The following is a 72089-nucleotide window of genomic DNA, read 5'->3' as shown; positions in this document are numbered from 1 at the left end:
TTTGAAGGGTGTTTGCCTTCACAACTAGGCTTAAAGATTTCTAAAATCTGTGTCAGCATTTTTTCCTGGCTGACAGACAGAGGAAGAACAGTATTGACCAAAGGCTGAGTAAAAATTAGAGTTAAATGCACAATGCTGATATAATGCAAGTGCTGAATTGAAAGACTTCAGTGAGGAACAAAATCGTTCCAGCTCAACAGGCTGCCTCACATTTAAAACTGAAAGTCTGCCACTAGTCCAATTAAGCCCCAAATATATACTTCTCCAGTTGACCTGATTCACTTTAATGGAGGAAAGAGGCTGCCAGGTCTGAAATTGGTTCTTCCCTTGTATGCCTTTGGTGTAGAAAATAGTTGGCTCTGACTGAGCCAATTGCATGAGCTAACTTTTGACATTTCGTTAGAACATAAAAGCAAGAGCTGACCCAAGTTTTTCTGAAGTTTGCTGAAAAGGCAGTTTTGGTTTTGAAAACATGGAACACACTATATATATCCACTAGTCTTCTCCCAAAATCTTACAGGAAAAAAAAGGAAACCTCTATAATATGTTCAGCAAAAGAACAAGAAATGACACATGTTGTTCCTTCAAGGTAAGACAGAGAACTTGTTTTGTGTTATTCTGAAGCTGTTCCTGGTAGCTACCAGAATATTATATGAGTTATTAACACCATATGGACGAAAACAGAGTGATAATGTGGAAGATGACTATGGTATTGCTAAGCAAATGTGTAACTTAGCATTATAATCTTTGATGCAGCAAAGCTGGTCCCAGCCCCCATTCCTCTGAGTTCATCTGCTCTCCATTTGTTGTATAGTTCTGTGTTTCGCACCACGTTCATTGGCTTTGAATTTTATGGCAGAGAAATAAATCTGCTGTATCTATTCACCACATACACCTATTTTTCTTTATGGGAAATTCTTCTGTTTGCAGAGTAAAAATGAGGGTGATTTTTTTTCTTGCTTGCTTCTTTTTCTGTTCAATAGTTCATTAATTTTCAGACAAGATCAAAAGCTTCCTCAGCCTTCTGAAATAAACTGATTGGCACTGTTGAAACATCCGTGAAATTACATATTTTTTCACATGAGTATAAAAAGAGCTCATCATGTTTAAATATGAAGAAATCCAGATCTGCCACTTACTCTGAGGTAATGCATCTTGCAATTGCCTATTTTTAAACACTGAAGAACAAAAAATGCTGCTCTATAGATACAATACTATGAACAACAAAACTGGCAGCGGAGTGTCCAAGACTTCTGACACCAAATAAATCTGTTCAGGTCAGGTATGACTTCAGGAGTTATTTAATAACTGCATGACTAGACTTTTAAAAGAAAGAGAAATGAAGGTTACTACATGTGTTTTGTGTTTTAGTTAGAAGTTGGTGAACTTCTTTGGCTCTCCTGTTGGTTGCCATAAACGTATAGCACACATCACCTGAACCTCGATTAGCTCAATTTCTAACCAAGAGAAAGAAAAGAGAGCTCTTAAGGTGTTGTTCATTTGTGTTGCCAGTCTGTGCCCTTCAGCTACCTGCCGTGACAGCAGACATCTCTCTGAGCTCAGAGGACTAGCCACCACACAGGCAGTCCCACCAAAGGTGGTAAGAGCAGGGTAAGAGCAAATAGCAAACCTTCCAGCTAGTCTATGAGATTAGTCAGTTAAATACTGATTTTCATCGCCTGTTTCACAGCCACAGGTAACCATGTGGTAACCATGTGATTGCTAATATTCAGCTACCTGTTAACACTTCAAATAAAACTCTATGGATGTGTTGTAGGGAAACATACTGTCTTTTATTACACTGACTTATATGAGCAGATAAACAGATTATCTTTCAGACAAGCAAGGCCTGTCTTCAGGCTTCATGCACAAGAAGCAAATTCCAAGCAACACGTAGGTGAAAAACAATTGCTCCAAGTTTAACTTAATTATGTCAGGTTTGTATTCATATTTTAGCACTTGAGTAAGCATTTGACAGCTTGTGAGATGGTAGGTGAGTGCAGAGGAGGCTGAGAAACAGGTATTACCTTTAAACATATTAGCATGGCAGCTAAGAAAATTCACAGTCAAAACAGCCTTAAGGTTCCCAAAACATGGGTGTATGATGTAAAGTAGCCTTTGGTTACCACACTGGAGCTTGTTTTATATGTCAAACCCAGGTAGACTCAGCTGCCAAGCTCATCTCACAGTAGGGATTACAAGTTTTGAACTCTGACTGAGGGGGTATTTGAACCTGGGTTCAGGTTTCGAACAGTGTCAATAACAAGTGCATTAAGGTTTCAGCCTAGGTTTCTGATCAACCTTGGGTCAACTGAACACTACACCTGTCTCCTAGCAAAGGCTCAGTGTATGTACCTGCACAAGCAGTAAAAAAGATAGGATTTACACCTTTAAAAACAGCAGTGTATTTAAAGAAATTAGATCAATCGGAAGTGTGATCCGTTATATCCAGGACAGTTTGACAGTTCAATTAGACATGGATAATTTACTTCCCCAAATAATTAAGTACTTTCATGTACCTAACTCTAGAGTATTTGAAGCATCCAGTTCCATCAGTGAAATGTAGTAGTTAGTTATTCTGAACTGGCATAACATAAATAGATAATGACTAGTGACCTACTTAAATATATGGGTGAAAACTAATAAAGAAATAATATTCAGCTCCAAAAAAGACAAAGTACATGCAAAACCATGCTCCTGCTCTGATAAATCACTGCTAATTTAAAGTATAATGTACTAACAGCTTTTTCTGATAAGTTTATCTGGAGGTATTATGGATACGGAGGGTTGGCTGCCCCACATCTCCATCATTTCTCAGACAGTCTGGCCTTTTGATCCTGTCGCAAGAGGACTCCATAGGTTTTCTATTAATGTCTTAAGTCTCAATATATTCTTATAGTTAGTCCTCCTTACGTCCCCTTCATACTCTGGAAGGACTTCCACTAAAAATCAGGAATGGTGTCTCATTGCCACAGCTCATACCTCTACAAAATCCTTGTTGTTGCTTAGCTGAGTGACCACATTGTAAGTGCTTACCCCTGTCCCTGATATTTGACCTTCTGGGTAGGGGCAACTGTTGTAGACGTCTTCAACTCCTGCAACGTTAGAATGGCCCTGTAAAAATGCATAATTGATCTACAAACCTTGTTACTAAAGTGCATGGAACTCTCTTCACTTTTGAGAATGAGAGGTGTTACTGCTACAGCAAGGTTGTACACCCAAGGGTCTGTTCCTGATGCTGGTAGTCCACACATCACCGGTTATTGTTTTGAGCTACGTCTAGAACTTACCACTATAAATCAGCTAAGAACAGAGAGATCTGGGAGTATATGGGTCACAAAGGCAGCATATGTCCTCACAAAAGACTGAGTAAATAGTACCTTTGAAAGTCCAAATTCTGCTATTGCCATTTCACAGGCTTTACAAAAGGTACAGATACTTTGCGCAACATACCAGTATATCTGGGTCTGCTTTGGGGTTCTCCATTATGAATGTAGAACTGATGACTTTTGGTGGAAATCAGACATTGGTCCAAAGCTGTATCATCTAAGGATAAAGTTTTCCACAGAGTTTCACCATAAGGATTCAGAGTTTATGACCCATACAGGTGCTTGCATAAATATTAGTGTTTCATACATATTATTGTTTCAGTGGTCTAATTTCTATGGCAGGAAATTCAGCTTTCTCTGTTGACAGCAATAGTAGCTGACTCTGGAAATGCATATATTTGCATAGTAGTCCTTTGTTTATTTGCAAAAAATGGATTTTACAAAGTTCATAATTAGAAATTTAACCTTTGAAAATAACAAATGCCAGGGAGAGAGTAGTAAGATGGATCACAGTCTCCACACTTCAACAAGTATATTACTATGCGTGTTTTCAAGTATTCAAAGGAGTCCAGATAATTCTTAGAACTTAATCACTGAGGAATGTAATCATAAATACACAACTCTACAGCAGAAAGCATTAAAAAGACAAACCACCTTCTGGGTAAGTGTTATGAGATAGTGGAAGAAAGTCACAATATTCCTAATTGATACTGGAATGGAAAAGCTTTTAAGAAATGTAATTACCCCAGTACTGATCACATCTTTCTTGTCATGATGGAATTTCTAAAACATGCTCTTCAAGGCTATTTGTCTTTATAGGAAGACTGTCAGCGTCATTTGAAATGGATTGCACAGAAAAGTAATAGCTTAGATTTGATACATTAAAACAAAGAAAAACACTGTTACATCAGTATGTTTGGCACTAATGAATATTTGCCATAACTGAAGCTATTGGTAAACTCAAAAATAAACACCTTACTTGCATACCTAGAGTAATTGTCACTGAGAAATAAGCCATACCTACACTTTTATGATTGATTTATTTTCAAAGCTTTCAGGTGAAACACAGGAATGGAGAGGCATAACATGTGAGCTTAGAAGTGATCAAGAGTATTTGGCCCAGAAATTCTTTGATATAGTACTTAGCGACTCAGTGTGAATATGTATTATCGGGGGGCTGCTTCTTTTTATAAAAAAAAAAAAAAAAAAAGAATAAGATTATGCAATGCAAAAGATTCAACTTATTTGTGAGAAATGTGCGCACCACCTGCACCACGCTGAGATTTGGGTACTATTAAATCCAAATATATTGCCAGTTCCAAATTTATCAGATCTCTGTTTAGAACTGGTAGTAAGTTTCATTCCTTCAACAATGTGGATCTTATAACTGATTATCCATTATGTATTTTGAAAGATTATGCACTAAAGTAAAACACCTGTAACAATTCAGAAGTTTTCTTATACTTGCTGAACATTTTCAATGAAAAGTCACCTTTCACGTTCCTTTCTTACGAGCAACCAAGGCAATGAATCTCCCTCAGGCTGTCCAGCAAGGGGACTGTAGAGTTGTTTCAAAAGCTTGCAATCTCACAGACAGTATCTCATTAACGAAGTGCATTTTTATGGCTTGTCTGAGTTTAAGATTAAGGCTTGCAGACAATGTTCATGGCTGCCTGTGCAGTCAGTAGCCTCCACACCCCATAAGTGGAGGACTCGTAAAGAGAAGACATTACCACACATTACTGCTTCTTTCAAATGACTGCACCTTTAAGGTCAGGTTTCAACTGAGTTTGCCTTTAATTGTCATAGGGGAGAGAACAAAAGGCTCTATAGAGGGATTAAAGTTCCTGTAGGACCTATGACACAGGAGCCAGGTATCCTGGAGGAAACAATGTAAGGGAGTCAAAACTCATAGGATATATGTAAGGCAAAGTAAAGATGTAGTAAAAGAATGAGAAAAAGTCTAAAAAAAAAAAAAATTTCAATGAAACTAAGGTCAAGATGACATCTGTATCACTGTATTGCATAGATTGCAGAAGATTCATCTCACCTGCTTATAGACATCTGGAACACAGGCCTTCCTTCACAGCTGAAGTATTTAGTGAGATGCCTTTTATATGTGGAGAGATACAGGCATCTCTGGGGAATTTTTCTCATCCTAAGGTAAACACTTAACTAGGTCTGAATCACGTCCTGAAAATGCTTATTTTTCTCCTCTGACAATAAGGATACTTGGTTCAGACATAGAATCTACATTTAGGCAAGACAAAACCCTCTGAAGCTGTTCAGTCTCAGAGCACTGATACACACGGGAGCTCTGTTCAGGAGACATTCTACACCTGCAAGGTGCAGCACCTCTGATGAAGCATCTGCTATGGGGCTTTTGCAGTGCAGTATTTAGGTTTTGGCCCAGAAATAAATGATGAACACATCAAGTCTAACTGCCAGGTAAGTCAAAGGTATGCAATTCCTAAAGACTCTGTCGAATTCTCTTCCTTTAAGCACTGAAGGCATAGCTGTAGGCTATTAATACAAAGGATGAGACCATCCTGCACACCTCCACATCTGAAGTATCATCAAAGACCCCTCTTATAGACAAGGGAGAAAAATAAGCTTTTTGGTAGCATAGCTTATTTATTTCTAATATGACCTTCTGAAACAAGCCAGGTTTGGCTTAGAAAATTGTTGTTATTCTCCTTTGACAATAATTGGAGTTTGACGTGGTAGCTCAGATATTGGCCTCTAGTCTATAGGCATGATTGGATGAGTTGGGTGCCAGATGTAGTCTGAGTGAAAAAACTCACCAAAGTCAAAGGTTTTAGTAAATAGAAGAGGAGAGACCTCAGTATTTGAGGATTTATAGGGACCCAGATAAAGATATGATAAAGAGACAATTTGAAAAAAATCCCTACCATCTGAACTCTTTATTCTGAGAATCTCCTTTTTCTAATATACACATTTTCCTCTCAATAAAATGTAAAGAATGGCATGACAGGTTACTTTCACTGACCATCATGTGAATGAGAGACATAAGAAAAATAAAAATTGTGTTTACCAACACGAGGCAGAAATGTGCAGTTACTTAAGTGGAGAATTTCTCTTTTGTTGATTTTGTAGCACTGGTTGGAAAAAAAGATAGCTATACCTCTAGTAATCCCTATAGTCAGTCCACCAAAATAAGGTTTGGATCAATATATGAGTTTTACAGCCTTTGCCATTAGGAACACACTGAACTTTATTAAAAACTCAATAAGCGAACTCAGTAAATGCATGACTGGGAACTACTAGAAACTATTAAATCAATATCAGAGTACCTTAAAATCAGCCCAGTTTAAAGCTTTAACATTGTGTAGATCAAGTTATAGCAGGAGAGGACAATCAGCTTTAGATCCCTGATATCAAGGCAGATAACATTTTAATATAATTTCCTGGTCAGAATCACGAGGGCTATGAATTCATAAATCCAAGAATATGGTTTAGCCCAGTACAATTGTACTAAAATACTTATTTCAGTTTTAGATTTAGTTAAATCAAAGCAAGTGTTTTCAGGGTGGCACAGTGAGAATAGAAGAAGATATGGATGGACCTCACAAAGTCACCTCTGTTCCCCTATCTTAGTGTTAGGGAGGCAAATAAAATTCAGATACCAGATGTAGCAAACGCAGCAAAAGGATCAGTCTCAGAATTCCTATTCCAGCTTCTTGCTGAAGCCTGACGAAAAGTAAAAGAAAGGTGAAAACATTTTGAAATGGACCACAGACAAAAGCCACTAGCAACATGAAGACAGAAATTTACAGGTTGTTTAAAAGCATGCTGTATGTCAACAGAAGGCTATCTTATTAGGAATAAACATTCTAACTTTGCCTTGTTCACATCTAGACAGGAAAATCTGATTTTGGAGGTATTCCTCAGGCTTAGGGGCCTTTAAAATCAGTTATAAAGATATTAATTGGACTATTGAAAAGGCAGAGAGAAACAAAATTGCTTTTTCTGAAATCTCACTTTACTACTACTGGTGGATTACCAGTAACAATTCTTTGACATCACAGACATTATCTCTGCTTACTAAGTTTGAGGCTTCAAATGGGCATTACATTTCAGTCCGCTGAATTCTGTCTCTTCAAAGCAAAAGAAACAAGTCAGCTTGTTTGATGAATAAACTCAGGGGAGAACGTCAACAATATTTGACCTGCTTTGGGGCCCTGCCAGTAGCAATAATGAAGTACAAAATAGTCAGCTTGTTTACATTTTTATTACATATCCACTGAATGGCAACTGTTATTAAGAATACAGAATTTTCCTTTTTCCACAGAGACAGAAATTTGAAAATTATTTTTTAGTCACTTAAATTTTTGTCACCTAAATTTTATTCAGCACACTGTACTTCTATTTAATTACAAATAGTCAATTAAACTGCAATCCTGGATTTTTTTTTTCAGCATAAAAATGGATAATATTATTTCAAATATTTCGATGGTACCATAAAAATGTTGTAAGATTTTGAGATAATTACATTAACTAGACTTTTACACTTTCATATTTAGTAGTATAATTCTTGTTGAAATTACTTCGGAATAATCATTAAGTGGATGGAAATCCTTCATATAGATTGAAGAGCAGTGTTAATACAGTTATAAAAGCTATCACAAACAGCAACTCGAGAGGCCTAAGAATTTCTTAATTGCAGATAATTTCAATATTTCGGAAAGATAGTGAACTCCTTTGCCCATTAGCCAACCCTTTTTGAGCTGCAATAGTTTGCAATTGTTTTAGCAATAGTAACAGGAAAATAAGTCGTCCCTTGCTTCAAGGAAGGTACATGGTTATTGTAGTAAAAACGTTCCAAAGAGGCATATGCAGTCTCTGGTGTACTGTGGAGAAAGAGCTTTAGAAACAGCCAGTTCATGCTTTGCAATATCACACAGCTCTGCTGCCCCAGCTTCAGCCTCTCCTGCACAGAGAAAGGGAGGATATAAGGGGTTTAAAAGCACAACCCCTGACAGTTCTTAGCTCACTTCTTAAAGTTGCAAATATCTTGAGACAGCTAGTTAAGTTTTTTTGAGCTGGTTGCTCAATAGAAAAAAAAAATCAAATGGAATCTTCTGTGAGCTGATGAAATCCAGTAGCTCTTCACCTCCAGAAGTGCAAGTGGGCACATTGCAGGTGTTGGAGCAGCAGTTGGTTCAGGAGAAAAAAAAAAGAACTGAAACTCAAATTCTGTATCACAGCTTAAGGGAGCAACTTTAGTGAAAAATGGCAAGCATCAGTCATCTCAGGCATAAAATTATAAATTCTTACTGCCACCAATGCTGCTAACTGTCCTTCAGCTGTCAATATGATTTGCTTGGGTAAAGAGTCATGTGTCTCCAGATCACTAACTAACACCAGCAGATCAGTAGCTGCAGTATGCACAATACTCTTCACTGTCACTGCCTGTGAACGTAGGACTCTGTGTGCAATGCCTGAATTCGTTCATTCATTCCAGATCTTAATTGCTTGTTTACCACTCAATCATCTTCTGTCTTCTCTTCCACATTGCCTGAAAAGTTTGTTTCTTAAAATGGCACCATGTGGGAACTTCCAATGTTATTTCTTGCTGTATTGAAACGTAGAGAAAATGTCAACCGCAAACCTGGAAAGTCCTTTCCTTTAGAGCCTAAAGTAGAGACTCTGTGACTTTCTGAGAATTTTAGTTGACAAACGATTAATTTCAGTGATGAACAATTCCAGAGATAACCTATCTCACATCAAGGATCAATTTCAACATTTCAGTATTAACGTTCTTCTCGGTTAAGAAAATTGTTTCAGACATAATGTTAATGTGGAGACCAGTGACAAGTGATGTTCCTCAGGGGTCGGTACTGGGACCAGTGCTGTTCAAGATCTTTGTCAGAGACATGGACAGTGGGATAGAGTGCACCGTCAGCAAGTTTGCCAACAACACCAAGCTGTGTGGCACGGTCAACACGCTGGAGGGAAGGGTTGCCATGCAGAGGAACCTGGACAGGCTTAAGAAGTGGGCCCATGAGAACATCATGAAGTTCAGCAAGGCCAAATGCAAGGTCCTGCACCTGGGCTGGGGCAATCCCAAGCACAAATATGGGTTGGGTGAAGAATGGATTGAGAGCAGCCCTGAGGAGAAGGACTTGGGGGTGTTGGTGGATGAGAAGCTGAACATGACCCAGCAATATGTGCTGGCAGCCCAGAAAGTCAACTGCATCCTGGGCTTCATCAAAAGAAGAGTGGCCAGCAGGTTGAGGGAGGTGATTCTATCTCTGTACTCCGCTCTGAGAGACCCTACCTGGAGTACTGTGTCAAGCTCTGGAGTCCTCAGCACAGGAAGGACGTTGATCTGTTGGAACAGGTCCAGAGGAGGGCCACAAAGATGGTCAGAGGCTGAGGGAGTTGGGGTTGTTCAGCCTAGAGAAGAGAAGGCTCCAGGGAGACCATTCAGCAGCCTTCCTGTACTTGAAAGGGGGCCTACAGGAGAGATGGGGAGGGACTCTTTATCAGGGAATGGAGTGATAGGACGAAGGGTAGCAGTTTTAAACTGAAAGAAGGGAGATTTAGATTAGATATTAGGAAGAAATTCTTTACTGTGAGGGTAGCAAGACACTGGAACAGGTTGCCCAGAGAAGTTGTGGATGCCCCATCCCTGGAAGTGTCTAAGGCCAGGCTGGATGGGGCTTTGAGCAACCTGATCTAGTGGGAGGTGTCCCTGCCCATGGCAGGGGGGCTGGAACTAGATGATCTTTAAGGTCCCTTCCAAACCAAAAAGAAACAATTCTCTCTGTTGTTTATGATTTTGAATTTAGAATTTGGTTGCCAAAGGCATGTTGTTTATTTCCTTCCTTCTTATCTCTTGTACATATTTTGATAAGACACGTTTGGCATAGATATGATTATAGATGTCCCCTGCTCACTTAAAATGATGTTGCTCTTAGAATCATAGAATCATAGAGTCATAGAATCGTCTAGGTTGGAAGAGACCCGTGGGATCATCGAGTCCAACCATCTACCCTACTCTACAAAGTTCTCCCCTATATCATATCCCCCAACACCACATCTAAACGGCTTTTAAACACATCCAGGGATGGTGACTCAACCACCTCCCTGGGCAGCCTATTCCAATGCCCGACCACTCTTTCTGTGAAAAATTCTTTCCTAATGTTCAGTCTAAACCTACCCTGTTGGAGCTTGAAGCCATTCCCTCTCATTCTGTCATTAATTACCTGTGCGAAGAGACCAGCACCAACCTCTCTACAGTGTCCTTTCAAGTAGTTGTAGAGAGTCATGAGGTCTCCCCTCAGCCTCCTCTTCCTCATACTAAACAGTCCCAGCTCCTTCAACTGCTCTTCATATGATTTGTTTTCCAGGCCCTTCACCAGCTTCATCGCCCTCCTCTGCACTCACTCCAGCACCTCGATATCTCTCTTGCATTGAGGTGCCCAAAACTGGACACAATACTCCACGTGTGACCTCACCAGTGCTGAGTACAGGGCCACAATCACCTCCCTACTTCTGCTGGCCACGCTATTTCTAATACAAGCCAGGATGCCGTTTGCTTTCTTGGCCACCTGGGCACACTGCCGGCTCATATTCAGCCGCTTGTCAATTAGAACCCCCAGGTCTCTTTCTTCCAGGCAGCTTTCCAGCCACATTTCCCCAAGCCTGTAGTGCTGCTTGGGGTTATTGTGGCCCAAGTGCAGAACCTGGCACTTGCCCTTGTTGAAACTCATACCATTGATGTTGGCCCAATGATCCAATCTGTCTAAGTCTCTATGCAGAGCTTCCCTATCCTCCTGGGAATCAACACTCCTGCTTAGCTTGGTGTCATCTGCAAACTTGCTGATGATACACTCTATGTCCTTGTCGAGATCATCAATAAAGACGTTAAACAGAAATGGTCCTAACACTGAGCCCTGAGGCACACCACTTGTGACCGGCCGCCAGCTGGATTTAAATCCATTGAGCACCACTCTTTGGGACCTTCCAGTCAGCCATTGCTTGACCCAGTGGATCGTATGCTCATCCAGGCCGTGTGAAGCCAGTTTTTCCACAAGAATTGTATGGGGGACAGTATCGAATGCTTTTCGAAAGTCCAGGTATACAATACCAACAGCCTTTCCCTCGTCCAATAATCTGGTTATCTTGTCATAGAAGGAGATCAGGTTCATCTGGCAGGACCTAAAGCACCTAAAGGCAGGACCTAAAGTGCACCTGGCAGGTGGTCTTCCACCACCCATGGGAAAATAATCTTCCTGAGTAATGTAATTTAAAAGGCAAGATATTTTTCATGGAACTTTTCCTAGCAGATGGCAAACAATTATATGTCTTCGATATGGCCTTGAGAACATTGCTATGTACTGCTAGATTGTATTTCACATTTGTAGAAATGGGCAGAGATCCGCTGCAGAGTGATTGTGAAATTAGATATCTTGTATACTGTGTTTGAAGTCTTGTTAAAATGCTATTTTCTTTCTTGGTATGATTCGTCTGAGCCTACAGTTTATTATTCACTGTATTGATCACTGTATGGATTGTTTTGATCCTCAAATTTAAAAATGAGAAATGTCTTGAAAGTTGGTTCATATTGTAATTATGAAAACATTGGCCACAAAATTTACATATTTGTGGGAAGAATGAGCTCATTCTCCACAATATGAATGTATTTTTTCCTCCGTCATGGGTAAAATGAGTTATCTGTCACCCTGGGTCCAGAGACAGACTGTGAGGGGCAAGTTCTAAAGGCAGTTGTTCTTCTTCTGCAGATACGGATGGCCAAATGTCTCAGCAGGCTGAAAAGCACAACTTCTGCCTTATAAAAAAGATGCAAAAAGATGAAACGAGGAGAAAAAAGTAATGAGCTGTGCCAGATGTGAGACTCTTTTAGATAACAGTTCCCTAGTATGTTTTCCTTGATGGCAGACATGGCTTAAGAAGCTCTCAGCAATCTTCTCTGGCTTCGACTGCATGCCAAACAGCAATGCGGGGCAGAAAAAGCCTGGACTTTGTTGTTTGGTTTGTTGAGTCTTTTTATTGGAAGCTGGAGTAGGGGACATAACACAAAAGACAAATGAGACTGACTTTTTTTACTACTTGCCAATGAATCTACTAATACAAGATGTCCGACTGGGCTTTGAAGCTGAAGTGAAATTGATAAGATGTTTTCGCCTTTAATATTTGCAACCTGTTTATTCTTCGACATGTTCGCATATGTGAAATCTGTAATAATGAAGTTTTCAATCATATGCAAACAGGACTAATGGTAACTGAAAAATTCACCTATGTTTATTGCATAAACTGCATAGATTGCAATTAATTGTTCAATAAACTACATTAATAAATTATTCAGTAACTTGCATTACAATCAATTGTTAAAAAATGCATAAATTTTTCAGCTGAGATATAGCCTTTGACAATGAGTTTTCCTCCAGTTTTCTTGATCTGCGAGTCTACTGCAATATTCAGAAGTTTTCAATCTCTAAAAATAGACTTCAGGCACATTGTTAAGTATCTCAGGAAAAAGCCTAAATCTGAAGGTTTTTCTTTGTCACCAACCTTCTACGGTGAATAAGGAGGTCTTTGAGCCTCAGGGACCTACGCTGAACCATATGAACCAGGAGATGGTTTTAGATCACTTAATTTCCTTTTGACATTGGAGTTTACCTACCAGTAAGCAGAGACTGGTGAAAAAAGGCACAGCGTTGAATTACCTTGGGTTACAGTCTGTGGTTCTGAAAGGGTCATTTTGAGAGCTGGTATTATGTGCTGGTTTCACCTGAGACGGAGTTAAATTTCTTTGTATGGGCCTATGCTTTGGATTTGTGATGAAGAAGGTGTTGATGGCAGGAGGATGTTTCAGTTGTTGCTGAGCGGTGCTCACACAGCATCAGGGCACTATCTGATTTTCCTGCTGCTCTGCCAGTGGATGGGCTGGGGGACACAGGAGGCTGGTGGGAGAGCACAGCTGAGGTGGCTGGCCTTGGCTGACCAAGGGGATATCCCACATCATATCATGTCACACTCAGCAATAAAATCCAGGGGGAAGAAGATGGAAGATGGTGGATGTTCGGAGTGATGGCGTTTGTTATACCAAGTAACTATTACATGTGATAAAGCCCTGCTTTCCTGGAGATGGCTGAACACAAGATGCTCCTTATTAACCAACAATATAAAATTTATACCTGTTTTTGTATCCCTGGAATAATGTAAACAGCTTTACAAATTCAGACATCTAACTCTTGTCATCATGACAGAGCCCAGTATGAATACCATTCAAATTGCAGGAGATCACTCAGTTCTGATCAGTGCCCAGTTTTTTGGATGCCAAAAGTCTCTTTTGCTGCAAATCTGTTATAAGCTCTGTTTCTCAGATTTCTTGTCCACTTAGCTTCTAAATAAGATGGAAAAAAAATACAGTAGTAGCAACTTTTTGGTGGTAGTTTAACAGATTTTATTTCTCTGATTTACTGCAGTACTAGGACATTTAGAGAAAGTTCAACACTGGAAGAAATCAATCATTAGCTAATCATTATTAGATCTGAAAAATCACAACTAGTTTGTGCTTGTAAGGCAACTTAGGTCAGAACTATTTCTTGTTTTGAGTAGGAAGTTCTCTTGAACAGAAACTGCTCAGTAACTCACCAACTGAATGACTGCATGAAGAATTTTTAATAGTAACTAAATGCCTGCTTTAAAAATTATTTATCTACATTAAAGAAGAATATATTGATACTGATCTTTGTCTTTCGTAAAATGTAAACATGAGTAAACAATAAATAATGAATAAATAGTAGAGTAAAATAGTAGAGTAAAAAAAAAAAAGATTAAAAAATAAATAGTAGAGTAGCATTCTCTAAGCAATCCTGCTTCAGCAGGGGAGTTGGACTAGATGATCTATATGGTCCCTTCCAACTCTAAAAAAAATTCAGTGAAATTCAGTGAAATTCAGTGAAATAATTTCTCATAAAGTAACTGGACAATTACACAGAATCTCATTCTGTGAATCAGGTTTTCATCTCATTTCATGATACAAATAACTGTGAGGTGCTTAGGTTGGATTTTATTTTGATAAATTATTCTGTAAATTATGCAATAGTAGTCAACTCTATAATTTAGCTAGTGATAGAGCATCACTTGTGATGCTGTATTTAAATCAGCAATCACAGTATACTCTGTCCTATGAACGTATTCCTTCTTCACTTGCACATGCATTCAACATATACAAAGTGTATATTAACTGAATTATGTTAATTAAAATACAGCCAGACTGATTCTTACATGCCACCTTGTGGAAAATCAACGAAATTTTCTTAGCCAGCAGCTGATACTAGAAATTCTGAACTCACAAAGAACTGTTGGAAGTTATAAAAATAGCTATTAGAAAGAAAGATAACTATTGCTGCAACAAGGTATGGCTGCTGATAATACATTTTTATACCACCTGTTAGCTACAACAAACAACGAAATGGAAAAAATAGCACATACTTCTCTCTGAGGCTTCCTCCCAGTTTATTTTCACTATGAATTTTTTTAAATGTGGCCAAAACACACTTCAGAGCTGAAACAGTTAAAAGGTGCCATTCTTAACCAGCCGCCACAGAGGAAAATGTGTTTATCTAGTTAATAAGAGGTGGCTTTCAAGCAAAAATAAAGCTTTTAATACAGTATTTTAAAACCATAATTATAGTACCAGTGTTCTGCTGTCACTCAGATATCCTTTATTATATTTGTATAGCTCCTCTGCAATGTCTGATTAGTCCGCAAACATAATCCGCTGGTAAAATATTGAACATATGTAGCTTACATATTAAACAATATAAGACCTTGGTATTAAATTTAAAAAGTATTGACCATATGAAACTCCAGTTTCCACAGGAGAAATCAGAATGGCTTCAGCAGAGGTAAAATCTCACAATTTTATATTACATATAAACTTGAAAATGTTTCCAGTTTTACTTTCTCCACAAATTTGCGGCACCTTCTCCAAGTGAAATGTGTAGCCTTCAAACAGGTATCTGGAAGGAAGTATTTTGAAAAAAAAAAAACCCAAACCTTCCAGCAGGATTATTATGCTTTCTTCTTTGCTTAGATTAATGCACAGAAATGGGAATATTTAATATGTGGGCTTTTTAATTTTAAAGGGTCTACGGGACAATGCTGATATTAAAAACAGTCTAGCAAAAATGCAGGAAAGATTATTCTCCACTTTTCAAAGAGGTTTTGATCAGAGACTTTAGAACTTTGTATTTCAAAAACTGTTTAAAATATTACTTGGTACAATTTTGATGGTATTGTTTGTCACATGGTTAATTACAAGAACTCTTGATGTCATCCCAGACAAGAGTTAAGAAGATAGTAGCTAAGGTAATAAAATTGGCATCTTGAAGGTCCTTAGGCAAATGATGTAGAGCATCATAGCAGTAACTAAGGCTAAAACTAGAAAATAACGTGCTACCATGTCAACTAGAATGACCAGCAAGTTCTTGTATTACATCGCAGATGCTTTCAATGAAACTAATGGAATAGTTCTGTGATAAATAAGAAGAATTTACTGGTTCAAACAGTGTTTAATCCTGTCTATTTTTCCAACTACCTTTCAAACTAAAGCCACATTATTTCTTCCAACCTATAAGTATTTGTTTTCCTAATCACATGTGTTTAAAAGACTTTGCGTATGCCTTATATACTGAGTACTAAGTAGTCAAATTATGGTAAATTATGGGTGATTTTTTATTTCTTCACAAAAATCATGTAAATATGGAGTGAAACATATCTGATGTGCACATAATTTCACAGACTTCTTGGTATACTTGGAGAACAAGATTTGAATTTCCCTATGACCCCTTCAATTGCTGGGGAGGGGGCAGTTATGTGGGTTTTTTACTTGTATTTTTCATAACAGTACATTGTCAAAAATATTGCAGTCTCCCAAGGGCTCTAATGAAAGGCTATGTGTAGGTTAATGGATTATATTGAAAATTCAGCAAGTTCAAATGTGAAAGAAGGGGGTGTGGTTTTTCTCTTTCAATTTCTTCACATCTTTTATTCTCCCCGAACCAAATGGCTCACTAATGCATTTAGAGCTCTCTCCTGTTGAAAGCAGCTGTGGCTCTGGCTGCGAAACAGCCCAACCTACTCAACACAATGGTTGCCCTTCTCCCACCTCCTACACCTACCACCCTTTCCTTCCCAGAGAGCCTGTATCACCCAGCTGGCTACACACAGAAGCCTGAAAGTGTTTGGGACCCTTTTTTCTAGTCTTCCTGGCTAGAAAGATAAATAATAATGCAGAGCCTCCCCGGAAGACTGGAAGTGAAGAACAAATCTTCCTCTCTTCAGATTGCTTGCGTTTCTTAACACAGATGCAGGGAAAAGGCAAACCTCCTACAAGTCAGGAGGATTTCTGAGGAAAACGAGGAGGGAACAGGCAGTATATAAATGCCAGAAAAATACAGAGAAAGACATAGAAATCCTTCTCTGGAGGACAAACGCACCAGTCCAAATGCATAGAGCCTCCCCAGGTCAGCTGCTGGACGTATTGCAGAGGGAAATAATTTCTTCCAAAGCAGCTACATGATACTTTATCATTTCTGCGCAAGTCGTTCTAAGTAGGTTCAGCCCCAATGCTCCTGAGGGGTTTTTCTTGAGGAAGTAGCTGAAGATATAGCCTACAGAGAGTATATATTCTTAAAAGTCTGTCTATGAAATTTGGAAATCCCTTCTCCAGATTTTAGCCTGACTACACCTTGAGATGGCCTTGAGTAAGATTTGTCTGGAGAAAAGCAGAAAGATTAACACTTGAAAGGCACTTTCAATGTTCATATATATCAATGATCAAAGCAGTAACTGTAGGATAAAACAATCTTTATATCTTCAGTAATATGCCCATCAAATAAAATTATTATTTTCTAAGTGATGTGGAACCTTCAACCTAATAATTTGAAGTATAATGTACATATTTATTTCTCATTCTCTGTGACTTTATGTACAAGATTTACAGTGTCTACTTGTGAAAACAGAAACTGAATTCCCACAAACACCCACTCTAAACTTCTCCCTGGGAAGCTCTTTGAAAAGATTGACAAACACTGTATTTGTCTTCCAAAACTTGGTTAAAACTGATCATCACTAAAATGTTTCTCAGTGAGCAGGTGCCTTCTTTGGTAATTTACAGAATCATAGAATTGCCCAAGGTGGAAGGGACCTTTCAGATCATCTAATCCAACCATCAATTATCCTTCTCAGAGAACCACCTAATGAAGAAACAGCCTGATCATGTCTTGGACATACTTCTTTCTAAATGCAAGCTTTTTCAAAGGGTTGTTATGTACTGGGGACCTGTGATCAGATCTGAAACAGGGCAGAACTATTGCAACAGAAAAGCATCCGAAATCATAGAAACATAGAATCATAGAATCATTCAGGTTGGAAAAGACCCTTGGAATCATTGAGTCCAACCATCAACCCTACTCTACAAGGTTCTCCCCTACACCACATCCCCCAACACCGCTTCTAAACGACTCTTAAACACTTTCAGGGATGGTGACTCAACCACCTCCCTGGGCAGCCTATTCCAGTGTCTGACCACTCTCTGTGAAGAATTTCTTCCTAATGTCCAGTCTAAACCTACCCTGTTGCAGCTTGAAGCCATTCCCTCTCATTCTGTCATTAATTACCTGTGAGAAGAGACCAGCACCAACCTCTCTATGATGTCCTTTCAAGTAGTTGTAGAGAGTGATGAGGTCTCCCCTCAGCCTCCTCTTCCTCAAACTAAACAGTCCCAGCTCCCTTAGTTGCTCTTCATAAGATTGATGCTCCAGGCCCTTCACCAGCTTTGTTGCCCTCCTCTGCACTCCCTCCAGCACCTCGGTATCTCTGTTGTATTGAAGTGCCCCAAACTGGACAAATGTAATGCTACCCAGACACTGACCTCCTTCCTGAGATCTGCCCGATTATTTGCCCTGAAGTATTCTCCCACTGCAAAATCACAGAGTTGGAAGAGTGTAAAAAGATACATTTCTTTACGAAAGGCATTGCAGGTTTGTGAGCAACAGCATGTCAGAATGGTTTCAATAAATCCCCTGACAAGAAAGTTAATATCTTGGAATTTATGAGGGGGGAATTTTTGAAAGACTGGAAGCAGTATCTTTATGAGGTTCAAGAAAGCAAATCCTGGGCTGATCTGGAATGGTCAATAATGTCTTACTCAGCTGCCTTCTCTTCTTCTCCCCACAATCTCTTGCAAAGAAATAAGATGTAATTGAAAAGTTCTGAGCCTGGGTATCTGATATAGGGTAGCTATTGAACTGACCACTAAAAATAGCTTGCTAAAACACACTCTGCTTGCATATATTTTAGATGCCGAGTAATTAATCTCTATTTGAAATTCCATTATCACATTTAACAGCAGCAGGAAAGCTGGACATTAAATCACTTAAGACACTGTCTGAGAAAAAAATGAGTTGGTGAAATTGTTTTCAAGGCTTGACCATGGGAAGAGTGTTGCACTCTCCAATGAAATTCAGTAACTTAGTTTGGCGTGCTAGAATGATCCATATATATATATATATATGTGAGCTTTCTGATTATGATTTGTAGTACTACAGGGAACCCAGCAGGATTTTTCAATATGCCAAACTGTTATATAGAGGTCTGCTGAAATCCCAGCTATCGTCTGAACATTAGGGCTACCTTCCCCCCTCTAACTGTATGATTGATCATTCTCCTGCTCTTTTTTTTTCACATAAAGTAATTTTAATGTAATGATCTTCAAGAAAACAAAACTAGGTTCCTTATATAAAATAATTACACTTAGGTTCCTCATATAAAATAATTACACTTATATGCAAGCTTTATTGCACTATAAACAGCAATTTTATAACAACCATTCTGAGTCTTGTTATTCTTACTCTTATATCTAGCTACCTCACAAATTTTCACTTTCATTTGTATAGACAACTCTCTCTAGTGTCTGTTAGATAACCAATACTCCCCGTAGAATATACTCAGAGGGGTTAAGTGTCTTCCCAGGTCCCAGCACCCCAGCAAGATTAACATGCAAGGGAGGAAATTTGCTGTCTCTTGAAATGTGATTCTGGATGCATCCCTCACCTGTTAATATTAGGTTTGTTCATTTTACCTTCAGCAGCATGTTTTGGAAGATGACATTCTAACAAAACACTTTTTTTTTTTTTTTTTTACCAATTCAGTATTTCACAAACTTTCCCACTATGGTCTGGCTTTTTGAAACAAGTGATTTAAATCTTCTGTCACAAAAAAAGTCTTTTAAGTACTCAAACCTCACTGATCCTTTGATCCAGTCTAACGTTTGTCCCCTAAAAATCATGGTTGCTAAGATATGTCTGTCTGAAACACACATTCAAGCTGCACTTCCTTAGTCTATATTCTTAACTGCAGTAGTTTCCAGGAAGCCAGTCAGAATCTGAAGAACCCATTTTGCTGCACAGGCAATCTTATTTTCTTCTTTATTCACTCTAATCCTCAAGTCTTTTACTCCTTTCTGCCACTCAGCAGTAATTCCAGTCTGCATAATATATTCTATGGTATGTTGTTATTATATGCAACATCATGAATTTATCACAGAGAATCTTATATTTTACTACGATCTGCTAGATTTTCTTGTTTTTTAGAAAAGGTTGTCTATGGCTCAGGGACATATATTGTGATATTCATATAGAATATACTCCTATTCTATTACTACCATAGTTGATGCCTTGTGTTGTTAACACCAGTGGCAAAACCAGGCGTTTAGGGTCTCTCTATTGCCATTTCTTCATGATGACTCATTCATTTGCAATAAAACAAAACTATTCCACTCATGCTTGGAAGTTTTTTCCCTATGCAAACTTTTTCAAAGAGTTCAGTTCATTAGATCAAAGGCTTTCTCTAAAATAAAAGAAACAGCTCTTGGCTCCTTTGAACAGAGATATTTTCTTTTTTTCAGTTGTACTTTATGTGGGATAAATCTAGTGGATTAAGTCAGAGAGAACTGGACCACATTAATTCTTGACAGAGACAATGATATAAACAGGAGATGTTTAACAATGGAGACAAGAACCTTGAATTTCAGGCTGGAAAAAAGCACAAGAGTTGTGTATAAATTTTAGGCAGATTTTGACTAGAATGTGAAAACAACAATAATAAAAAAACAACCAACAACAAAAAAAAAGATAGGGCAGATGAGACAGTAAAGAAAAGCTTATAGTTTAGCTTAGCCTTGGATAAGTCAGTCCACAGACTGACAGAACTGTTGAAGTTGGAAAGGACCCTGCAGGTCATCTGTTAGAAAGCCAATTCAGAGAAAGGCCAACTAGCTCAGAGAGCATAGGGCCTTGCCTCATTGGGTTTTGAGTATCTCCAACGATGAACATTTCTCAGCCTCTCTGGATAAACTGTGCCAGTGTTCCATCACCCTCATGGTGAACTCTTATTTTCTAATATCTGGTCAGAATTTCCCTTGTTGCAACTTGGCTATTGCCTCCTGTCCTGTAGCCATGCTCTTCTGAGAAGTCTGGGTCCACTTCCCCTACATCCTATCATAGGAAGCAACAAGGTCTCCCTTTCACCTTCTCACCTCACGGCTGAACAAACCCAGCTCTCTCAGCCTCCCCTTGCACATCAAGTACTCCAGCCCCCAACCATCTTGGCAGCTCTCCTCCAGTTGTCACTATTTTCTTTTTCTAGGGAGCCCAAAAGCAAAATATTGCCATCTCACACATGGTGAACAGAGTGGAACAATCACTCCCCTCAACCTGCTGGCTAGACTATTGCTCATACAGCCCCACTGCATCCCCTTTTCCCCTTCCAGGAAATTGGTTTAATGACTCTTCCTTTCCAAATTAAAAAAAAAAAAAAAAATGTTCTAAGTAACAGTTGTCTCATGATTTTAAGAATGGGATATACTTTTATATTGAAATACCTGGACACGATAAGCATCCATGTGTGTCTGCAGAAAAAAATTAAGTCCTTGATGGCAATATTCACATCTTGGTGATGAGTTATACATTTAAAAACGTAAAACTCAGAAAAGAGAAAGAAGAAATGGAATGGGAGAAACCATATCTCAGAGCTGATATGCTCAAGATGCATTTGAACTACCTTAATTTATATCTTACCTTTTTGATATAGGAGGAGATACTGGAGCAGTGAAACTGAGAGAATGCTAATGGAAGAGGAGCTTTGGTGGATGGAACACCAAATCAAAGAGTTTTCATTCTAACATTTTTGTAATAGCACACAATTTAAAAACAGAGTTCCAGTGGCAAAATCATCAAGAGAATGAGAAAAATATGCAAAGAACAGCATTCATGTTTATTCCTACTAGGAATGTGACTTTTAATGTAAAATAATTTGGGAAAATGAAATACCTCAGAGAAAGTGGTTGTAACACAAATTGTAGTTTCATTGCATTGGGGAGACACTGTATTGATATACACTCTCCACAATGCAACAAAACTATAATCTGTGTTATAATTGACCATTCAACACAAATTCAGCCTGATTTGATAATATTTGTGTACTTAAGGTAACAAAGATAAGACAGCAATGTGAAACCTTGCAACGAGGATAATATGTTCCAGTAAAAAGTTTGACTTTCTACATTCATAAATAGTAACCAAAAAGATGGTATGCATTGTCTTGTATGTATGGTATGCATTATGTATTCTCTAGCACAACTAGATTCAAAATGTAGCATCTCACATGTAACTTCAGGTGTGGTATCACCAAAATGAATAAGGTCATTTTAATTTCATTACGCTAACAGATTACTTTCGTTCTGAGCTTCTAACCCTGTTAAATGTTATTCACGCGCTGAATTCACGCTGTTATTCAAGCGCTGAAAAATAACATTTTTAATTTGAATGATCTCTGAATTTTCTTCACTTATGTTTCAACAAATATTTCCATGGGAATGCAGGATTTAAATGCAGTTAAATTAATTAATATGCATTTATATTCAGTCACAACAATATATGTAAACAAAAAAATGTGTTGCTGCAGGTTTGAAAGGAATCATATTCCCTGTTATGCAAATAACTTGGAAACAATAAGCCACTCCAAAAAAAAAAAGAGGCTTTTCATTTAACCTAACAAATTCAGTATTGCCAGTAGGAATGAAGAAATCAAAAATGAGCAAGCAGTTCCTGTAATTTGCAATTGTGGAGACTATTTTTAAAAAGCTCTGCAAAGAATGATGTGCCAGTTGGCCAGAGTTTTCCGTGGAACTATCTACACTTAAAGCACCTAGGTTAAAATAAGGCAATGGGACAAAAGCTGGGAAGGTCTTTAGGTCTTTTCTTACTTTTAATACGTTAAAACAGAGCCTGGAGGCCCTCAGCAGAACTAATTAGCTGGAGAACTCCAACTTTAAGAAGTTCAATGGAAGGATGTGCTTAACTATCCAAATGTAACCTGCAGAGTCGCTGAACCAGCAGTAGCCAGAGGCTGCAGGGCTCTGTGCCTTGGCCAGGTCTGCACGTGCCTGGCTAGATCTGCACCCAGGGTCTCCTCTTGTCTCTGCGTCACAGAATCCCACTCAGGAGCAGGGCAGCTGATATTTAGTCCCATGCTTTCTATGTCAAACTGGACTAAGAAGTTGAATTCAAGGGTGTTTCAAATTTGTCTGCCATTAAAAAGGAAATAATTTTTAAAAGGTCATAAAAAACTACTGCTTTCAGGATTGCCAGTCTCAGACAAATCTGTCTCAGGTCAGAGTAATTTTCTGATTCATAATGAGCAGCTATGGTGTTGGTGTCAATTTTATCCCTTAGGTGACTTTGCTTAGAATGACTGCAGATCTAAAATAATAAATGAATTTTAGTAAAAGTAAGCCCCTCGTGTGGATTTGTTATACTCCACTGCCATATCTCAGTTTCTGTCCTGCACCTTCATTCCATATTAGCATTCACAAATATCACAAAAAGGATTATTGAATTTTGTTGTACTAAAATGTCATATCTTTCTCTCTGTTTTGACATTTTCTTGATCAATAAGTTGTCAACACAAAAAAGATGCAGCTATTTAACTTTCTGTGTACAAAGAAAGACTATAAGCTGTTATTGGATTTGTGAAAGGCCAAGCAGTGGGACATGAAGGAAGCAGCCCGTGACTGTGGGCATCCTTAATGAGATCAAATGGGACAGACAAGGCAAAGATGTTATGCATTTGTAAACGAAGCAAGAAAACAAGCTTGAAGAAAATGTTCTTATCATCTCAGGGCTTCTATGGATTCTCAAAACATTTTTCTCTCTTACAATTCAAGATGCAGTGAAAGAGGAGGCAGGTCTGGTCATACCACTGTAACAACTAAGCTTTGATACTTTCTTGCTTCTGAGATGGGTTGTCCATACCCAAATTTCCAAAAGCTTGGGACACAGGCAAAACCAACTGCCTATTATCTGCAGTTTGTACAATATAGAGATATCTGAAAATTCAAAGAAATACGTAGAAGGGAAGGCTGTTATGATCTGTGGTCCAAACATCCTCTTGGTTTTCTTTGCTGCTAACGCAATCAGGCAAAAGCCACAGCCAGAGAATATCCTTTTCCCATCAGTGTTCAGTCTGTTGCTGGTGCACAAAATGGAACTTGCATCTCTGATGCTTCCAGTTGCGTTACCATGAGAGCATCCAGTTTCTCTGTGAAGGCCACTTTGTCACTCCTGGCAGAATCGCTTGAGGCTGCTGATGTTCAGACAGAGAGCATAGTGTATTTTACAGGTATGCATTTCAATCTCTCATTGTAAATCAGAATTTTAGGTTTGATCTTGAGAGTTAGGTTCTTAGCTACTTTAGATGTCAACAGTAAAATAAACTCTGTGTGTGTGGCTCCAATAATCTGATGTCCCATTCCTTTGCAGTTACAGAAATATTGCATCACATTCTCTCCAAGGTCAGTGAGCCCTTGGGAAAGCAGCCAGTGGAACTGGGCCTCAGGAGAGGGAGAGACTTTTCCAACTCCATCTACAAAATAAAAAGGTAGCAGCAGAGCTCCTTTGTTTCATGTTCACCGCTGTAGCTTACAACAAAAAGCCTGATTACGCTTTTAAAATATTCAGTGTTGTGGGGCTTTGCTTATTTTCTTATTGAATGACTGCACTTTATCATTTTCCACTCATATATAAAGTTCCAGATGAGCCTCCTCCATTTCCATAGCACATATAGGGCATTATGTGTGATAAGTCTGTTTTGTTTTAATTTTATTTAGAGAAGATCCTGTTTTCTATTAGAAATTTTAAGGCAAGAAAAATAGCGTTCAAGCAGAATTCTGCCAAAAAATTGTTATGCTAACAAATTTAAATGTTCTGAGTGTTTAAAAAATGTACTGGTTAAACAATCCTTAGCACTGGCAAGACGGGGGAGATTGGTTTTGGAAATGGGCTAGGCAAACAAATTAGGTCCAAACACAAATCCATGTTTTCTGTCTTTACGTTTACTAGTTTTCCATTTCTAATAGAGTAGGATGTGTTTCTTCACATAGCATTTTCTTCTTCAGCATCACACCAATGTTCTGCTCCTTTGACTACTGGCAAAGTTGTTAAATCAAAACCTGTGAATAAACTTCATATCACAAGGAACATACCTATTTTAATTACTTTTCCACATGCTGAGAATATCTGCAGGGTGATTAATGTAATTTGGTTTCATATAAAATCAAGTTAATGAGAAATAATATCTTTCTCGGGCTTTCCACTCAGAGAATGTAAGTCCTTACCAATAAAAAGAAATAAAAGCTTTTACTTCAGTGTAGGATTACTACATAGAATAAAAACTACAGCAGTTGTTTATACATTAGAATCCATTTGCACATTAAGAAACTTAAAAACCCTAAATAAAACTGAAGTATGTAATTACATCTAGATATCTAATATTGTCTTATAAAGAGCAAGGAAAGTTGGGAAATTGACTCCTCTCACACTCTTGGTGGTTTTAGTTTTTAAATACAGGTATCTTACACCCAGTTCTCTGGATCTAGAAATCTAGCAGGGAAGGTTCAGGTTCATAATGTTTGACGTTTGAGCAAGGACTTTTCAGTTTTCAATTTCCATTCTTCTTTACTTCTTTTCAGTCCTCTTCATCTAGATGGAAGAGCTATTTTACTGGAACATCCACATTTACTTTATTATTATGCTATACAATATCAGTAATACCCAGGGTAGAATAATAAATGCAAAATATGACTGGAGAGACAGAACCTGGAAGGGCAATATAAGTAGCCATAATTAAGATCTGATAAGTAATAATAGCAAACCATTACCAAAAATAGTTGGAATGCTTTTCAATCTACAAAATATGCAGGTAGGTTATGGCAGAATCTCTTTTACTTATTATTTGGAAGAAAATTAATTTGATGTATTATGCAAGGAGAATTTGACAAGATTCAATACATTCTGTACCAAACCCAGTCTGCATTGTTAAGCTGCACTGCTGAGCCACTGAACACAAATGTGGTGGAATACACAGAAATCAGACACAGAAACCCGCATGCAGCATCCTTCAATAGTGAGTAACAAGAAATGGACATTTTAAGGATGTAACTTATCTTAAGGCAAACATTTCAAACAGTGCAGATGAATCTTACTTTAGAAGAGTTGTCTTTTCTCTAATGGGAGTCTAGGCAACCAGAGTGGGATTCAGCCCAAGGTTACAACCACCTAAATCTAGGTGGTTAAAGTGTCGTACGCTGCAGAGGTGCAGACATTACACCAGATCCTAAAGAGCAATTCATCTGTCCAACCACTAGATACAGGATTGACATGCGCAATGTTGGACGTTAGGACCATTTTACTTGCCATTGGGTATCCTGGGTATCACACTGAGAAGCAAGAAGGTGCAAATGTCGCTGAAGTGTGTCGTATTTGCCAGCCCCATGTAGTTGGCTTAGACCAACAAAGAGTGTTTCAAATGGCACTAGCAAAAATACTTTTAGGAAACTGAATCCTGTCCTACCCACTGCCCTGCAATGATCTAATTACATGAACAAAGGACAGCATAGCAAAATCAGATGTTTCAGTGGTTTTCACATACTTTTTTACAGTGAGAAAGCATATACCATACTCCAGAATGGTGTATGCTGAACCATGCTGAGGAATTCTTTGAGACTCTGGAAAAGGTCTGGAGCCACTTCCATAAGACACACCATAACTAAGAAATTTGACAGAATCTTCAGCATAGGTTTCGGACTGACTGACCAGCCATAGTTGAGATCCACATAAAGGAGGTCCATGCAGACATGAGACGGCATATGCCACACTACTCCATGCTAAAAGGCTCTTTGCCTCCTTAGTTCCTCCATGTAAGGTAACAAAGGAGGAGCTATTGCTTCCTAAAGAAATGTTGATGAGAAAGTCACACCATTGCTATTAGTTTTTATGATATTGGAGTATAGGGTGAAAAAAATTCCCTGGGTTGATCAGGCAAGCACTAATATGGGGCAGAGCCAGCATTATTTGAACAAGCAAAGCAAATGTTAACAAACTGCTTCTAAATATGTGTTGCAGAACTGAAGTTTAAAAAAAAAAAAACAACACTCATACCCTAACTGAACTCTTGCCAACAGTAAATATAACTTTCCCCAAGAAATTTGCAAATATTAAAAGTAGGATGTGTTCATTTTCAGTTTCTGTTAAACAGACTGGATGAAGATCCTAGTTGCTCAAGCTTAATTATTTCTGTGTCTTCTTAGCTGAATTCACTATTTCATGTGGAACAAAACTAATCCTTTCCTTTTTCTAAGGTTTTGTAGAAGTATGTTTTATAGTTCAGCAAACGTGACTAGTGAAGTATATATTTAGAAAATGTCTTTCTTTTTATAGAAACTTAGTAGTGTCTAGCTTGAGTATTAACCAAAAGAATTTTCTCCTCCTGCAACTGTCTTTGGCTCTGCCAACTGTCATTACAAACCAGTGAGAAAGCTGTATCTCCCTTAATTAAGTGTTCTACCAATTTGCTTGATCTTCCACTGTCTATCACGCTGATCTTCATTATGCTGCAAGAGTGAAGACATTCACGTCTTACTTGACTCCCGATCGCATCTGCTGGACACTATTTACTGCAATCTCTTTGTTTCCAATGAGACAGTTAAAGCGAAGACTCACATTTAAAAACTGCCCTAAAATGACTGATGTCGTCACTCTTAAAACAACTGTTTTAGTGCTTAAATGTATTTATATTCTTTAATGCGTGCATACCATTTTATCATCTGGATGGACTCTTTGTACACTTCTGATTGCAAAAGTCTGGCCAAATAAAACGCTTGCAACCACTAAGCCACTCCCAGGAGAAACTTCACTTTCACAGACATCATCTCTTTTGGTCAGCTTCTTGCCCACTACACGCAAAATACACATTCTTGGTCAGAAGGGGATCCTATGTACAGAATTTGTATGAATGGAGTCACATGAATGGGTTAACATTGACCCAGTGTAAAGATTTTCTGTCAATCAAAAAAAGGAAATTGATTTACGTAAAGGTCACGGCCCATATTTTCATAGAATCTGACAAGAGTTCAAAGAAAAGACTGCGAATAACTTTTCAGTTGTGGTTTTGTTTTTTTTTTATTAGAATTCTAATTCATTTTAGTTTTTCTGTCTAAAACTTTAGAACTAGTTTCAAAGAAATTTCTATACTTGATTCAAAGGCAGGTTATGTTCCAAATTTTACAAAGTCATAAATACTGTGAGTGACATTTTGGATCCATTGAATTAAATTGCAAAACTCCCTTTGACTTTAAAAAGTTCCGGAACCTAAGATCTATTCTCTTCTAACATTTTCTTGAAAATCTATATTCTCTTACCACTGGTTTGGAATTTCTCTACATAAATACTAACCCATCCATTTCTCTTTTTATATATGTGTGTACAGGAAATGGAGACAGAAGCAGAAATATATATGCCAATGCACAGTGTGTAAGATCAAGATTGATTTTTTTTTTAATAAACAACTTCTGAGATAAAGGTGGTGCTGAGGGAACTGGCCAGTGTCACCACAAGGCTACACTCTAAGATCTTTGAAAGGTTGTGGCAGTTGTGGGAGGTTCCTGATGACTCGTACAATAGAAGGGAAGGACAAGAAGGAGGCTCTGATTAACTACAGGCCAGTCATTCTCACATCAGTCCCTGGGAAGGTTATGGAGCAAATCCTCCTGGATTCTTTATCTGGGGTACATGATGGACTGGATGTGACTCGGAGCAATCAGCACAGATTTACAAAGGGCAAACCCTGCCTGAGCAATCTGATAGCTTTCAGTGATGAGATGATCTGCTACGAAGCTGATGGGAAATCAGTAGGTGTCATTTACCCTGTCTTTACTAAAGTTTTCAGGACGGTTTCCCACAGTATCATTTAAGCAAAGTGGTGATACAGTTTCAATAAGTGGACTGTAATACAGATGGAAAATTAGCTGGACTGCTGCAGTCCAGCTGGTCGTGGTGCTCCTTGGAGGTCACTACAGGGGAAGATATCTTTATAAAAAACCTGAATAAAGAGACAGAACGCACCACAAGGAGGCCTGTGGAAAATAGCAAAATTAGCATGCTTGAGGGCAGGGCTGCTGTTCAGAAAGACATCAAGAGACCGGAGAAATAGGCTGCCTGGAGCCTCACAGAGTTCAACAGGGGCAAGTGCAAAGTCCTGTGCCTGGGATGGAATAACATCAGGCAACAAAACTGTTGGGGGAGCTCAGTTGTGTGGAAAAGTCGAGCAACAAATGTCAAGGTCATTATTGGGCTGCATCCGACTGAGTGAGGTCAGCAGGTTAAGGGAAGCGATTCTTCTGTATTTAACACCTGAGACTGCATCCAGAGTATTCTGTGCAGTTTTGCGATCCCTAATACAAGGAAATTGGGGAAGCCCACTTCAGGGCCACCAAGATAATCGATTAGGGAGCTGGAGCACGCAACATACAAAGAAAGGCTTAGTAACAAGTTTATTCAGGCATAAGAAGAGAAGACTAATGGAGTGCATTTTACTACTGCCTTCATCCAGCAAAATACTCTCAGGGTATTTTGTTCCCCTAGACATAACATATGCAACACAACTAAATATTTAATCCATTTTTCTTCACATCACTCCAGGATATAAACCCTGATCCTGTTAAATTCATGCACCAGTACAGGCCTGGAGTGCCTGGCTGGAAAGCAGTTTTGCAGAAAAGGACTCAGGAACGTGGGGGACAACAAGCAGTCCATGAGTCATCAATGTGTCCTTGTGGCAAAGAAGACCAACTGCCTCCTGGGCTGCATTAAGAACACTGCCAGCAGGTCGAAGGAGCTGATCCTTCCCCTCCACTCAGCACTGATGAGACAGATCTTGTTTTCTGGCTCCAGTTCTAGGCTCCTCAGTATAAGAAAGACATGGACGCACTGGAGCAAGTACAGCAAAGGGCCACTAAGATGATTTAGAGACTGAAGCATCTGACATACATGTTATGACGGTTCAGCCCACAGAAGAAAAAGACCAGGGGTATCTTAACAATGTCTAGAAAAATCTGACAGGGAGAGCAAAGAGGATGGAGCCAGGCTCTCCTCAGTAGTGCCCAGTGACAAGACAAGAGGCAACAGGCACAAATTGATACAAGAAATTCCATTTAAATGTAAGAAAAAGCTCTTTTACTGTGAAGGTAGTCAAACACTGGCATAGGTTGCCCAGAGAAGCTGTGGAATCTTCATCCTTGGAGATATTCAAAACCTAACTGGACTAGGTCCTGGGCAACCAGCTCTAGGTGACCCTGCTTCAAGGAGGAGAGGTAAAGTAGATATCTCCCAAGGAGCCCTCCTGCCTGAACTACTCAGCAATTATGTGAACAATAATGTAGGTAACAACATAAAAACCTTAAGCATGGCAGAAAATTGCAAGATTACCTCTTTCCTGTAACACTGATGTTCTGAAAACCATACAAGCAGCTTTAACAGAATAATCGACTCCAGAAGTCAAATGGGTTTCTTAGAAAATCCACAGTGCCAATACAGCACTTGATAAAACACACCTTCATGGGCTTTGAAACAGAGTTAATAAGAATCTCTTTGAAGTGAAAAAGACTAGTTTAGTCTGACAAAATATCAATAGCAAGCAGCACCGTTTTGCATGTGTCAACAAGTCACTGAACAAACACAATCACTGGAAGTTCCACTTCAAAAGAACATTAGTTTCCACACTCTTCTTCCTGTCTAGGAAGCCAACACCTGAACTTTACCTGAAAATACCAGGAACTTTACCTGAAAAAAGCATGTTCTACCTCATGCATTAATTCATCATTGGCTGTGCAAGAAAGCAACAGGCAAAAGAGAGCAAATGCACTCTTACCCGATCTTGGGGGTTTTGGCTAATCTGAATCTGTAGAATATAGCAGAGACTTCACTTACTACCTACAAATACTCCTCAAAAATCTAAGCTTAACTTCGCCTTCTGACATTCTCCCTTTCAGGATTAATACTTTAAATTATTTATTTATTTTTTTTAAATCCTTCTGAAATCCTCTAAATCATCTGAAACAATACTTTCCTATAAAAATGACAAGTTGCAAGAACTTTTGAGAAGACAGTATTCCCTTGAACTAACAATATTTGTTCCTTTACAGTAAATTTTTGCACAATAGCTTTGCTGAAGATGATCAGCCTGTGACATAGATAGAGACAATATGGATTAAAAGATATGGTACAGATGCAGTAGGAGCAGTAAGTTCGACAAAACTAGTTTTATTTATTTGTGAGGGGATTTGTCTTTAGTTGTTATTTTATTTATACGATTATGATTTTTGGAACCTACTGACTTCTGAATACTTAATTCTGAAGAATATGATTCCTGTTACAACTTGTGTATTGATTGGTTATTATGTTATAATGAATGTCACATTACCATTGTAGTTTCTAAAGTTCCTGCAAAAACACAAAGTTCCTTTGTGCATCATATGAAAATAAGGAAACTTGTCAATATGATATATTTTATTATGTAATGTCTAGGTTCTGTTTTTTCCATGTGGTATTTTTGAATTTTAGAGTAGGTCTTCTGTGTTGGGAAATCTGCTGGTTTTACAGTAGGTTGAATGTGGTATATTACAGAGGAAAGACATTAAGCCTCTTTTTATGCAACATTTAAATTTGCTCCTCCATGCAGGTGATTCACTTGGAATACATTGTCTGAATCTGTAGCTGATTACTCTGTATGGGAAAACAAGCCAGACCCAGGAGCTTACTATCTACCACAGGCAGCACATTTTAAATATTTTAATATAATAGTTACATAACCATCTTGCAACAGCCACCTCTTGGCTTATATGTTAAGGGAAAATGGAAGGTGAGAACTGGTGAAGAACTGGTAATTTGTGAAATACAAACAACATGATTGGGTACAGAAAGCACAGCACAGGGAAAGCAGAGAGATAAGAGGAAAAATATGCACGGAGTGCAAATAAGGTAGGGATCAGCAAAAGAGATCTGAAGGGAGCCTACAGGAGAGCCGGAGAGGGACTCATTGTCAGGTGTTGACTCATTGAAGTGTACTGACAGGACAAGGGGTAATGGTTTTAAATTGGAAGAGGGGAGATTTAGATTAGGCATCAGAAAGAAATTCTTTACTGTGAGGGTGGTGAGGCACTGGAACAGGTTGCCCAGAGAAGTTGTGGATGCCCCATCCCTGGAAGTGTTCGAGGCCGGGCTGGATGGGGCTTTGAGCAACCTGCTCTAGTGGAGGTGTCCCTGCCCATGGCAGGGGGGTTGGAACTAGATGATCTTTAAGGTCCCTTCCAACTCTAACCATTCTATGAATCTGATTCTAAAAGAAACTAGAAAGCAAGAGAAAATGTAAATAGTGCCAGAATTACACAGGATAAAAAACTTTAATTTGATACAGAAAAGGAAGAAAAATACTCAATAGCATGGTGCCAGAAGTTTTTTGCCAGACAATAAATGAGTGTCCAAATGGAGATATTACACATATAATCAAGAACAAATCTACAAAAAAACATGAATTCAGAGTATTTTTTCTGTCTATCATTTGAGTTTTGGGTAAATTTTGCAAGCTAACAATGTGTTTGATGTTCTCGCACACTTCCCCATTTCATTTTCCCATGTTATGTAGTTTCAATTATTCATTAACGATCCTTGTGGTTTTATTATTTTCATTCCACTTATCTGGCAGTAGACAGGTGATACTCACAAATTTCCTCCATTCTTTTCCAGTCTACTTTTTATTTCCTTTTTCTGTCATCACTTTCCTGTACAGCTCATTTCCTTTAAATTAGTATTGAACTGGGACAAGAAACAATGAGCACAAACTGAAACACTGGAGGTTCCTCCTGAATATCAGGAAATGCTTTTTCACTGTGAAGGTGAATGAGCTCTGGCACGGGTTGCCCAAGGAGGTAGAAGAGTCTCCATCCTTGGAGATACTCAGAAGCCATGTGCACATGGCTCTAGGTGGCCCTGCTTGAGCAGGGCGGTTGGACAGATGACCTCTAGAGGTACCTTCCCACCTCAACCACTCTGTGATTCCGTGATGTCTTCTTTCCAGTGAATTTATTCAATCTTCCTTTTGACTTTTTTCCATTTCATTTCTTTTATTCAGTTCTATGCTTCCATTTACTCTTTTATATTCTCTGTATATCATTCTGCCCTTCTAACATATATAATCCTGATTTCTCTTTGGGAGTGTTACCAAAGCAATTGCTGAAGGGAATAGGTGCAATGGAGTTTTCAGAAAAAGAATTATCTGCTAAAGTTAGAGTTATAATAGCCCAAACTGACTCCACGGGGTGAGACAACTGATCTCAGTACGAGTGTTGAGGACTGCAATATAGAGGGCATGAAGGACAGACAACTAAGTGAATATTTAAATCATCACTAAAACAATTGGTTTAGTTTTTTTGTCTTTTAATAGCAGGAAAACCTTAAGGGTTTCATTATGCAAGCTTTTGATAGATGGAAGATACCCTCTTCTGTGAAGAAACCACATTATCCTCAATTGACATTTCTCCTGAAATGCGAAATGTAGTTATTCTTTTGCTCTTGCAAGAGAATGGTAACTATTATTGTATTTACCCACTGAAATCTTACTTGCACTTTCTTCTTCCAGATCTTAACTTGATTTTACTTTCATGTATGGCATGATTGTTAACTGAGATTTTTCTTTATTAAAGACTGATATAATCTGTTATGCTTTGTAGTATTTTAAGGATACTGTATAAAGACAAGGTCCCAGAAATAATTTCCTTTTCGACCTACAAAAATCAGAACCCCTTTGGTTGGTAGTGTTGGATCTCTATTTAAAATTTCTTGCAATCAGAAAACTTAAAGATATTAATATATTTTCTTAAGTCTTGCTAAACAATAGCATTTAGGAAATGGCATAAAGATATCCTAACAAGATAATATGCTATATATTAAAAAAAACCCTGCAATGGAAAGTAAACAAAAAGTTACTGAAAGGAATTACACATTACTCAGAAACTCATTTGGCACAACACAGCTGAAGTCTTCATCTGCTATTTAAGGGTCATTTTGTGTTCTCTGCTTGTTTCTCAATTATTTCTAACAGTGTTACACTTTAAAGCTTAAAAATCCCTTGCGCCAATATAATTTTGCACTTACTAGAATTAATTTTGCTTTATGGGTAATGGTCCAGAAACAAGAAGTTCCGCACCACGTCTAATACAAAAGCATCTTAAACGTTCAGGCAAATCTTCTGCATTGTACTACAACAAGTACTGAACAAGGAGGCATATTTCCCAGGTCAGAACATTCCAGCTAAATCTCTGATCCATTAAGAAGTCCACAGGAAGGCGACATGCAGAGAAATTCTTGGCTTTGTACCCAAAGAAATTAGAAGGCAAAGCCTGATAAACAGAGTCAAGATTTGAAGGCTGGTGTCCTAAACCCCAGCAGGTTAGAAAGGCCTGTTCTAGATGAAGAAAATTAAAGGTCATGTTTATCTTTTTTGCCAAACAAAGCTTTAGCAATTTAGAAGTCCAGACTTTGCAAACACAACATAGATTTTCACTTCTCTTTCATTTCCACAGAGATGCAGCACCTTCTGCCATCTCAGTAAATCTCTCTTCTAATCCCTTCAAACACTAAACTAGTGATCTGTGTAACCTCACCCGTGTCAGGGAAAACCATCCTCTTGCAGTAGTACTTGCAGACTACATAAACTCTCTTCTGGGCTTGCCATCAAAGAGAACAAAAAAAGAGAGGAGGAAAAATACGAGAGGTATTTTCATAACAAATGACTGAATAAAGAAAATATATACAAGATGACCTTGTTTAGAGAACTGTGAGGGATGTCGCAGTTGACATCTTGTACTAAGCCTGTCGGAATCACAGCTTCCTGGACCTGAAATTAATTTCTTCTTTAGTCTCCTTCTCTTTGCCAGTCTTTACATTCAAAAAAGGAAACATAATTTGGCTTTATTTCTTACTTCACTTCAGCAAGAATCTCTGCAGTTTCTTTAGGTTAAATGTTAACTGTGAAGTCACTTGAATAACCTGATTTATTTCAAGTTTTTTTAAAAAAGTATCCCTCATCAAAAATATCTAGCAGGCTAGGCGCTCTATGAATAATTAAATTGCGGTAGGAGCTGAATCAGGACTCTTGCTAGGTTTTTTATCACATAAAGGATGAAATTTTGGTCTCTCATTGAATTTTCATGGACTTAGTTACAATTTAATTCTGCATATAAAGCACAACCTGCTTAAGACATGAAACAGAACATCAGAAAGCTACCTTGGCTAGTGTTGCAAAAGCACCTCGGTCAGATTTGTATTTATGCTTTGCAGAAGAAGAGGATACTACAATAAAAACATTATCAGCCTGAATTTATGCCTCTGTAAACTCTCAAGTTTCACTCTAGGAGTCTGAGGAGTCTGCAATACATCTGTGTATATTCTCCGATTCTCTGAATCCTCTTGTAAACAAGGTGATTTTATCTCCAGTAGCAAGCTAACCCACTGTAGTGCATAATAGCAGTAAAAATAAACGATAGAACTGCACAGCCTGATGATGGATGCAAGGAAATCAACACACGGGAAAGTTTACTGGATAAAGAATCTGCATAATTAGATGGAAATACATTTTGAGCCATCTCAGAGCAGCATGCTCAGATCACAGAATTCACTGCTTGCAGGAGGCAGGTAATAAAGGTACATGTTTTTTCTGAGACTGCTGACTAGCTAACAAAATACAATCTTTCCATAATTTACCAAAACACAGTTAATAAAATATTCTATAAAACCCTAAGATAACTGTTTGCTGACTCTGCAAGCAAAAAGAATTTTGATACAGTTAACAATTACGGGAAAAGGTTAAATCTGTAGATGTGGACAAGCTTTTTTTATATCCATACATCCCATCTTGGAAGACTCAATACTGTCTTCCTTTCCTCACCAGAGGGATGGGAGCCCTCCAGATTTGAAGAACTACAGTTTATAAGACAGTCTCAAATCAAAAGATGGAGTTTTGTTTCTTAGTGCCCTATTAAAACATAATTATGATGGATATGAATCTTATGGAAACTACTCTAAAAACATTTCCTGCATATAAAAACAAAATATCACATAAACATTGCTATCACTAACAAAAATGTCATCATTCTTATCATGACAAAAGATATTTAAATCAAACTGCTTTTAAGATGAATGGGACACCTGGAAAATTATTCAAAGCTAAAGGACATTGAAAATATATGTAACAGTGTTTTCCACCTACTCCATAAAACAAATTCCCTGACAAAAACATGTCAGATTGAAGAAAGAATATCCACTTTTAGTTCTTCCAGACACTTTTTCCTGCTAAAGGCCTATTATACTTTTGATTTAAAGATTTTTAATAACTAATTTTTCAAAGCAGTTGGAAAAAAACCAACCAACCAAATCTTCTCACGCGGAAGAAGAAACTCTATCTACAGCTGACAAATCCGTCCAGTGCTGATGCTTCAGAAGAGTAATCCTTGGTTTGGTATACAGTTATCTGTACTATCTAACACACATAAAGTACAACTTCTGAAGTCTAGAGATCTAGCATCACGATTTTTATATGACTAATATGACATTTGTATGTGATCTTCTCATTTTGACAGATTATCTTTGTAAAACATTTGTGACACAAGAGAACTGTAATAGATTTTTAATTATTATTTTGTTAAAGGAAGATTATGAATGTGTTTAACTTGTCTGATTAACTTTGCATTGCATTCCTAAAGTGTTATAATCTTCCTCTACCTTTGGCTTAACAGCGCTTTTTAAAAATCCTATGTATGCCTATATTTTAAAGGGAACCCCAGTGACACAGTATGTAATAGAAAACTGCTTTTGTCTCACACGAGTGGCAGGCTCATGAAGGAGGAAACTCCTTGTTTAAAGGAGGGTAAGTTTTCTCACTGGCAGGTACCAACAGAATTTCCTACAGAAAGATCCCACCAGAGCAAGCAGGAACAGACTCTACCTGAGAAAGGCAGCTGACTCCTGCCGTCACAGCAGGACTCTGCAGCTGAGGAGATACCTCTGCCCACCAGGAAGAGTTACAGGGCTACCACTGATGAGTTTGACCTGGATCAGGGAGAGCCAAAAGACTCACGATCATGGTGAGGCAAAGGAGAGTTAAAGGGATGTACCCACCAGAGGAGGACCCCAGCCCTCTGTAGGAAATGGTATCTCAAGGAAGCCTTATCCCATTTTTTACTACTGACAAAAGAGGAAGTTCTCCTTTCCTCCTCTGTTGTGTCAGCTCAGACCTCTCCCCAAGCTGACTCGACACTCTGAGCCAGCAGGGAAACATCCCTGTCTTCTGCTGATTTGAACTGACTCATAGGTGGATTCACAAAGCCAAAGCAAGGAGCAGCAAGCAGGCAGGGGGTCAGGAACAGAGAGAGAGGCAGAAGCCAGGGGGGAAAAACAGGACCTCTCCTTTTTCACAGGGGTTAGCACTGCTCGATCCATCTGTTGAAACCACAGCCTCACTAAGAGCAGAAAGAATCAAACTGTTACCCGTGTGCTCCATATGGAATTGGTAGGTTGGAGAAATGCTGTTGTTTCCTTTGCCCCCCTCTCTCCCTCCTTTAACACATTGCTTGGCAATGCTAATTTGTTTAAATCATTGCTTGCGAGCACAGAAGAAAAAAGTTTGCTGAATGCCAAGATTAAATTTTATGGGTACCTGCTAGAAGTCTTAATTCAGTGTTTTTTCAGCAACGATTCTTGGAAGTTCCTTATTCAGCCCAAAACTGACAAGGTTAAAAGCGTGTTTTGCAGGTGGAAGATACTTTACTGCATTTCTTAAAATTTCAGATTTGATACTTCCAGAGAGTTCTTAGGACAGATGCTTGTGTGGTAACCTTCCTCCGCATGGGAACTTGTTTCAAAAATTGGTATTCTTCAAACGGCACCTGCACTCATGAATATTAGAACTACAAAGGTTAAAAGATCTTAAGACACACGGTGTGCTTCAGAAGTAAAGTCTTTCAAAAACAAACACTGCAGCTGGATTTTTGTGGCCAGACTCTGAACTGTGGCCATGTTTACTTGCTGCTGGACGAGCAGGAAATTGTGATTCCCAGTTCTGTATCACGGAGCTGCTCTAATTAAATGCTCACCAATAGATCATATCTAACAGAGACTACAACAAGGGAGAATAGGAAACAAAGAGGGAAGAAAAACCAGACTAAATAATATTGCTTTAAACACAGTTCTTCAGCATATTGTACTCTACATTGTCCTTTACTCCCTTGAAAGCAGATGGAAAATGCTATCAAGGACGTTTTTTTCCCTATGTCGCATACAACTAAAATTACTATGGTAATGAATTATGGCAACTCAGAAAACGTTTATTAGGAAATACAAGTACGAGCTGCTAATGAACAACTTCCCCTTGGTTTTTTTTTTTTTTTTCCCATTTTTTATGTTCAAGTAAGAACAACCCAAGGGTGAAAAGCTGAATTTAATGGCTGGGCACAGAGCCAATCCTTAGGTAAGAAATTAGTGACTCAAATGAGTCAATTGCCTTTTGTATAGCATTTCTTACACCTTAAACCTAATGAAATCCCAATGAAAGCAAATGCAACACAGTGCTTTGCCATGACCAGACCGGGAAGCAGTGTGTGATAACAAGCACTTCAGTCCACAGTGAAAGCTGTCCTTCCTGCAGAAGGTACAGCCTGGAGAAAACATGAAAGTAGTTTGGCAATGTATTTTCTACAATGGTAGTACTGACATACCCAGAGTTGGAAACTTGATCATAACCTGCATTAACAGATGAACAAGCATGAAAGACAAAAATTACCTTGCATTTCCATGCGCCCTTATTTAGCATTTAAAATAAATTAGCTTGTCAAAAGTTATGCGTGAACAAAACTGGAAATTGCTGGTTTTCTGTCATAAAAGTATTCATCACTATCCAAATCAGACTCCAACTCTAGCTCCGCCATTGCAAGGAAGACATGAATGATTTTGAATATTAGGGGGATAGGAATCGGTGTGTACTTGCATCCATCTTCTTCCGCATAACTGCAATAAGCACTCGCAGAACATTTTGGTTTGAGAGCAACACATGGACTCGAAACCTCAGAAACCAAACCAAATGATGAACCACCCCCACACTGCACAGATATGTTTGCACACATATATGCACACACATATATCTATATAGAATCAGAGAATGGTGAGAGTTGGAAGGGACCTTAAAGATCATCTAGTTCTAACCCCCCTGCCATGGGGAGGGACACCTCCCACCAGACCAGGTTGCTCAAAGCCCCATCCAGCCCGGCCTCGAACACTTCCAGGGATGGGGCATCCACAACTTCTCTGGGCAACCTGTTCCAGTGTCTCACCACTCTCACAGTGAATAATTTCTTTCTGATGCCTAATCTAAATCTACCCTCTTCCAGTTTAAAGCCATTAGTCCTTGTCTTACCACTGCATGCCCTTGTTAAAAGTCCCTCTCCAGCTTTCCTGTAGGCTCCCTTTAGGTACTGGAAGGCCGCTATAAGGTCTCCCCGGAGCCTTCTCTTCTCCAGGCTGAACAACCCCAACTCTCTCAGCCTGTCTTCACAGAAGAGGCACTCCAGCCCTCTGATAATTTATATAAAAAATGTACACAAACACAAATAAATATATATATATAAGCACACATTTAAATTCAGCAGTCCCCTGTTGGCATTTGCTCAGAAGAAGGAGGACTCATCTTTGTTTTACGGACCCACACCTCCAACCCCGCCGGCCCAGTCCGAGGCGTGAAAGCCACTACCTGCCATGTCCCTCAGCCGGTCCCACCCCCTGGGCCCGCCACCCGCCAAGCCCTCGGTTCCGCCCGCCGAGCCCCCTATCCTGTCCTGTCCTGTCCTGTCCCGCTCGGCCCGGCCCCACTGTCCCCGCTCCTCCTCAGGAGCCACCCGGACATCTCTCCGTGGCGCCTACGGAAGAGCGGGGGTCTCAGTACCTGGGTCCTACCTCAGCCGCGGAACAGCCAGAGCCACTGCCTCATTAAAAATCCTCACCGCCGTTCTCCGGTGCACTTCACCTACCCCTCAGCCTCTCCCCTCCCCGAGCTAGTCGGGTACCGAGACAGAACCCTCCCTATTCCTCCCCCGTCGCGGTCAGCAGGACATTTTTAGTTTTCCTTTTCGGTCAGGCGTGCCGAAGGCAGCTCAGGTGGCGGAAAGGCCGCGAAGGCCCCCTCGGACGCCGGGCGGCGGTTGACGTGTCGGTAGGGAACGGTGGCGACCGGGAGCATCATGTGAGTGAGCAGCCCCCGGAGCCCCTCTCCCCCTCTGCTTCCCTCCCTCGGCCCCAGCCCTAACCCGGTGCTTTCTCCACAGGTCGAAGGTCACCTTTAAAGTGACGCTCACCTCGGACCCGCGGCTGCCCTACAAAGTGTGAGTGGGGTGGCGGGACGGAGCCGGGGCCTGGGAGGCCGTGAAAACCGGCGGCAGCGCAAACGTACGCTCTCCTGAGCCGCCTGGCTTTTAAGAGTCATCCTGACGGGGCCTCCTCTTGCGTGGAAAAAGTGTTTTTCAAGAGAGGTGGTTTTCTGGTGTTAACTCACCTGTCAGGAGTTCTCAGCTTTGTTTTACTGCTGTGCCTAGCTTTGATCTAGAGCTTAAATAGTACACACGCATCCTTGCCAAGAGTATTGCCATTGGTAAAATTGAAGTTTTAGGTAGTAGTTTAATAGCAAGGTTGCTTTTCAGTTTGTTTTAGCAGTCGCATATTTACTTACGTTGTAATTTCAGGTTAAGTGTGCCTGAAAGTACACCTTTCACAGCTGTCTTGAAGTTTGCTGCGGAAGAAGTAAGTAGAAAGTGATGACGTTGTGATTTTTTTAACTTTTTGAACGTTCCTGGAAGCAAAAGCTTTTTAATTATAAAACACAATGGTTAATTAAGCACGAAGAATGCTTGTTATATACACGTGGACACAAGCTTTACTGGTGTCAGTGGGGGCCTGTCAAAACTTTTAGAATCCTAAACTTAGTAATGCCTGCACAACTTACACATCAACAGTTGGTATCGACACACGACCTGTTCTTCTTTGCAACTAAATGAAACCATTTTATAGCAATAACGTAAAAATTTATGACAGGGAACATAATCTTTCTTTGGAATTGTTCAGGAAATTCTTTAACTTCCCACGTTCAGTTTCAATAATCTCTGATTTTGGAAGACACATAATTTTTGTTTCTAGAAGGTATTGAGATTAGGCATACAGGCTAGATCCAAAAAACAGACTTAAATGAGTAAGACGTGGATAATGTGGTGGTTGACTTCTGAGTGTTTGATCTTTCACATGGGATTCAAAACCAATAGGTGCCGAAATTGCCTGTGTTTGGAAAGATTCCTCCTGCTTGTTTCAGATTAAGTGTATGAAGATTAAGAGATGTTCATCGGGGTGTAAACAGTAAAATAAAGTGCTGAAAAGCATGATGGCTTTTTTTGTATAGTCAGGAAGTCTGTTCTTGCAATTATCTTTCTGTCTTTTTAGGAAAATAAGGAAAATTTTTAGTTATTGAAAAATGTCATTTGTTCAAGCATTGGAATTGTAATAAAATAAATAATTAGGAAAGATAACGGCCTACGTATCATAAGTCTCCTTATGTTGTTAGTGTTATACCAGAATGTGACAGAAGTTCTTTGTGGAAACACAGCTTGTTGGGCAGAGGTTGTGTATTGTTTGTTGTAACTTCTCTTGAATAGAGCAACGCACAGAATATTAAATGCTGTTAAAGATATTTGCTGATTTAATTGCTGGGTTTTCAACTGTGGTTTTTTTTCCCAGTTATTTTTAATCTGAACTAATGCAGCCATGTCCACACAACCCATACATAGAGACCTAGACTGAAAAGTCTAATAGCCCAGTATGAGGGACCAGGAAAGATTGGAGTGGGACTGAGTTGTTGGACACCAGGAATGAAGAGGCCACTTGTGGTGGGAGGGTTGGTGTGAAAACTATTAGCTTTACCTACTTGTGGAACCACAGTGTTAGTTGGTGATAGGGTCCTCTGTGAAATGGGTTTAGAAAAGAATTAATTACTTAAATATTCACATTTAGCAAACCATTCTTTTAGTTGATGTTAGTATTTTGATCATTTATGAGAGTTTTGGTGTTTGATCCCAGACTGCTCTGGATCAGCACCATTTTATAGAGTAATTGTGGATGTGTTTTGGAGGCTCACAAGAAAAAATGAAAATGTGTGATGGAATGTAAAAGAGCCCATTGCTGTAAACGCTCACTACAGTAACTTCATTAAATGCTTATATAATAAACATTTTCTTTTAAAGAAAATAGAAAATACAAAGAACGCTTTATAAATTTCCCCCCAAAACAGTGTGAAGCACTTTGGTATTAGCCTGTGTTAGTGATAAATACAAATTAATAACATGAACATATGATTGATATTTCAGAATATGGCACTGGTTTTAGTTGTCATTGCTAATGTGTTACTGAAGCTTTTTATGTATCCATGAGACCAGACAGAACTAAATGCTTTGTAAATAAAGGCAAAAAAGACTGTTAGACTCTTCCCCAGGAATGAAGCTCCTTTGATCCTTTGTGAACTGCCATTGAAAAGAATGAGAAATAATCTTTTTTCTTACATAAATGGGTTTGATTCCATTAAATCCATGGCTTAACATTAACTTGTGCTGTGCATTGTAACTGAGATACCAGTTTCACAGTACCCTGTATGAAACATACAAGAAAAAAATCAAACTGTAGCCCTGGATTCTGGACAAAGATGTTAGTTGGTCTCCAGGAGAAGTGCACTATCTCCTTACTGATTAAAGCTCTTGGGGCAGAGAAGGATTTAAGTTTTGGCTGTTTAGCCTTTCTACTGAGTCATTTTTCAGAATTTTAAAGTTTGGCCCAATCATGACCGGAATTCCTCTGGAACAGTAGGGCTGTAGCCATGATGTAGGACAGTTGTCTTATATATCAAGTTTCATTCACAAAGCTTTGTCAAAGATTACAGTTTTTCCAAGCAAAGTTTTCTGAATTACTTTCACTGCACAAAACGTGTTCCTCCTTTTTTTTTTTTTTTCCTTGGAAACAACTGAAATACATAACAGATTATTTTCTGTCATCTCTAGCACATCACATAACGTGAAAGTTTGTTGTACACAATTCACTATTGACAGAGATGGAAGTGAAAGAAAACCGGGTCATTAAATGGTGAGGTCTCAGGAAGTCTCAGTCATTTGTAGCAGTCTCAGCCCTTTCCAATTATACGTTTGGCAATGATAATTTGGATAATACAAATTGAACTCTTTCCTTATTGTTTATTTTCTGTTTGTCTTACAGACTATATATAAAAATGTAAATCGAATGTAGAGTATTGCAAGCAGTGCTCTCTCCAGTTTTTTATCTATTTATAGTTCTTTCACCAGTTGTCACAATTTATTGTGATAGTGTTCATGTTCTCATTTACAATGTGTGATATATCTGTTGGGTTTTTCCCTTCATCTGTTAGAGCTACTTGGTATATACCTCAGGTGTACATTTGCACAATACTTACAAAAAAGCCCCTCTCTTAATTTGTGGAATTGTTACTAAAATAGTCATCCATTTCCATTAAGTAAAGTTAAACTTTATTCTTTCATAAACATGTATATATTTGAAACTATTATTTTGGTTTTTTAATGTTACTCTTGATAGATTGGTGTTAAAATACTATGCTTTAATGCACTTACCTGTTATCTTTGTGCCAAAAGGAGATGAGCTTATTGCTGTAGAGGATTTTTGTCGTCATTGTAAAAAGTGAGAAAGGGGTATAATTGTTGCCGTATGATTGTCATACTTTCCTTCTAATTTGATTGTAGATACTGACAAATGTATTTCCTAGCATTAGAGAAATATGCTTTTGTGTGGCGGCCTCGGTTATCAATTTATAAAGTTTTTTAAGCAAGCAGTCTTTTTTTTTTTTTTTTTTGAAGTATGTGAGTTTGTGGCTGGATGTTACCCAATTAGAGCAAGCCAGGGATTATCTACTGACTACAGAACCTCTTTGAGTATCCATTTGACTTGGTATCACAGAAAGCTTGTACGTTTTCAGCATGGGAAACATATGCTTAGCAGCCATGGAACAATTTTTGATTTAAGTAGTGAACCATATTGCACCAAATTATGTGTAATTATTTGCAACGCTAGTTTCCCTTTCTGTATTACACTTGTGATGATTGTCACGTGCTGACTATATAGCTGACAGCTATTGCTGTTTGGCCTAGTACTTTGGGCTAAGATAAGGTGTTTTCCTCTCTTTTAACACAATACAATATGAAGTAATAAAAGAATATTGACTAGCGCTTCACCGAATGGTTGACACAGTTCTCATGTGCACCTTATGTATAGGCATCAGATAGATTCTTCAGTTGAAAAGCAAAATGACACAGAGTAGAGGCGTCCATCCTCCTCTGAATGATCCATCCCTTTCGTGAATTGTTTTGTGTCAGAAGAGACAGAAGAAATGAGAAGAGGCACTTAACATTCTAGAAGTTGTTTTTTTTCCAGATGATTTAGGGTGATCAGGTAGTTACAATGGAAACCTCTTTGTTGAAAAAGAACTTAAACATTAAGTTAAACACATATTATCTGCTTGTTCAGGGGTTTTTATGTTTATTCTTTTACTTTTTGAATTGAAGATGGACTCATTTCAGGAGGCAGGACTTAATATGATTGACATTAATCCCACTGTTCAAACCTTGTAAATTCATTTTCTCCCATTATGTAAAAAAAATCCCACCCAACAACACAGAGCCCAAACCCGTTAAAAGATTCGTCCTTAGACTGCTAAGTCAAGATTCCCAAAGTTAGTGAACTTGAAAATGAAGGCTTGCTTTCTTCAGCATATGATATGTATGCATTAGCTGTATGAGATTGCGTATTATTTTTTACATTCTTACTGTTAAATATGTAGGTCCTATTTTATCAACTTCAGTATTCAAATCTTGCTCTGAAGACAAATTGCTATTTTCCTCATGGCCTTTTTACAATGACACTGGTACCTTTTGCAGAAATTGCTGTTTTCATGTCACCCTGCAAGATGAGGAGGTGACATGATTTACCTGCTATGGATAAAAAGCTAAGAGAGAATAAGTAAAGTACGGCCAGTTTTTGAGTATATTAATTATTAAGTACTGTATTCAAGCATGGTTTCTGTGAGCTTTAGCTGTTTCTGTTAATGCACAGCGTTCCTGCAAATCGAACCTGGAAATCTTAGGTTGAGCAGTTAGGAAATGAGGAAAGCACAACTAGCGAATGCCATTGAAAGGCATGGCTGAAGTGACTTCTTCAGCAGATGGGAGAGCTCTGCAGTTCTTCCAGGGAAGCACTCGGTGTTAGCATTCATAGTTAGCTGCCTTTTTTTCTTACACAATATAGCAAGGAGGATGAAGTGCTTTGTGAGGAGGTTTCACTGATACTTGCTCATTGCTGAGACACTGGTGTTCTACCTTAGGGGTAGTTCATCGTGCTTATGAATGGGGAGCCCAGGGAGCAACCTTTGGTCCTCACACCAAGTAGCACCGATTGACTTGCACTCACCTCTTCTGTCCTGTGTGGTCCAGCCACATTACATAGTGCAGAATTTTTTGCTGGCCCTGCCTGGCTACTTGTAAGCTTGAGAAATAATTATTCTTGGCTTCCCCATCTCAGCTAAGATCTTCTGAAATAGTTTGAAGCCTGTATGCAACGCAACCCCATCTGAGTAGGGCTTGTGGTGTTGTAAAACTGACTGCATGTGTTGTGTGTGAAGGTGGGGTACTGTGGAGACCCATGGTGGTGACTGAGGGTACAAATCCGCATAGGCTGGTGTCAGAAATCTGATGCAGTGCTCCTAATGCTTCCTTTTGTAAGGAAATCCTGGAGTGAACACTTCTCTTGGAGCAGCGCAGCTGGAGAGATCCCAATAGAGCCTAGAGAAAGCTAGGAAATTGGTCAGAATTAACCAAGATTAGCTTAAGCTAATTCTTAACTCTGGTTAGACATAACCAGTATGATTCTTAGATGTTCATTTCCAATTTCCGTACATGTTTTAGCTATTCCTTTATCTAGTGTAAGAGAAACTAATATTTCTCAACTTTGCAGATTCTTAACTTTTATATTTTATCCAATTTGATTTAATTATTTGTTTAGTACGTCCAATTTCACACTCTGTATTGAGGTCTCTAATCAACTTTGACTTTAAGCCTTTATTTGACTGTATATTTTACTGTATTTTATTTAATTTTACTATGTCTGTAATTCTGAGGGGAATCTCTTCTCATGAATTTTTTTTTGTGCCTGAACCAGCTAAAATTGTAATTGCTTTGAATATCCTGCATATATTTTGTGCTTTAACTATGTCTCTTATGTTATTTTGTCCTACTCTTATGTCTTTTAGTTCAAAGTTCCTGCAGCAACAAGTGCCATTATAACAAATGGTAAATATATAGTTTATATGGGGTTTTTTTTATAGTTTTTGTACTGTAGTTTCAGTGAAGGGGTAATGATAAAAGTGTCTTTTCCTTCATAACCTCTACAGACTGCAAATTGAATTTAATAATATTGCAGTATTAAATTGCTAATGCATGGGATAAAGGTATTAAACCACTAATATTATTAATTTGGTGTTCTCCAAATACGGATTTTCTGTGCTGAAGGTTTCTTATTAGCTCCTGTGATAAGGCTAGTTTTGCTCATAGGAAATAGCTGCATGAAGACCTGATGTAATAATTATATCTTGTTGGTATATTATATTTTTTGAGCTGTAAGTTTAGTGTATTAAATTGTAATATGCCTGTTTCATCTTCCCCTCTTTTTTTCTTTTCTCTTTTTTTTTTTTTCCCTCTCTCCCTTAGATGGTATAGGAATAAACCCTGCACAGACAGCAGGTAAGTTATTATTTATGAAGCCTAGTATTTAAAAGCTCAGTTATTTTTCTTTTTTAAACTAATGCATGGCACTCAGGGTTCTGTTTTAAGTTTTGATTTCCTAAATGGGAGAAGCATTACCCAGTAGCTGGAAACTACAGTTAGTGTATTGTGTAAAAGGCTAAATCCACAGAACTGTTGTTCAGCACTTGTTTATTTACGTCTGTGAAAAAATGAGGCACTTCTGGTCTTCAGAGCTTAGCTATTTAGTGTGTAGTTTAAAAGAGCAACACTGTATTACATGTTACTGAAACAACAAGTAATAGCTATATTTTTTCCCAATATACCTAGTTCAGTAGTATTTGCTATTTTAGCAGCACTTCTGATGAGGTATGTTTAAAAAATAATACTTAGAGCAGGACCTCTAAGTGCTTTGAAAAGCATGTCTTCAAGAAGAGAGGATCTTCTTGCCGATACCCCTATTGTTCTCGCCAAGGGATTCCACGTGAGAAACCTCTGATTTTGGCTGTGGAGGCTTGCTATGAGACAAGAGTTTATCTCTGTCACAGAAAAGCATAATGATTTTTCCCATGGCCTCCTGAAATATGTGGAAAAGTATTCTAGATGCTGAATTATACTGATAACGGTCTGCTTCTATGGACTTGTTCTTGAAAAGCTATAGTTTTAAATTAATTTGGAAACTGTTACAGTAATCTAATCTCAACTCACATGAGACAAAAGTTACAGTGGAGTGTGGAGTATCTTGTTAAGGAAGAAATGTTCATAACTTTCTACTAAGAAATAGCAAAAATGGCTTTGGTGCTTGTGGAACCCAGTCATACAGTGAAAACTCTGAAACTAATTTTACTCCTGCTTGCAAACGTGATGAACAGTGGATAGAGACTTATTGTTTCGTCGTTTTTTGCCTGAAATCTCTACCAGGTCTCATTCATTTGTACCCTCTGTCTGCCAGTCATTATTGAACATATCACACTGTAATTTTTTTTTTCAGATCTAAAGGGAGAATAAGAAAGCAAGGTATTATCAGCATACTTAGCTATGTAAGATAAATAGCATAAAGCAAATCCTTGCAGAGCACATAATAATAGTATCTGATGGTTAGAAGAGCGGTTGCTTGACATTAGTTTGGAGAATTTCTTGGATTTGTAGAAGGAAACATTTAAATGTAGTGACCCATTTCTGAGGTCTGTGATTGCATCAACAACATTTGAAAATGAAGATCAAGTGAGTGAGTGTCTTTCTGCTCCACTGGAGGTTTCTGTTCTTCCTGAGCTTGCCTTAGGACACCTGGATTATGGTTTGACAGGTGTTCAGCCTCAGACAGACTCCTCAGCTGGTGCTGTCCTCATCACGATCCATGACCAAGTGTATTAAAAACAGACAATAAAACTAATAATTTAGTTTAGCTACGAAGTCATCACCCACATGTAAAACCACATTTTTACATGACCACTCAAGAAAACTCAGGCAAAACAGGTAAAGTCAGTTGCATAAGTCAAGGTATACTTATGCTGTTTCTCAAAAGTATACTTTTATTTTCTATTATGTAGTTAAATTAGTTGTAGCTTAATCCTGCAAAGTAAATGTATTTTGGACTATTTGACTCTTGAATGAAAACACCTGTATGGTAGTTCATCATGCTTGCAACTGTGCATATTGAATTCACATCTCCAGTTGATTTGCTTTACCATTCCTAAGTTCTTAAAAGTGTTGAGAAATTATTCAGTAGTAGTATAAGGCAGCATCTCATAATCAAGGATCAGGTAAATCAAAAGTACCTAGATGCAAAATGTTTTCATCACAGTTTTAATCTTGTCTGCAAGTGTAAGATTAAGCACATGGACTGCACATGGATTGCTTTTTTTTAACATAGAAGGTATCATTACCCTGACAGTGCTGTGTGATGTTGTCCTTAAACTGGAGGGTAAAAAAAAAAAAAAAAAGAACCAACCACAAAGCCAACACACAACCCCCCCCAAAAAGCCCAAGCAAAGAACAATCTGCATTGAACCGATTACCCAGACCAAAATCTCTTCTCAGTTTACAAGTAAACATATATAATTGAGATATAATCTTATGTTCAGCCTTATTAATTGATATCTCTGAAAATTGTTAGGGTAAAATGTGCTCTTTTTTTTCCTTCTTTTTTTTTTAATATATATTAAAGTTCCTGTAGATTGAACAGCTACTTTAGTCTTCAAAAACTTCCCAAAATAAGATGATCTAGGAATAAAATCTTAGTAATCCTTGGGGATTTGGAAGGTTTTGTACTGCTCCACTGTTTCCCCACCTTTCTGAATAAAAGTACTCCTCAAGTATGACTTTTATTCTCCCTACGTGATTCCATGGAGCAGGAGAAATGAAAGCTGAAAAGGCTAGGCTTAGCACTTAATTCCTGTGTTGATTTCAATTTTAAATCCTCGATAGTTCAGGGAATAGTATGCCATAACTTTAATAAAACCACTGTGATATTAATGGTGGAAACAGACTGAGAGGTCGGTTGAACTGCTGTCTGCATGAGATGCAGCTGTGGCACATTTTAAAATTTCAGAGTATTATGATGGCAATTGCAATATGGATACTTTTCATCTAGATTAGTAAACTTAATTCTCTGGTTTGCCAGTGTGGTAGATTTGCCTTCAGTGAGTTTTATAGATCTCTTCAGTATGTGGTCCTGGCAGATCTCTGAAAACAGAACGTCTTCTGATAACACATTCTCTTGAACTGATTTGCTAATACTCGTTATGTTGAATAAGTACAATGGTTTTGATCCTGATTAACGTGCCAGAAAAGTGAAGTTTGAAAAAGGGTATCTTTGTTCCAGTTTAGAATCATAGAATGTGTTGGGTTGGAAGGGACCTTTAAAGTTCATCTAGTCCAACCCCCCTGCTGTAAGTAGGGACATCTTTAACTATATCAGATTGCTGATAATTTGAAAAAATGTTAAATGTCTTAATCTTTTTTATGAGAGCACTCTACATCCATGAAATAGAGTGCTTGGGAGAGAAATACAGTTATGCAGGTTTTACAAGTCGACCCAAAGATGAATAAGAATAGGTAGATATTATTAAAACCTGATATTGTAGAATTGCATATAGTCTGTTTCATGCAGTGGCAGTATGAAGTTTAAAAAAAAGTTCCCTAAAGTAATTAAATAATGCATCACTTCTAGCAATGTGTTTTCATTTTCAAATGTTACTTTTAATAGAATAAAACAGCAACCTGAATGACAATCCTGAATACATGCAGCAAATATTCTAGACATCTAAGTATTAGAAACTTGTAATAGTCATACTATGTCCTCCTGAAAAGACTATCATGATTAAGACTATACAGTAATAAATATGAAGTTCAAAGGTTTTTTTTGTGATAAAATGAGACTGATTTATGCTTGGATATGTGGAGAGCCTTCTTAAAGGAAATCTGCAGTTGAGGTTCTGAAGTTAGAAGCAGATAAGTACTGAACCAAGAAGGGAATTAAAAATTCGTATATGCATGAATGACCTCAAGATAAAAAAAAATAATTATAGAGAAGTAAAACTTCCTGGTCTTGAAATGATTATGGTGTATAAGTGATATCAGACATTAAAGTGTGGAACTGCAAAGTTTGAAAGGCCATAGCTTGCAAGTCTTACTAGATGACTTTCAGTCTGGTATTTTTATTTAAAAATGAGCTCTTTGGAGTAAGAAGGATTAGATAAAATTCCATGGAAACATAAAAAATATATTTCTGGCATATTAGAGGAATTACTACAAAGATGTTACCCCGTGTTAGTATTTCAGGTGGGTAGTGATGAAGTGGGTAGAAGGAGGCCAAAGTCAATTTAAAAGGGATTTTAGAGCCTTGGCACAGCTGCTTAAGGGATCAGGAATGCAAGTTGTGTTCTCCTCTATCCCTTCAGTGGCCACCATGAATGAGGAAATTAATAGGAAGAGGCAACAGGTCAACTCGTGGCTCCAGGACTGGTGTTATTGGCAGGGCTTTGGTCTGCTGGTGGCAGGTGGGATGCACCTGTCCCAGAGGGGGAAAAGAATTTTGGGGCAGGAGTTAGCAGGGCTCATTGACAAGGCTTTAAACTAGATATGAGGAGGGAAGGGGAGCTAACTGGGCCTGTCAGGATTAAACCCAAGGGTAGCATGCCAGGGCTTGAAGGATGCTGGATTAGTGAGGACTCTCACTCTGTCGTTTCATTTGAGAAAAAGGATAGATGTTTAGAAATTTCTGCTTGTGAACAATGGGAAAACCCTATCCCGAAAGGGGAAAAGGGTACTAGGCCAGGAGGTAACAAAGCTCATGGACAGAGCTTTAAACTAGAAGTGAAGGAGGAAGGGGATAAAACCAGGCCCACTGGTAATGAGCCTGGGAGTAAAGGGCTGAGGATGGGGGTGAAATCGGGAGCCCAGCTCAAGTGCATCTACACTAATGCACGTAGCATGGGCAACAAACAGGATGACCTGGAAGCCATTGGGCAGCAGGACAGCTATGACATAGTCACCATCACGGAAACGTGGTGGGATGATAGTCACGACTGGAATGCTGCAATGGATGGCTATAAGCTCTTCAGAAGGAATAGGCAAGGAAGGAGAGGCGGGGGTGTGGCTCTGTACATTAAGGAGTGTTTTGATTGTATAGAGCTAGATTCCAGTGATGATAAAGTTGAGTGTTTATGGGTAAGGATGAAGGGGAAGGCTAACAAGGGGGATTTTGTGCTGGGAGTCTGCTATAGACCACCCAACCAGGATGAGGAGGCAGATGAGGTATTCTATAAGCGGCTGACTGAAGTCTCTCAATCACCAGCCCTTGTTCTGGTTGGGGACTTCAACCTACTGGACATCTGCTGGAAATACAACACAGCAGAGAGCAGGCAGGCTAGGAGGTTCCTTGAGTGTATGGGAGATAACTTCCTGACACAACTGGTAGGTGAGCCTACCAGAGGAGGCACCTCGCTAGACCTACTGCACACAAACAGAGAGGGACTAGTGGGAGATGTGGTGGTCGGAGGCCGTCTTGGGCTTAGTGACCATGAAATGGTCAAGTTTTCAATTCTTAGTGAGGTAAGGAAGGGGGTTAGCAAAACCTCCATCTTAGACTTCTGGAGGGCAGACTTTAGCCTGTTCAGAACCCTGGTTGGGAGAGTCCCTTGGGAGATAATCCTGCAGGGCAAAGGGGTCCTGGAAGGCTGGACGCTCTTCAAGAAGGAAATCCTAAAGGCCCAGGAGCAGGCTGTCCCCATGAGGCGCAAAATTAAAGGACGGGGAAAATGGCTGGCATGGTTGAACAAAGAGCTTTTGATGGGACTTAGGGGAAAAAAGGAGGGTTTACCACCTTTGGAAGAGGGGACAGGCAACTCAGGAGTAGTACAGAGATCTTTTTAGGTTATACAGAGAAAAAATTAGGAAGGCAAAAGCCCAGCTGGAACTCAACCTGGCCATTAATATAAGGGACAACAAAAAAATTTTTTATAAATACGTCAACAAAAAGAGAGTCAGGGAGAATCTCCATTCCTTACTGGATGCGGGGGGAAACATTGCAACCAAGGACAAGGAGAAGGCTGAGATACTTAATGCCTTCTTTGCATCTGTCTTCAATAGTTGGACCAGCTACCACCAGGGTGTACAGCCTCCTGGGCTGGAAGATAAGGATGGAAAGCAGAACAACCCCCCCATAATCCAGGAGGAAGTAGTTAATGATTTGCTTATGCACCTGGACATGCATAAGTCCATGGGGCCGGATGGGATTCACCCAAGGGTACTCAGGGAGCTGGCGGGAGAGCTCACCAAGCCTCTCTCCATCATCTAGCAACAATCCTAGTCAACAGGAGAGGTACCAGATGACTGGAAGGTGGCCAATGTGACACCCATCTACAAGAAGGGCCGGAAGGAGGATCCGGGAAACTATAGGCCTGTCAGTCTGACCTCGGTACCGGGAAAGATCATGGAGAGGATCATCTTGAGTGAGCTCTCATGGCAAGTGCAGGACAGATGAGGGATCAGGGCCAGCCAGCATGGGTTTATGAAAGGGAGGTCCTGCTTAACCAACTTGATCTCTTTCTATGACCATGTGACCTACCTTCTCGATTCGGGGAAGGCTGTGGATGTTGTCTACCTGGACTTTGGTAAGGCCTTTGACACCATCCCCCACAGCGTTCTCCTGGAGAAGCTGGCGAATCATGGCATAGACAAGCGTACTCTTCACTGGGTAAAAAACTGGCTGGATGGCCATGCCCAGAGAGTTGTGATTAATGGGGTGAAATCCAGTTGGCGGCCAGTCACCAGTGGTGTCCCTCAGGGCTCAGTCTTGGGGCCAGTCTTGTTTAATATCTTTATTGATGATCTAGATAAGGGGATTGAGTGCACCCTCAGTAAGTTTGCAGATGACAGCAAGCTAGGTGAGAGTGTTGATCTGCTTGAGGGTCAGCAGGCTCTACAGAGGGACCTGGACAGGTTGGACCAATGGGCCAAGGCCAATGGGATGAGGTTTAATAAGGCCAAGTGCCGGGTCCTGCATTTCGGTCACAACAACCCCAGACAACGTTACAGGCTTGGGGCAGAGTGGCTGGAAAGCTGCCCGGCAGAAAAGGACCTGGGGGCGTTGGTGGACAGGCAGCTTAACATGAGCCAGCAGTGTGCCCAGGTGGCCAAGAAGGCCAACGGTATCCTGGCCTCTGTCAGGAATAGCATGGCCAGCAGGAGTAGGGAAGTGATCGTGCCTCTGTACTCGGCACTGGTGAGGCCTCACCTCGAGTACTGTGTTCAGTTCTGGGCCCCTCACTACAAGAAGGACATTAAGCTGCTGGAGCGTGTCCAGAGGAGAGCCACCAAGCTGGTGAGGGGTCTAGAGAACAAGTCCTATGAGGAGAGGCTGAGGGAACTGGGCGTGTTTAGTGTGGAGAAGAGGAGGCTGAGGGGAGACCTCATTGCCCTCTACAACTACCTGAAAGGAGGTTGTAGAGAGGTGGGTGTTGGCCTCTTCTCCCAAGTGAATAATGGCAGGACCAGAGGAAATGGTCTGAAGTTGTGGCAGGTGAGGTTTAGAAGAGATATTAGGAAGAATTACTTTACTGAGAGGGTGGTCAGGCACTGGAAGAGCCTGCCCAGGGAGGTGGTGGAGTTGCCATTCCTGGAGGTATTTAAGAAACATGTAGACATGGCACTTCAGGGCATGCTCTAGTGCCCAAGGTTGTTGGTTTGTGTCTGTTTGTGTGGGGTTTTTTTTGATTTATTTGTTTTGGGTTTTTTTGTTGGTTGGACTCAATGATCTCAAAGGTCCCTTCCAACTATGAAGATTCTGTGATTCTATGTTGGAACACTGAGGTTTATTATCCCTTAAATATGTATGCTTGTTTTGGTAATATTTTGTTTGGCTGGTTGGTAACACATTCTGTTTTGTTTGTTTGTTTAGGAAATGTATTTCTAAAGCATGGTTCAGATCTACGGATTATCCCCAGAGATCGAGTTGGGAGTTCTTAACATCTCCTGGAAGATTTGGAATAAGTGACATTGCCATGCAGAAAGGGTCGATTTATTTTGGAACTTCAAAATGCAACAAAGGAATTGGCCTTTTTTAAAGCTAGCAAAAATGACTTCCCAGGATTTGATTTTTTTTGAAACAGAGATAAGGTTTCATTTTCTTGTTAAAATACATTAACTCATGCACTGATTCTTCCCTGACTAGTAGAAGAGTGGGCTGATTGCATGTTGCACTCCTGAAAGAAAGATGGGACTTCTCTATAGGTGTTACTGACACCACAAGGGTGAACACATAGCCAAGATCAATAGGTATTTAAAATATTGGATATTGTTGAGCCTACTTGTGCAAGGGGGAACTGTGTTATGATTTTGCTGCAAAGAAATTGTTTCGAGTGCTAACACTTTTTCTTTTTTCCTTTTTTTTTGCTAAACTTTCATGTTCAGAGGAACATTTTTCACATGGTTTAAGTATTAAGCTCAAATAGAAGGGGCGTTTCAGGGGTTTATTGATCAAATAAGTAAATAACTGCCAAATGTTCCAAAGTACTTATACAGTTTCCTTGCTGCAAATAGATAAAGGAGAATACAGACATTTCTGTGTGTTAAAACTTCATTTGACTTATTGTGAAGTTAAATTAAATTGCAGTTTCAGAGAATTTGAGAGACCTAATCTCCTCATATGGAAGTGTCACGAGCTGAGAAGGATTGCAGCATAATTTGGGAATGTGTAGGTACTGGTCAAATATGTCATTCCTTTTTCAGTAAACTAATATTGGTTCTTTTTAAAAGTCTTGTTTTGTTACTGCGTGTTACTTGGGAAAAAGCATGAAAAAAGAGGCATTTCATTGAAATGTTTGTGTTCAGATTATATGCTTCTTGTTTATAAAGTGTCAGGGGTAAACTATCAGTTATGTATTTTGATTAGACAAATTGCTGCTTCTCTTGAACTGGTAATCTACTTTGTGATTTAATATATTTGGCAAAATCCTACCCTATTGCATTTTCTTCTGTCCTACTGAGGTGTAACAGAAAGAACAATGTAATGCTTGGTTAAATGAGTATTGTTACAAATACAAACTGTCTTCTGCAATAGTCGTGCTCTAGAAGAATGTTCAGATAACGTGTCAGATAATGTATAAGTACAAAATGCCCTTCTGAGTGAGTGTAAATGGAGTAGATGGAGGAAAACTCTTCTGAAAGTGGTATTTGACTATAAACATTTTTCAACTCTTAAGATAAATTGTAAAATTCTGGATTTTCCTTTATTTTAATAAACAATTATATGAAAAAAGTGCAAACTTTGTTCCTCTACTATTCTTAATTAGATTTTGACAATAATTAAAAACTCTGCCCTTTAACCTTCTAATCAACATGCTTTGAGATTCAGTTCAAGTCAAAACGTTCTTAATATGCAGAATTTTACGGAACGCTGCCCTTAAAGGGCAGAGTATGTAGTTTCTATTAATCCAATGCCACAGTATAATTACAGTGAGCCAAATTAATTGCTTGTAATTTTTGTCTGCAGATCTCCTTTACTGAATACCTGAAAAACCTCCTGATACTGGAGTGTAATAAACAGGAACCCTTTTTTTTTTTTTTCGTTTCTAAAGGTGCAATATAGTTTTCGAAAAGCCATCATGGTTAAATGCATTTGAAACTGAGATGCTTTGATGTTTACGTAAAGGAGTTTTATGTAAAAATAATTTCAGATGATGACTAACATTTCTTACACAGTTACTTAGGTAATAATAGGGATGAAAAGTATTTGTTTGACATACTGCATTGCAAGTAGTTTACGTAACGTGCAAAGGATGTGTTCATTTGGAACAGTAACTGGTCTTCGTAGTACTTCCCGTATTCGCTACACCTTTGTCTCTATATGGTCTCTAAAATCTGAACATAACTTTTCTGTCTGGTGAAGAGGCTTGATTTCAGTTGTAAAATGTACTTAGCAGATGTTTGAGAGTTGATTTGATGTTTACAAGTTCATTTTGTTACATCTTAAGTCATGTTTGACATGGTTGTATAGGGTGAATTTAGGTTTAGAACCAGACTTCCTGGGACTTGGGAGTTGTCATAAGGTTGTGAAAAGTGCTGTACTCTCAGAATTGTACTGGTTTGTCTGACCATGCTTTGGAAATCAAGTCTACCTGAAGTTTGTATTGTCTTTGACTCTGGTTATAACTCCACTGGTGTTAAATGAAAGATTTCCATTTTTTGTGATTAACTTTGTCATGACTTTGCTGAAGTCAATTTAAAGGGTCTTTTTTTCTGTATTTAAATTTGTAAAAGCATGGCTGGTTTATGTTATAAAGATATTTTGTGAAGAGAAATTTCAGGAGAGTCATAAATTTGAAAAGTCCAACCAAAACTTTTAAAGAGCTGTAATCATTCTTCTGGTTTATACAGTTTTATATTAGTCTTATTTTTCTCAAATCTATTACTTGATAGAATTTGAAGACATCATGGAAGTTTTTTTAGGGAGGGAACCACAATGATCTGATGAAGTGTGGAAAACTGGAAGAGCTAGGAAATGGCCCTGATGATAGTTCTGGCAGTAGTATGGCTTTCTTCCTTGTATTCCTAAGTCACAAAATCCAACTTTCTTCTGTCTGAGATTAAAAGACCATTTTCCTTTTATTGTTGCTACTACATAATAACCGTAAAAATTGTTGACAGCAGGCCTCAAAAGTTGAGAATTTTTCTTCTTTGTGTTTAGGTTGATGGTGAAAACCCACCTCCTGCTGCTGCTCCAGTGATACAATGAGCAGTCGGGGCGAGAGAAGGAGCTGTGCCGGTACAACTGCACAGCGTTAGTGGATTCTGGAGGTGCTGGGGGCACAGCAGTCTTTTGTATGGCAACATGCGGGTGGCCATCAAATGGAGCACTTTAATGGCCCAGTGGAAAAAAATAAATCCTGCAGTCATCCTAGAAGTGCTGTGGAGACTGTTCCAGTGATTCTGGCAGGAGCACTGAGCTCCAGCTGGGTAAAATTCAGTCCACGTGCAATACATAGTGTTCAGATTTAAATACAGTATACCCAACTGTACAGCTCGTTAGTGAGTTTCGGGCACTGTTCCTACTGATGGAAGGTAAATGCTGGGGAGTATTCACAAAGGCTGGCATGATCTTTTAGAGGTTAGTCTCTGCGGGTTGTTTCTGAAGTTAATGGAAGTGAGTCCTCCAGAGAGAGATTCAGAGTAGCTAAATGAATCTTCTGAATCACGCTCTGGAGGAGCCTTTCTCTCTTTACTGACCAGAGAAAGCCATTGAGGCCTTAGCCTGCAGGGCTAATGTTACCCTTTGTCAATACCTTCCCCAACAGGTACTTCCCCCTCCTATCAATAGTATATGTTATGGCATTGTACTACTGACTCGCTGTTGTTTGATCTTAATGTTTAGCATATGATACAAAGCTCCCAAAGACTTGTTCAAAACGAAAATTACAAGAGCTTGTTTGCATGAAAACAAAGCTGCTTTTGCTTTTTTATGTAATATCATTCGTTGAATGCATTTTGGTTTTTTTTCTTTTTATAGCAGGTTCAGCAGCCTTGGTGGGAGTGTGGGGAAGGCTTGTTGTTCTTTACAGAAAGCTTTGTCAGGTTAAAATTAGTTCTGTCTACAAAGAAGAAAATGTGTGTACTGAAGAAGAAAACAAAGGATTCTACTACTTCATTTTTTCACAATATAGAATTCGTCTCCTTTATCTCCCTGAACAGGTTAAATGTTCCTGGAAAGCAGATTTTATAGTGTTTAGAGTGCATACAAATAGCCACTAATAGAGAATCAGGTGCAGGTGTTGCTGTTGGTTACTGTGAAGAAAATCCTGAGGCAAGGAGTGGGAACTGTCAGTGGACTTCACTGATGTGAAATAACAGATGTTGTGTGTAAGAACTATACCAACCTTAAAGGTTTTTGATCATTTTAATGGAGAAAATTACTCTTTGATTTTGAACGGTAGCTCAAGTTTGTCTTACAATCAAGTTCTATTTATAGACCTTGGAAGTAATCTTCATGTGGTGGGAGTGAGAAGATCACTATCCGCAGTCCCTTTCACTGCTCATGAGATTCAGCCGTTGTATCAGTTCTTCACGAGTGCTGCTTTAAGAGATTGAGGTTTGTTTTTATATATGACTTGAGGTCTAATTACAGGAGTCAGTAAAGGAGCAGATGTTAGTTATTTTGAATTCAAATTAATTGCATATAGAGTTCTTCGTAATTTTTTCCAATAATCTGCCCCTATTTGTCTGCAAAGGAAACCTTTGCAGTACGGTGAATAGAAGTGTGGTACCCATTTCCTGCTCACTTACGAGATCAAAGGCGTAGTCGTGTAAGTGATTGTCATATCTTCTGATAATGTAGACTTGATTTTATGTCCTGGAACAAAATAATTTTTAATGGCTGTTCCAAAACATCATTGGCCATTAGGCATTTTCTAAAAGCCAATAAAAAAACCCAATGAAGTTGTTCGTTGTCTATCTTGGGGAACAAACAGTGAGAATTCTGAAAACTTATGGTACTAACTGTGCAAACGAAGCAAATAACCGTCAGCAGGTTGCTGCGCAAAAGTGGCTTAAACAGGTCTTGTAGCCACTCAAATGTGTCTGCTGCTAATTTAGTTTTCTATTTCTTGACATTTTTGTTGTGTAGAGCTAGGCAAAAGAGCTATTTCAAAGCTCCGTCAAAAAACTTAATTTCTTGCCCAAAATTCATAGCTTTTACCTGACTGTTCAGGTTACTGTTACTGTGGTTATGTTAAACACATTCTTTCAGCTGCTGCAATTTCAGTGGAAGCAGCCATCATTGATCTGACCAACCTGTTCGGGTTAGTGACTTCCAGAAAAGTGAGATTCCCCCCCATGGAGTCAATTGAGACACCTTTTTGTAAGTTACCAACTCTTTAGTTGATAATTCTTTAAAGAGCATTGAAATAAAATCCAAGAAATGTGGCCTGCTGTTCTAATATGCACGACATAGAACCACATCACAGGAAGAAGAGCTGCTGAAGTGAAGGGGGTTGCTGTTGACAGTGATAGGGACTGCTCCGAACAACTAGACAATGATGCATATGGGACTAGATCCATTCCTCAAATTTGACTTGCAGGGTGGTTTTTTTTCTAATATTGTGAATTCCTTATGAAAGTATCTTTTTTTCTGTGCTGTGTGTATGGCTTCTTGCCTGGTAAAGAGGAAATTCAGAACAATGTCTGGGTCAACAACCAGTGTCTGAAACCAGCCATAGCGAGATTCCAGCCCTTGTTCTGGGAATGGTGTCTGTATTGTACATCCAACAGCCAGCAGTTAAAGAAGAGGTCATGAGTAGAGGAAGAAGAACACTGGCCTTCTAAGGCAAATCTGGAGAGAGAACTCCGAATACTGCTGTGTATCTGCATTTGCCTACTTTCTCCCTGGTGGTACATACCTTTACAGTTGCCTGTGTATGTGTGCAGACTGCCCTCATGTTAGGATAGCGTGTAGCCTACTGTTTTCAGTATTCTGAGAAACAAGAGAGGTTGATCTTCAGAATAAGGAGAAGATTGGATCTTCATCTTAATACTGCAGGTGAGCCCAGGCAGCCAAACTCCTAGGAGGCAGGGGGAATGCCCTGACTTCAAACCGGCAGCATCAAAGAGAGATCTTTGTGTTTAGCAGAGTTGGAGGGCTTTCAATACAAAAGAAGGTCATTGACAAACTGGAGCAAGTCCAGTAGAGGACTACCAGGGTGGTTAGGGAACCGGAGCATGTAATGTAGGAAGACAGAGTGACAGAGCTAGCTTTATTCAGCCTGAAGCAGAGAAAGGTGAGGAGGAATTTTTCAGACATCCGAGGGGTGGTTGTATAGAAGATGAAGACAAAATTGAGTTAGAGGTGGACAGTGAAAGCAGTGGACATAGATTGCAGCATGGAAATTTCTGATTATTTATAAGGAAGGAAGTATTCATAGAGTGCTTGGACACTGGAACTGGCTGCTAAGAGAGGCTGTGGAGTCTCCATCTGTGGTGATGATTGGACAAGACCCTGAGAACTGATGTAACTGAGGCTGGCCCAGGTCTCAGTAGGGCTTGAACCAGATAAACCCCAGAGATCCTTTCCAACCTAAGCTAGTCCCTGGCCATTTCTTTCCCTACTCCCTCTCTCACAAGTTTTTCTTGATAGAGAAAAAGCTCTATCTTGCTTTACATTAGGTATTTGCCCAGATAGCAGCAACATGGCAAAGCCACAGCTCTTCCTACTTGACCACTTTTTGCCCTCCGCACATCTCTACTTTCTGAGAATACCTATAAAGGCTTAACAGTCTTTGACCTCCTGCTGGAGTGGTGGTAAGCTTGTCCAGAGGGAACAGTCAAAATCTTAGTATCCTCTACTGTTGCGTAGAAGCTGTGATGCTGTGACAATTGCATGAGAAGTTTGGAGTCTGATAGAAGAAATATAAATGCATGTGTATTCATTAGGATGTTAACACCAGCCATTTTGTAAATTACATTTTTTATGTTTAAATCTAAAACAAAAAGATAATGTTGGATGTAGCTAATCAGCTAATGTTTATTGCAGTAGCTTTCTAAACCACATTTTCCTCACGTGGGTGGGGGAGGGAATGTAAATAGCATTACTGTAATAAAATGCTGTCAGAGGATCCATGTTGCTTGAAAAATTAACATCTTTCAATTCATTTTTACATTGACATTTCCAGTTAGCAGTAGTGATTTAGCAGCAGAGGCCCATTAACTTGTGACGGGGTTCTGTTCTATTGCTGTGGGCTTCTGAGTAGGATACAAATAATGCTGGCTAACAATAGCAGCAGCTCAGCATCTCTACCCCCAGCACGAGGAGTGAAAGATCATACAAGCACTCTGTCAATAAGCACCACCCGTGCAGAGCAGACTATTAGCACATGAACAAGGGCACAGCACGTCTTGCCAACTGTACAGTAGTTGGTGTTATCCATTATAGGTGACAATGAAATCAAAAGGGCCCAATTATTTATGTCATATTGATTTAATTCCCACTTCTTGACTAAATACTATTCCAGATGAATACATCTGTAGCACAAAGTAAGAGTGACCGGAGTGAGCTCAGGTACCGATTATTCTTATTTCATGGCTCTGTTTTGGACAACTCCAACTATCTCCAAGAGAGACGTGTTCTAGGGAGGGATTGCAAGACAGTGAGTGCCATGTAGCCTCAGGTCCAGGAATCTGTTATTCAAAACCTGGTCTGAAGTTTATCCGTTCCATTTTCATTTGTAATCTTGTGGCTATAGAAACTTAGGATGGAGATCTTCCATTGATTCTTAACCTTCAGAGTCAGGGATTGCTGAAGATTTAAACGCCATATCTAAACATCTGCAAATGGCAGAGGAAAGCAATTTTAACCATGTGCTTTTGTGAATTAGCCTGTGACTTCTGAATTTCTTCTGCCCTACTGACATGCCAGAGGGACTTAGTAATGGCAGAAAAATTTTCAGCCATGGAAAATGTTTAGGGAGGGTTAAAAAAAAATCTCTAGAGGATCTTAGAAATGAGAGATACAGGGTTGGAAGGGACCACTGGAGATCATCTAGTGTTGTGGTTCTCTCCAAACTTCCACTGGTGACCACTCCCCTGTGGTTATTCCATTGCCCTGATTCTACATGCTTCCAAATATGAACTGAAGAGGCGACTTATCTCCAGGCATCTCTTAAAAAACCTCTCAGTTCTGACCATTTAGGACTGTCCTGAACAAGACTATCAGTCATCTGTCTGATATCGGTTATATTTCCATAGGAGACACCATGTCTTTTTTTCATCAGTGTAGACTATTTTATCTCTAAATGATTAATCAGTTTACACTGGGAAGCACAGCTAAGGAAACATAGCAAATACATAAAGTGTTTGGGCCCTACTCTGGAAATAGTTAATGGGTATTTTTAGGTTTCTGAAATAAAATTAGAAGAAAATGTGTAACTTTACCACTTTATACTGTAAGTAAAAAGAATTGTAACTTTTTTGATACAATAATTGTTCAACTACTTCTGTTGTCAGCAGGCTTGCAGGAATTATATACATTCTACGTAGGAGGAATTTCCAAAGCGATCTACAACATTTCTGGAAAATTGTTAAAGGTCTAAAGTTGAAAAAAGGCTGAATAAAATTGGTCTGATTTAACTATTGGTCCTGCAATAGTTAAAAAATAAGGCAAGAATAAGTCTAACTGTACTAGAAAGTGTTTCTGCAAACGTGTTCTTCTTTTAAAGTACTGGTTAAAAAAGATGCTGCAGTCTCTGGAGGTTTTCTAGTCCAGCGTTTAACTATACTTATATTTAGAAAGGTTTTCCCAAACTCCATTTTAATTAGTGAAAATTAAGCCTGCTGCTTCTTCCTCTCTTCCTAGTGTATATTTAGAACAACTGATGGAACCAATGACTGCAGGCACCTATTTCTACAGGGTGTAGGTGAAGCCTAGTCAATAAATTTAGGCTAAGCGGACCACTAGCACAGGTAGGATGGGTTCCAGTCAGGGAGGCTTTTACAGAAAACAAACATGTCCTTAATGAATCTAATGAACAGCCCAGATTTGGGAGATGATGCTTCCTGTTCTCTGCAGATCATTGGTTTTATTAGCTTCCTGGCTGCCCACAGTGTTGCTGGTCATAAACTTAGGGAGCTTAAAAAGCTGTTTGAAACTAAGCTGAAAAAAACCCCTGTAGATTCTGCTTTAATTAAACTCCTGTCAGAGGTATTCAGGCAATAAATTAATTTGGAATCTTATAAATAGCTCTATCAATTCAATTAATTTCTTGCATCGTACATTTAAAGATGTTCATCTTTCTTCACGAAGGTGCTTTTTTCACTTGAGTCAACGCTGCCATTTTCACACTTCATTCTTTTTTTTCTCAGAATTCTCTTCCCATCTACCTTTTTATAGTTTCCTTCTTCCTTTGTTTTAATCCAAGTCAAATTGTCTGTCATTAGCTTGAGTCTTGTTCCATCCCAGTTCTTTGAATTCCATTTTTCCCTTCTTCTTTTCATGAAACCTTTCCACAGTCTTCATTTCTGTTATTTAATGTAGCATAATTAAAGCAGTCCATGTTGCTGGCTTATTCTGAATTGCTCAACAACCCTCCTGCCTCTTTTGCTTTCTTAATCCCCAGTCTAGCTGATGCTTTGACTGTAATTTTTTTCTCTTCCCAGTCCCAGGGCTAATTTGGTGTGTGAGGGGATGCTGAAATGTTAATGTGTATAGCTGGAAAAGTCTCCTCTACACCACAAACAGGTTCACTGAAAAAGAAAAAAAAAAAAAGATCTGGCATGCGGAACACAGGCTCCAGTATTTTGGAAACATAATATATCAGTCTGGACAACTCAGTCATGAAATTAGCTTTGTCCTTTTCCTTTAATGCTTGCTGCTTTTTCATATTCTCCGCATTGCTTCAGTAGAACTATGTTTGTGTTACTCAAAAGATTCAGAGCTGAAAAGCAGTTCTGTGAGGTAGGAAAGTAGTTTGAGGCAGAAAAGCTTCCCTTTGAGCATCTGGCAAACAGTTTAACCCAAAGTGAGCTTTCCATCCCTTTGCAGGGTGGTTTACTGGATGCTTGCTGGAGAATTCTGTTGTTTCAGGTCATTGATTACCCACTGCTCATCCTATGCCAGAGGTTTGGGAAATGTGTATTCTTCTAAACACTGGGTTTTTTCACATCTATAATGACGTGTACAATTATTTTTTTCTAAAAAAAAAAAAGATATTTTTTCAGCTACATCTGTTTATTGCTTATAAAAGTCCAACTCTGTCCTTGAGCTGGGTAAGCTTTGGATCGGGCATTTATGTGCTATAGACCAAGAGTGCTGCAGATAGTTGACAGGAGGATAAAGGAATAGTAGTCTCTTTGGGCCAGAGCACTACCACTCAGGTGATTCAAGAATTCTCTAATTCTTGAATCTGCATTTGAGCTACTTTGAGCAAGCCAAAGCTACTTCAAGTGACTTTAAGCAATCCATGAACTGCTTTTGTGCCTTATTTTTCCTCTGTAGTTTTCTTTTTGTTCTTTGTTTTTAACTTTTTGATCTGGTTATCTTCTTTTTTTAATGTTTTTTGTTTGTGTTTTCTTTTTTTCTGGAACAGTGCTTAAAAACACACTTTAAGACCATTATCCTACAAATCCACTGTAGACTATTATTTCCTTGCTAACTACAGCAGCTGATAATCAGTATGGCCAGCTCTCATGCAGAGTGATGAGGACAATAAACAGAGCATGAGAAACCGTTTCAGTTTTTTAAACTGAAAATAAGCCTAACTGCAGCAAGAGACTATAAAAATTACATTGGTTGAGGAATTAGTTCAGGTAAAAAAAAAAAAAAAGTCTTAATTAAGTAACAGGATTTTTTGTTAATGAAGGCTATGAAAAAAGCTCTTCTCCAAGCACTGAGGGGCTTCTCTTGGGAGATGCAGAGAACTGCCCTCTTCCAAGGGGGCAGGGTGGCTCACATCAATGTTTATGACTGATTGAGGTGAAAATACAAGGGGGCTCATCTTCCAAGTGACTACATGTCTTGAAGTAGGATACTGGTATCTCTGAACACGAGCGCGTGAACTCCTGGCATTCTTGCTACCGTGTTCCCATCCCCATACACTGCCTTTCCTCCTGCTAATTAGCATCTCCATCTACTAATTGCTGAGTAAAGTTCCACGGATCTTGAATAAGGGGAGCAGAATCTGGTAGATTGGCACCATCCCACCTGAAATAGAGTGCAAATCTGTCTTTCCTTCAAAACTGTGGAAGCTAATGCAGGGCTTGTGTTGTTGGAGGGCACAGCCTGTGCTTTTCATCCAGTGTGTACCTTGCGGGGACGTGCAAATTACTGGAATCTTACTACGTTTGATCTTGCTGCTTTGCAGCACACTCACATTATTATTGTTAAACAAAAACGCTTTGCAAAGCTGTGCAGTCTGTTGAATAGCAGCATCCCTGCTATTAGTGGATTGTGGAAAGCGACCTGTGACAGTATTAACTTTTAGCTTTATGGCTGACTAGCTCAAGCTGAGAGTGACTGATGGGTTGCAGGAGACTCCCTAGCAATTAAACTGTCTGCCACTAAGAAATGCTAGCTTAACATTTTGATCCAATTTACAGGAAAGTGAATTAATACACAAGTCTTCTCTCTATGCACAGTTGCTCTCAATCTGCTGCACTCAGAATACCTTCCCTTGTCTCGTGCATAAACAAACACAAGGTGGGATAAGGAAAGAGAGAGGAGACATTAGAGCTGGTTCTTTTCCAAATCTATTCCTTCCATCTTTAGTATTCCCAATGCAGGTCCCTTCTGCACATCACAGAGAAAGGACTGTAAACCCTAAAACTTCCCCCCACCTCCCAAGAGAATATGTGCTCCCTCAGAAAATGGGGTAGATGTGGTATTAAGGGCCCTCTGACTCCAAAGATGTGATAACACAGGAAGATTTGCTGTGTTGAGCTACAACCAGACGCTTTTGTTTTAGAAATGAGAGCTAGATTATTTTGGCAAAATGTCTTATTACCTGTAGTGGAAGCCCTAGGAACTTGTTAGATACATAGATATATTACCTAGAAAGTAGGTAATAATATCAAGTAGGAGAGCCTGCAATAATGAAAGCATAGATGTAACTCATATACAGGCGAGAAATCAAAGAGAACAGTATATGTATGAAGCCAATGTAAATTGCCATTCTGGTGCAACACGTACATCAGTCAACAAGACTACAGTAATGTTCCGTTTCTAATTCTTCAGCACTTCCTGTCAGCTCATACATTTTTAAGGTAAGGTTTGGGAGCAGTCTTGGTTTTGATTTATTTATAGTTTTTTCATCACAAAAGGCACAAAGTTGATGAAACGGAAAGACCTTTTTCTTAAAATCTCATGACGGGGGGGTGGGGGATGGGAATAAAATCACAGAATCTTCTTGGTTGGAAGGGACCTTTGAGATCATTGAGTCCAACCAACAAAAAAAACAAACAAACAAACAAAAAAACAACAAAAAAACCCCCCACAAGACCAAACACCAAAACCAAAACAAAACAAACACCCACAAACAGACGCAAACCAACAACCTTGGGCACTAGAGCATGCCCTGAAGTGCCATGTCTACATGTTTCTTAAATACCTCCAGGAATGGCAACTCCACCACCTCCCTGGGCAGGCTGTTCCAGTGCCTGACCACCCTCTCAGTAAAGTAATTCTTCCTAATATCTCTTCTAAACCTCCCCTGCTGCAACTTCAGACCGTTTCCTCTGGTCCTGCCATTATTCACTTGGGAGAAGAGGCCAACACCCACCTCTCTACAACCTCCTTTCAGGTAGCTGTAGAGGGCAATGAGGTCTCCCCTCAGCCTCCTCTTCTCCAGACTAAACACGCCCAGTTCCCTCAGCCTCTCCTCATAGGACTTGTTCTCTAGACCCCTCACCAGCTTGGTGGCTCTCCTCTGGACACGCTCCAGCAGCTCAATGTCCTTCTTGTAGTGAGGGGCCCAGAACAGAACACAGTGAGGCCTCACCAGTGCCGAGTACAGAGGCACGATCACTTCCCTACTCCTGCTGGCCATGCTATTCCTGATACAGGCCAGGATGCCGTTGGCCTTCTTGGCCACCTGGGCACACTGCTGGCTCATGTTAAGCTGCCTGTCCACCAACGCCCCCAGGTCCTTTTCTGCCAGGCAGCTTTCCAGCTACTCTGCCCCAAGCCTGTAAGGTTGCCTGGGGTTGTTGTGACCAAAATGCAGGACCCGGCACTTGGCCTTATTAAACCTCATCCCATTGGCCTTGGCCCATTGGTCCAACCTGTCCAGATCCCTCTGTAGAGCCTTCCGACCCTCAAGCAGATCAACACTCCCACCTAGTTTGCTGTCATCTGCAAACTTACTGAGGGTACACTCAATCCCCTTATCTAGATCATCAATAAAGACATTAAGCAAGACTGGCCCCAAGACTGAGCCCTGAGGGACACCACTGGTGACTGGCCGCCAACTGGATTTCACCCCATTAATCACAACTCTCTGGGCATGGCCATCCAGCCAGTTTTTTACCCAGTGAAGAGTACGCTTGTCTATGCCATGATTCGCCAGCTTCTCCAGGAGAACGCTGTGGGGGATGGTGTCAAAGGCCTTACCAAAGTCCAGGTAGACAACATCCACAGCCTTCCCCGCAACGAGAAGGTGGGTCACATGGTCATAGAAAGAGATCAAGTTGGTTAAGCAGGACCTCCCTTTCATAAAGCCATGCTGGCTGGCCCTGATCCCTCATCTGCCCTGCACTTGCCATGAGAGCTCACTCAAGATGATCCTCTCCATGATCTTTCCCGGTACCGAGGTCAGACTGACAGGCCTATAGTTTCCCGGATCCTCCTTCCGGCCCTTCTTGTAGATGGGTGTCACATTGGCCACCTTCCAGTCATCTGGTAACTCTCCTGTTGACCAGTATTGTTGATAGATAATGGAGAGAGGCTTGGTGAGCTCTCCCGCCAGCTCCCTGAGTACCCTTGGGTGAATCCCATCCGGCCCCATGGACTTATGCATGTCCAGGTGCATAAGCAAATCATTAACTACTTCCTCCTGGATTACGGGGAGGTTGTTCTGCTTTCCATCCTTATCTTCCAGCCCAGGAGGCTGTACACCCTGGGGGTAGGTGGTCCGACTATTGAAGACAGAGGCAAAGAAATCACCCCACAGAATAAATTGCTTCAAATGACAAAAACTGCTGTGTCTGCACTGGTGTATGGAAGATTATTATAAGGCATGTTATTATAAGATGGAAAGTAGTTGAGGAAGAACTTATTTTATTTCTCTGGAAATATTGGGATTTGTTTATACAGATCTATGACTCCAGAAAGGGATAAAAGTGCATTTCTACATTCTGAAGAAAAAGCAAGACAAAAGAATTTAATTAATCAAACTTTATTGATTTATTAAGCCTGCCTTCTGAGTACAATTCTTCATTTAGCAGAGGGCAGGTGAGAGTTTAAACGAATGCTTCATGCTTTAGCTCTCTGTGAAGGAAAATGCCTTAAATGGCTACAAACTAAGTGCACCTCTGCTGCTTCATTTGTCTCATAAAAACATAAATTTTACGTTTTGGCACTATGTAAAATAACAGTTCTAAGCAAGTCAGACATAGCAATAATTGCGAAATGTGCATATGTAAGGACCAGGCAAAACTTTCTGATACATCATTATTAGTTATAGCTGCCTGGAAAATGTGTTTTCTGTCTAGAAATCCAAATTAATTTAATTCTGTTTACAGAAATTAATTCCTGAAGTTGTTAAAAGCGCAGGGCTTGCTACGGATTCTTGCTGGCAGAAGCATTAAACATGGAAAAGTTTCTTAAAGCTGTGGAAGGGAGCTCTGCCAGCATCAATAGGCAACAAGATGGCGTCATTGTTTGTCCAAGGCCTCATCTTGTATGTCTGCTATGTGATAGTCCATGAGATAAACGATGGCAAACTACTTCTGTCACATATATTAGGCTACATGATACGTTCATGCGGGCCATGAGACCTCCCCACTGTCATTCCCTTCTGATTAATTGCCCTATACAGATCTGTCTGATGCAGATATATGGTGGAATCCAGACAAAAATAGGGAAAGCAAGGCAAAAGTAAGTGCTCTGTTTGTGATAGGATTTTATCCAGGATGGCAAAGGTTTAGGATGAGGGACAGAAGTGAGGAATGAGAATGACTCTTTTCCATTGTCCACAGAGTGGGCCGGAATGACTAGCTCAGGTACAAGTATCTCCACTCTGGGGAGTGTGAATCCCACCGATTTTGACTAAATTATGGGGTTTTTTTTCCACTACACCCATTTCTTTCAAAGAAAAATGTGTTTACAAGTTTATGATGCATTTAACAAAGTGTACAGTTGGTACAACCCTCCCCCCCAAAAAAAAACCCCAACATATCACGTGTTTGAATGCCTGCATTTGAGTGTGGAAGGCTGAATTTAGGGGGCATATGAAGTCACCTAGGGCTGATGAAAAGGGTATTATCTCAGGACATTGACATCATGTCTGATAAGACACTGGGACACCACCACACTAGGCTGGGCATCTGACCCCAGGGCAGATTTCAGACTCTTCTTTCCTATACAAGACATGCATTATAGAAACTGTAAAGTACTACAGAGACAGACATGAATTAAGCAGTCCATCACAAAACATCTGGATCATAGACCGTCATATGAGAAAAGAAATGTCATCTAGCATATAGCATTTGTCAATTGAGAATTTATAGAGGACACTGCTGAGATCGCTCCCTACTGCTGCAGGTTTTGGCAATTGTAGAAGATGAATCATAACAGGAAAAATATAAATACATCTGTTAAAATGATAAGGGAAGCAGTTAGCTTGTTTTATGAAAGGAAATGTTAAGAACTGGGCTTGTTCATTCTTGCAAAATGAAGGCTAGGAGTGGATATAATTTCTTTTTATAAATATGTGAAAGTGACAAACACTAGGGAGGAAATGAGCCCTTTAAACTGCAAGTCAGTATTGGTTTAAGAACAAATGGGTACAAAATTGCCATGAATAAATGTACCTTAGAATTCAGAAGATGGCTTCTAATCTCCAGAGGAATGAGAAGGTCTGGGACAACCTTGTATGAAAGGTACCCAATTAGCTGGAGCTCTTGAAACAGATCTGCCTTACCTTCTTGTAGTTGGGAGCTTCCCAAGTAAGATTGAAAAGCTTTTGAATTCAAAAGGCTAGAATAGTTTATATCTATAAAATAAATAGTTTATTTTTGAAATATTGAAAACACATAGACACTAAGTAAACTAGTGAAAAATAAAAAAGGCTTTGTACATAATTGTCTTGCTTGTTCGCTGTATCCTAGTGGGGCAGGTCCTTGTTTCCAGCCAGCTCAATGACATTCTGAGTTGCAGAAATCTCTGCTCCATCCCTCTGGTCTCAGGGAGGCTTTTTATTCCCTTCAGGGCCTGGAATCTTCCTCAGTGCAGTCTCCCAGCTCTTGCCTCTTCCACCCCGGAGCATCTCCCTCCACTCAAGCAGTAGGTCTCCTCGGAAGGTCCAAGTTTACCCTCCTTCCAGATTGGGAATCCAGTAATTGGGATCCCTCACCCATGCAGGAAATGAATCAGATATATATGAAGGAAACAGTTTACCTTCCTCCAAAAGCTATCTCATAACACGTGTGCGAGCAGAAAGAAAGACGTGGCATAATCAGTCTTACTTCTGGCACACCCTACTTTGACTTTACTACCTTCATCTCAAACATCATATTTTGACTAACCTAATGCAGATGAAATGTCCTGTGTGTATGCAGTGGAGATGACAGGATGCTTCAAGCTTCCAGACAAAAAATATTTTTTTTTAAATAAACTCTTCAGAATGAAACCTTAAAACCTTCTTCTGGTCCTTAAAGTTTCATAAAAGTTTGCTTGAGGCTCAGTTTTTGCCAGTATAGCTTTGTCTATTGCATGTTTCTGTGCAGTACGCTGCACGTCTCCTGTTGCCCATCATCAAAGAAGGGGTTGTCCTGTCCCTGTGTCATGCGTGGAAGTAGGTACCTTGCATGTTAAAGACTAGGGAACCTTTGGGGAGATAATATTTCTGGATTCTTGCTTTTAAAGTTCAGTTCCTACCTCATAAACTTTTATGCCTTACTCCCATGAGCGATCCCTTCACAAAATGGAATTCCATTTGTGATTTAGGATTGCGTGCATCACAAAATCTGTCATGGCATCACAAAATCTGCCAGCCCTGCCTCCCCCTGCCCTGTCCCAGGGCTCCCTCTGCCCTGCCCATGGCCCAGGACCCCATGTTGGTCCTCCAGGGCCATCAGTCCCTGGCACAGCAATGCCGCAGCCAGGCTGATCTCCAGCTCCCCGCAGCCCTGTCTGGCCATGGGCCCCATGGAGCTAGGCCCATCCATGGCCCTGCATCCCAGCCGGGCATTGGCCCATCCCTGGGGAGATGCCTGGGGCTGGGATGGCCCCTGGAGACTCCCAGCTTGCCCTGCTCCTTGCTGGAGTGGTGGGACAGGCCCTGGCTGCCAGACCCTGCCCTGACGGACCCCAGGAGAGGCCTCCTCGGTTCCTGGCTCCCCATCCCCATCGCTGCTCCCTGACAAAATCTGCACAGGATCGAGTCCACTCCACAGACTGACACTTCTCTCAAACATAATTTAACAAAGATTTCATACTTAAATTAGTTTATACTGCTGTAGAATCCTATAGACTTGGCATAATTCTTAGGTCAGGCTGTGGATTTGTAATTTAAGCTATTAGCAGTAAGGGATTTAAATCAATATACCTTTAGTATTTCAAATACAGCACTACAGTAATTCCAGATGTTACACAGTGTATTGTTTCATTGTAAATATTAGTTCAATTAATTTCCTGGTGGATAACTAGTCAGTGCAGAAAGTACCATCATTAATTATGAATCCACATCCAACTAGATTCGTTATGCTGATCAGATTTTTTAGTTACTGTTTAAAGTATTTACAAATCTTTCTTGCAAAATGACCCAGCATTTGATTTGTGTTCTTTTTAGTTATTTTTAGTTTTTCAGTGGCTCTAATGCTTTTAAAATGTGCCAAAACAGTAGTGGTGGGCAAAGAAAACTTCCATTTAGTTTTAGGGTCTGTGAAGTCCTGATAACCTTTCACAATGAAGTAGTGTTCTGGCTTGGTAGATGAGGGGAGAGCAGTGGGTATTGTCTACCCTGAATTCAACAAGGCTTTCTACATTGTCTCCTGTAAGATCCTCATAGAGAAGCTGATGAAGCACAGGCTGATGAGCAGATAGTGAGGTGGACTGAAAACTGGCTAAATGGCCATGGCCAGAGGGTGGTGATCGGTGATATGAAGTCTAATTGGAGGTCAGTGACTAGTGCTGTACCCCAAGGGTCAGTAGTGTGTCTGGGCCTGTTCAACATCTTCATTAATCATCTGGATGATGGGAC

The 72089-nt window shown here is 39.5% G+C and overlaps 1 protein-coding gene across 2 annotated transcripts; it reads left to right on the top strand.

Moving 5' to 3' along the window:
* The first annotated feature begins 39992 nt into the window (after window positions 1–39992).
* UFM1 (ubiquitin fold modifier 1) lies at window positions 39993–56530 on the top strand. 2 transcript variants are annotated; one of them, XM_074148236.1, is made up of 6 exons: window positions 39993–40067; window positions 40150–40206; window positions 40564–40621; window positions 46203–46242; window positions 46660–46692; window positions 54095–56530. In XM_074148236.1, coding segments are annotated over exons 1-6 (258 nt in total). In that variant the 5' UTR covers window positions 39993–40065; the 3' UTR covers window positions 54163–56530. The 2 variants fall into 2 exon arrangements, with proteins under 2 accessions (XP_074004337.1, XP_074004346.1); XM_074148245.1 differs by having other exon boundaries at window positions 40018–40067; window positions 40570–40621; window positions 54095–56523.
* The last annotated feature ends 15559 nt before the right edge of the window (window positions 56531–72089 follow it).

The sequence above is a fragment of the Numenius arquata genome, chromosome 1 (genome assembly GCF_964106895.1).
Source record: "Numenius arquata chromosome 1, bNumArq3.hap1.1, whole genome shotgun sequence".
In the NCBI taxonomy this organism is placed as follows: domain Eukaryota; kingdom Metazoa; phylum Chordata; class Aves; order Charadriiformes; family Scolopacidae; genus Numenius; species Numenius arquata.
This window is presented reverse-complemented; position numbering and strand designations above follow the sequence as displayed.

What these genes read in the sequence shown, in the direction of transcription:
- UFM1 (XM_074148236.1), top strand. An exon ending in CCGCGGCTGCCCTACAAAGT is followed by an intron (nt 40,207 to 40,563) that starts GTGAGTGGGGTG and finishes TTGTAATTTCAG; the next exon opens with GTTAAGTGTGCCTGAAAGTA. An exon ending in AAACCCTGCACAGACAGCAG is followed by an intron (nt 46,693 to 54,094) that starts GTAAGTTATTAT and finishes TTGTTTGTTTAG; the next exon opens with GAAATGTATTTCTAAAGCAT.